Raw genomic sequence first — 72,089 nt, 5'->3', positions numbered from 1 at the left:
TTGGGCAGCCATTATGCAAATCCTGGAGGCTATGGTTATGGAGCTTGTAACACTCCAAAGAGAAAGGAAAAACTGAAATTGCATCATATGACCCTAAAAGCACTATATAAATAAAGGTGATTTGACTTGACAGCTCAGTCAGTTGAACTCACAGCAGCAGAAAGAGGCTGAACACTTCAAATATACTTTACAATGTGCATCATGTGTGAGAGTCAAATATGATCTTACCACAGTTTCTCCAGTTTACAGTGAGGATCCTCCAGTACAGCACAGAGAAGTGTCACGCCAGAATCTCCTAATTTAATCCATGAAAGATTCAGTTCTCTCAGGTGTAAGGGGTTTGATCTCAGAGCTGAAGTCAGAGCAGCACAATCTTCATCTGTGATGCCACAATTATACAACAAAAAGACAAAAATTACAATAAATCCATTATTGAAGAGAAAAATACAAACTTAAAGCACAAATCAACTTTTGATGGATCATAGACTCTAAAATGCCACATGTTTGATGAATCATTGACTGAGGTCAATAATGTCACATAACACAAAACATGATCATAAAACATCCAAAGTTTTAATTCAAGAACGATTAATATTTCTATATGCCCCTACTTTGCTGCCACCTCTTTTTCTTCACTGACCCTTTCCATCCCCCCTAGAGCCCGTAACTAGTATGTATCGGGGAGTGCTGTTTTGTGTTTACGGTTCCTCCCCTCCCAAAACAGTAACCTCTGAGGACCAACTGTCTAGCCTTCTTTGTTGTCTTGCTAGTTCCTTCTCCTAACTTCATATAACATTCACTCATTTCAAGTGTCTGTATCTTCTGATGTTGTGTTTGCGGGTTGTGGCGTCTCTCCCGGTCCTGTGGGACTCCTGCCACGCACCGCCAGTCCTCAGGTTCTACAACATTCCCCCTTCGGGTAATTCTAGGTGGCCTCTGCTGCAGTCTTTGATTGTGGACCGGGAAACCGGGCGCAACTAGAGGAATCCCCCCCGGCAAGTTCGACCTCATGCAAAGAAAGGCCTCCTGACCCAGGCGCTCAAAGCGGAGACTTTTGGGTGCGCCCCCCCAATGTTACCCACAGAGCCACCCAGGTACACCCCTCTCCAATGTCTATGCCTATATCTATTATAATCCTCCGTGGATGCGGCCTTCTGGGCACCTAATTGTGGCTCTCCCTCAGGCGCCCTCCTACAAACTATCCTAACCCGAACCATGCTTAACCTGTGTGCCGCCCCTGCCGGCACCAGTTTGCGAATGCTTCACCCCTCTGACGTGCCCCCTGTTTCCATGTCTCCCTGCCGCCGCTTCTCTTCCTCTGTCACCATAGAGATTTCCCTCCTCACCATCAGGCACTTTGCCTCCCCGTCTTCCTTTTTTGCCTCCTCCCTTTTCGTTCATTCCCACTTCTGAGCTTCTTCCTGTCCTTCCACCGCGTCTCGACTGTATGCCCCGTGTTCGCGTCAGCGGCGCGACGAGCGAGTATTCGCTGAGTGTGATGCTCTGTACCGGTGTTCACAATTTCCATGCTCCGTCATTATTTCCTTTTTTCCACCCTTCGACTCCCTCTGGCCTTCTATGGTGTTTCCTTTAGACTGTTTGTGCTTGTTCGTGGCCAATAGTTATGGCACAAGTCCTGGAACTTACAACAAAAAGCTTTTCGTGTTCATTTTTACCCCCCACACACATAATGGAGATACACCGGGCATCGCACAGCGACAGCCACCCGAACCTAGCCTATGTCCGACACCACAAACTATCTACATCGTAAACGGACCCACAAACTGCGTCCTTGTGGTGTTGAAGATAGTTTCCATTTGTTTTACGACTTTCTTGTCGAAATCTTGATTGAAAGCAAAGCATGATAACACCTAATTTGCAAAACTAGCAAGGGTAAACCTGGTAGCTTGTGTGTTGTCGGTTTTGCCATGATGTGGAATGGGGGTTGTTTTGAGAGTTGATGCTGGGGATGTGTGTGTTTTTGTATACGTGTGAGAGGTTGGTGTTTTGTCCAACACGTACTTTATTTTGCACTTCACATCCAGTATACCGTACGCGTCTTCCGGAGTGTGTGGTGTAGTCTGTGTTAGCAATATTATAGTGGAGATTAGGTGATGGAGGATATGAGTACATTGACGGATACTGTAGCTACATTAGAAAGCCGCTAACACTGAAATCCTAGTTTCTTCCATGCCGAATGTCCGTTCTCTCAGGTGTGAGGGTGTTGGATTTCATAGCTGAGAGTCAGAGCAGCACACCGTAGACGGCTGGGAACTGCGCCGCCACACTTCTTCTGTAAGACCTGTAGAGTACAAATGTTTCACACTCGTCACTCTCTCAGATCAGTTTTTAGCTTGTGCATCCATTATAAAAGATAGAAGCACAAAAAAAGTAATTGTTAGTTCACCCGACAACATTGAAAATACCGGCTGGGGACGCTTAGCTACTACTACACTATGTGGCGATTCACAGCCCCGGTCATATACCTGTAGATACACTCCTCTTTTTCCTTTCACAAAGCCAGCCACCCAAAATGAAGATGTGTTTACGTCTGATTCTAAGTCCTCAGGAAAAGATTTGTGTCTCCCCCGTTGAAGAGCAACGCAACTACCACAGGCAAGATCCAGAACGGCTAGCCCACATCAACGTTTGCGCTCCCATGTGCTCGATTCATTATTGAACTGGGTTTACCTATTTTTAGGAAGAGACACCCAGTGCTTTGTTTGCACAAAATAATAAATAACTAAAAAGAATCCCTTTAGGAAAATTTGTACCTGCAACCCAATAGGGGGCCCACCAATAGAGGAGTTGGTTTGCGCTGTGGCTGTCTTTCCCTATACAGGTGGAGCAAATTTTGTTTTTTTTCGACACAAAATTTGAGATGCATACAGCGCATAGGTGTCGACAGACGCCAGTTTCGGGAAGTCGACTGTGTTGTATTTGCTTATCTATTTTAGTAAATAGATAAGTCGTTGTTTGGGGGAGTTCATTTTTTTTTGTGTGTTGTAGAGTAGCAAAGCAATAGGAAGAAGTTTGGTGCGGGTCGTTATAGAGTTCATGTTGAGCGTGTAAACAACTGGAGTCACCATGGAGAACGTTAATGATGTTTTTTCGCCGTTCTGGATCGTGAAATGTGGTAGTTGCGTTGCTCTCAAGGGGGGGAGAAGATGGCCTTCTAGGATGTTACAAAAATATCTTGCATTAGTGTTTGGACGATGAACGAAGGATTAAGAGGGGAGTCAACGAATCTGAGGGGGAGGAATTAATGAACAGAATTTTAATTTTTTTTTAGTTTTGAAAAGACTAACAACTTTAAGAGGCAATGTAAAGCATTCTTTTTACACAATATGTGTGATGGAAAATTGGACGGAGATCTCAGATGCACAAGCACATATTGAAAAACACATGATCATAAAACATTAAAAACATCGAAAAAAGTTTTTTTTTTTTTTTTTTATTTTTTAATTGCAAGCAGGATAAATTCTTTTTTCTTTATACGAATTGGTGGAGGCGTCGTCGCCTCCCATGGGACCTGGGAGAGGACATGAGTTCAATTCTCCCGGCACATGCAAAGCAGTGTTTCTTTCTGGGGCTAGCTGTGGTCCTAATGGTTAGGAGATTTGGACTTGTAACCAGGAGAGGTTGCAGGTTCGAGTATCGGTGCTGGCAGGAGTTGTAGATGGGCGGGACGTGATAGTGAACAGTGTATCTACCAACCCTCAATACACCATGGCTGAAGTTGCCACTGAGCAAGGCATTGAACCCCCAGGTGATCCGGGCGTGTATCTATAGACTGCACATGCTCAGGGTGTGTGTCACTTCTAACTGCTGGGTGTGTGTGCACTGGCGGGTTTAAATGAAGAGCAACAAATTCGGGCGATGGGTTACCATGCCTGGACAAATGTCACAACTTCTTGTATATATCTGTATTTTATGCAAAAATGTCGGTATTATTGGAAATTGAGTGTTGATGACATTATTCACTACATCGCATGTGAGGAGTCCAATATGATCTTACCACAGTTTCTCCAGTTTACAGTGAGGATCCTGTAGTATCATCAGGAAAGCCGCTTCACTGAATATCTTCGTTTATCCCAGACAGATGCAGTTCTCTCAGGTGTGAGGGGGGGTTTGATCTCAGAGCTGAAGCCAGAGCAGCACAACAATCATCTGTGACGCCACAATCTCTCAACCTGTAGAGAGATGAAAATCAGAAAGGTGAAAACTCTATCAAAAAGACAACACTAATGACTGCAATGAAAAACAACTTGCAATTCTATTATAATTTAATTCATTTATACCATGAGAAAAAAAAATGCACATGCATTTCTTAATGTCAAAATATCCAAGTTTCAGGGATCTATTAATTGAGGAAATTGTAATTGTATTGTACTGATTGGGCTTGTGTAGAAACTGAAATTAATGTAATTCATCTTTTAACAAACGTTTAAATGGTTTAACATGATTTAAACTTATCCTCATGCTGTACTGTAATTAATAATTACCTTGTAGATGTAATTGTTGTCTTCAAAAGTGCGTGTTCAAGTATGCTGCTGTTTTTCTTCATTAACAGATACGTCAAATTTTAGGAGATTAGTGATGTATATTGAGCTGTTCTCAGTGTTTGGCTGCTCTTGATTTCTGATTTGTCTTTATGCCAGATGAAATTTAAATTTTTCTGTATGTTAATTTTAAAAATTTAACTGGAACAAACCTGATTTTTTTATATGCAAACTTCTCTGGACTTTGTTTGAATGCCTGAAAGAAATGCTTTTACAGTGTCTCTGTATGGAAAACGTGTCAAAATGCAGACCACCTAAATAATCAACATGATACAGGCAGCTGAAGAATTTAAGGTACCTTTTAACTTAGATTTTCTTGCGATGTTTTAACAGTGAAGTGATTGTTCTCAGTGATCCTTACTGAACTTGATCCAGAGTTCATTTGTGAAAATCACATGACAGCAACTTCTGAAATGAAACTTCGCATATTTTCATAGATGTTCATTTTCCCTTAACAAATGTATTCAAGACGGAAACTGGCATTCAGTTCGTCTTCTGATGTACAACAAAACAAAAAAAAAAAAAATTAAAAGAAAAATAGGAGAGAAAAAAAAAACAAGCAAAAAAAACATACAGCTGACCACATGAGATGAAGAGAGTTTGGCTTCCTTTAATTCTTCCAGATCTGGCAGATAGCTGTTGTATTTCCTCGGCACATAGTGAAGGATCACCCGCATTCTCAATTCAGACAGTTGGAAGCATGGATTGATTTGAATTTCATCCTGGAGGAGTCCAATGGTCGCTGATGCATTCTTCTTGTAATGACGCATGCAACTGATTTTCTCATTTTGCCTGTCAGAGGTGCTCATGTGGGCTTCTATCTTTCAGTTGTCATTATTCGACTGTAGGAGAAATCTCTCTGTATCGAAGACTATCCTGACTGGACAAACCCAGGACAAGGAAACCGGCGGAGGAAAAGATCGGCAGTATGTACCATTTTTTTTAAGTCTCGTAGGAGGGGCCTAATCCCAGGCGGCTCTCTGATGCAGTCTCGAGATAATGAAACATGTTGCGTGACATGAATTGAGTTTGAAAAAAGTTGCCTTCACTTTAGACGGGCACCAGTAACATGTTTTGTGATTGGCTATAACACATTTTCTGTTGTGGTGATTGTACGAGGGAGAGGTGCCACATATAGAGTATGGCTAGAGTATCCCTGAATGGCATCCAGATGAACTAAAGTCAGAAGACTTTCCGGCCTGTTACAAACTCAACTCGCTCTCTCTGAAGTCATCTGTAGTGGCACGGAATCCTGAGTAACATCTGAATGCTTCTGGGACAATCAATGCGCACTACTCAAAAGGGGACAAAAAAAAAAAAATCTCAGGTCTGCCTCATAGAAGATCAGGTTGCCTTACAAGCTGCTTGAAAAGCACTTTCCCCAGTTTGAGGGACCATGTCTTCATCTGTCACCTTCTTATCATAGTTCCTTCTATGTTTGATGGTGTTCTGAAGGATAGGAAAGTGTGTGTACATTGAGGAGAGTCTGGGATCTCTCCAATCTGCGGATCAACATCTTCTCGAGAACAGCGGGTGAGATCCAGCAGAACACTGGGATGTGGCACATGCTTGTAGAGGCTCCTTGATGACTTAGGGTGAGATGATTCCTGTCGGTCAGACTCTGCTCACTGATCTCTTCCTGAAGTTATCCTCCTTCGTGCCCACAGGCCTCGCACTTGGTCACCGGCGGACACACTCAGAGGGGACGCAGGATCAGCTGCTGCTGGTCTGGAGGTGATCCAGATGTGAGAGCAGAGGAAGCAGATTCCCACAATGAGGTTCAGCATCAGCAGCCTGGCCCACTGAGGCTGATTCAGATATATTACACAGTTTCACTTTGGCTTTTAAAGTCCAGAGACAGACGACACTCATCCAGACCATCAAAGATGAACAAATACTTTATATCTGATCACTGGATATTTCCATTTCTTTAGTTTGCAGGGAAAAGGCATGAAGAAGATCTGAAAGCTACTGAGTGTTTTTGTTCTTTTCATCAAGTTGATTTCTCTGAAAGGGGAAGTGGAAATATAGGCGGCTGGAGCGTCCTGATTCTCTGCCCTTCCATTTTAAGTCCAGGATCAACTTCTGCACAGAGACTCAATTTTTTCCAATGCCAGCGACTCCCCCCTTTGTCCAGCACAGTTCTTGATGGCTTTGTCTTGTCCAGGTAAAGGTATGGAGATGTCACTGCATTTGATGGCTAGCTGTCCTCTGTTGCTCTCGCTCTGGATTGTGTCTCAATCCTGTCTCACTCATGCTCATTACTGAATCCTCTCCACTCTCACTCTCTGTGATGTAGGAGGCTCTGTGTAAGATCTCATTCAGGAGTGTTGGGTTTCTCTCTTTGTCGCTGTTGCCTCCAGCCCTGAGGACGGCTCAAACTTCTTCAGCAGATTTAGTCTGAGGCAGCGTTGAGGACTTCATGGCTGGAAAATGAAAATACCACATTATTACATGAGTTACAGAGGCAAATGTACAAAGCAAGATGTCTTTTTTGTTTTCTGTGTTATGAGACACGGTACATATCATAGGGCTTATGAAATGTGTCAGTTATTAATTATGTATTTGAATAATGTGTGATGATGCATTGCATTAAAAACATCCCACAGTTTACCTCTACACCAGGATACGTAACTGTCTTGTGGTTGATTCACAGACTGGTCATATTTCTTACAGACAGGTTTTGTTTTTGATCCTGTGTTGCACGCATTGACCTTGAATCAAGAATAAATCACTGATATTGATGACATTTTTTCATTACCTTAATAACAGATGTGACTTCATTAAAAATTCACTTTACGGTCACAACTGTCATAAAAATAAATACTGTTTAAATAAATAATTTAACACTCCGCTCTATATCTGATTCGTTTAAAATATCTTACTATAATCATATCTTTTACAAAAAATGCAATACTTGAGGTTAAACCTTATTGTCATCCACTCTTAAAATTAAGCTGATGATGCAACGAGAGAGTGTCCACTCCTCCATAGAACACACAAGCTGGACTCTGGTTTCTGATTTCTTCCTACCAGTGCGAACTGAACTATAACAGAGAGAGATTAAAGGTACACTAAGTACTTTTCATAGACTTGTCTCTTTTTTGTGAGCAAAATGTTACAATATCGGATAAATAATGAATTAACTCCATGATAGAACACCATACAACTCGTCACTTTTTCATAAATACCAGAAACCATAAACCTGGTTCTGATCTCTTGTGATGAACTGAACTATAACAAAGAATCCTTTGAATTACTGTATTAATATTATTTTTTATTTAATTTTTTTCATTTTCACTATGTTGATACAGAAACCATAAACTAAAGTTGTTTCAGACTCTGCCATAATAACTAATATGAATGCAATAATTTGTTGTGACTCTTTAGATCTGTTGACTTTGTTCATACATTCATTGTTTTCAGCTCATTTAAAAAAACATCATGGTCTCTCTCCTGTTGTGGGGAAAATACTCACCCTCATATAAAAGTTGATGTAATGTCACATATTTCCAATATTTATAAGGGGACTTACATGTTTAAAAAAAGTTGTTGTTAAGCTGTTGTAGCTACTTATGTTTATGTTGAAAAAGTTATACATTTATTTTTTTTTATCCACTGTTTATGCCCGGTGCACTTTTTTTATACATGCAGAAGACGGAGACTGTTACAAGTAATCAGCTCTGGGCGCTTTTGGTCTGGCAATTATCGGGGACACCTTTTTTCATGTCAGCGGCTTTCACTGCAATTGTAATGTAACGCGGCTACGAGGGGATCTAAATTTACCACCTCCATGGGCTTCTTCGTGGCTCACTCCACTAGAGGAATGTCTACTTCCTGGGCACGGGTTCAGGTGAGTTTCTAACACCGTGACATCTTCAAGGCTGCAGAGTTGGATGTGATGGAGTCATCTTTTTGGTTCCTTTCCAGTGTTAGGAGCCTGAAGCTGGTGCGGATGTTGGCAAAGATAACATTAGGTTATTTTGGCGTAACTCCCGCTCTCTCTGATAACAGAAGTGAGGTCTCTCACCTCACTGGCCTTCCCTGCAGACTGCACGGGTTAAGAATTGAAAATATTATTACTTACCAGCCGCAGGTGGGACTCCCCTGATCGCTGCAGTGATTGGTCTGTCAGTCTGACAGACGTGGTGTTGGTGATTACACAGTTGGTCACACCTGAGGTGTTCCTATAGTGAGATACCTCAACTTCTGTTATTAGAGGAAACCCAACGTTTTTTTTTTTTTGGATTCGTAATTTTAAGCTTTTCACACTGCACTTAACCCTGCTATCATTGTTCTAAACAATCATATATAGAACCGATATAGCATCCTCGTTTACACGTTACATTACAACTGCAGTGAGAAAGCCGCTGACATGAAATAGGTGTCCCCCGTTTAGTTGTTCTAAACACCCTTGGTAAAAGAACGTTTCATCCATGTCATTTAGACTCTGGGGCAGGGTTAGCACTGCTTTTTGCGTCGCAGTAAAATAATTTTACTCTGTGCTCTATATCTGCTCGTTGTCATTAGATTTAAGTGCATTTCCTAGCCAGACTCTCTGCCTTACATATTTATTATAGTGCTGTATAATTTCTATAGTTTAATTTAAAAATACCTTCCCTATAATCATATCTGTAACAAAAAAAAAAAATGTAATACTTGAGGTTAAACCTGTGTCATCATCACCTTAAAAATTAACTGATGATGCAAAGATTCGGCCAATTCCTCATGTAGACACACAGCTGGACTCCCCTGGTTCTGATTTTCTGGTGAACTGATCTTATAACAGAGAGAGATTAGAGGTACACTAAGAACTTTCATAGACGTGTCTCTTTTTGTGAGCAAATGTTACAATATCGACCTCCATACAACACCAACAAATATTTCACACACCATAACAAATATTTCAATTATGTTTTGTTAATCCAAATACTGTACCTGAAATGTTGTGGATGATCTATAGACTCATCAATCTTCATAAACACACAGCTGGGCACTGGTTCACAATCTTCTTCTGATGAACTGAACTATAACAAAGAATGTTTTAAATTACTGTATTAATATTAACTTTTGATTAAAAATTATGATCTTTTAGATTTGTACTATTTTGATTAAGAAACCATAAACTAAAGTTATTTCATAGACTCTCTGCCATAATTTTATATGACATAACTAATATGAATATGAAAATTTGTTGTGTTTGCTGTCAATATTTAGATCTGGTGACTTTGTTCATACATTATTTGTTTTGCTCATTTAAATACATTATGGCCTCCTGATGTGGAAAAATATTCACCCTCATATAAAAGTTGATGTATTTCACATATTATTAATATTTATTGGGGACTAACATGTTTAACAATTTGTTGTTAAGCATTAGGTTATTATGTTTATGTTTAAATGTTATGAATTTAAATTTGTAAACGTTTGTACGCTGCCCATGTAAATTCGTTCAAAGACAAGTAGATTTAATTAAAAATATAATTTTTTCAGCTTTTGTATGGCATGAATGTTTATCTTGACAGATATTACCTTACTAGCAATATAAAAGTTATTCTGTGTTTACACATCATAAAACATGAAAGATTTTACGCCAAAACTACTTAATGATCAAAAAGCCATGAATTGTCAATCAGAGGGTCAAGTCATCTCCAGCAGGTGTGATAAATAAAATATATGAACAATGCAGTTCTAATTGACATAGCATTTCTTACAGTATAGAAACTATTATGCCTTATTATGTGATAAAAAAGTGTTTGTAGTATATAAACAAATCATTATTATTGGTTATTGTACAGCAGTTATAGATTTCTAAGCAAATTAAAAGCTAAAAATTAGAGAAAAAATAAAGTTGCCTATAGTATACACTACCAGTCAAAAGTTTTTGAACAGTAAGCTTGTTAATGTTTTTTAAAGAAATCTCTTCTGTTCTCCAAGCCTGCAATTATTTGATCCAAAGTACAGCAAAACAGTAACATTTTGAAATATTTTTACTAGCCTATTTAAAATAACTGTTTTCTATTTGAATATATTTCAAAATGTCGTTTATTGAGATTTCAAAGCTGAATTTTTAGCATCATTACTCGATCCTTCAGAAATCATTCTGATATTCTGATTTGTTGCCCAAACAACACTTATTATGATAATGTTGAAAACTGAGTAGATTTTTTTCAGGTTTCTTTGATGAATAGAAAGTTCAGAAGAACAGCATTTATCTGAAATATAAATCTTTTGTAAAATTGTCTTTATTATCTTAAAATTTAATTGTCTTAAAAATTTATTTATCATCACTTTTAATCAATTTAAAGCATCCTTGCTAAATAAAAGTATTCATTTCTATAATTTATTTTCCAAAAAATTAAAAATTATACTGACTCTAAGCTTTTGAATGATATAGTGTATAATGTTGCAAAAGCTTTTTATTTCACATAAATGCTGATCTTTGGATCCTTCTATTCATCAAAGAATACTGAAAAAAAAATGTACTCATCTGTTTTAAATATTGATAATCAGCATATTAGAATGATTTCTGAAGATCATGTGACACTGAAGACTGGAGTAATGACGCTGAAAATTCAGATTTGATCACAGGAATAAATTGCATTTTAAAAATATATTCAAATACAAAACAGATATTTTAAATAGTAAAAATATTTCACAAAATTACTGCCTTAGTTGTACTTTGGATCAAATAAACGCAGGCTTGGTGAGCAGAAAAGAAGTCTTTAAAAACAAAAATAACTTACTGTTCAAAAACTGTTGACTGGTAGGCAATATAGATTACAGAAATGTTATATTGTAATGTTTTATATGACTGGTAGGCAATATAGATATATACATTTATGTATATATATTGTATGTTTATATTTTATATATATATATATATATATATATATATATATATATATATAGCTTTGGCTGTGTGTGTGTTTTGTGTGTGTGTGTGTGTGTGTGTGCGTGTGTGTGTGTGTGCGTGTGTGTGTGTATAAAAATTTCTGTCCCCCTCACTTCTGAAAAGATGGCTACGCCCCTGCACAGGGGCTGTTGCTGCTGCAAGGCAAGGTCACATCTAGACATGATAAAAACAAAAGAAACGTATGGTAAGTGTGGCTGCTTAAGCATTTCTTACTTAAACATATTATGTAGAATCACTATAACTATAGGTTTTTAGAGCTGTTAAAATGTTTGCTCACAAAGATGAGGGCAGACTGTTAAAGAGGAATGTAGAAAATAGTATAGTTATGTATGAACTAAATTAGATGTAATAAACAAAATAAAGATAATAAAGCAGGAAGTCTGTTTTAACATTGAACATACAAATCAAAGTCACTAAGTTACATGCTTTAAATAGTGTTCAATAAATATGAGTTTTTTTAGCAAATAAAAAGTACTTAACATTGACTCTGAAGAATTTGTAATAAGATATTTGATCAACACACAAGCAGTTTCACCCACTCACAAGCAAAAGTGTCTCCGCCTCATAAAAAACAAAACAGAAGTGTAAGTTAGTGAAATAGTTTATTTATAGGCATTTATAGACACAAAGGTCTAAATAAGTCTTCCTTTAGCAGTCTGCCTTAACTATAAACATTCTTATTAAGAGAAACTGTCTGTTTTCAGTAATCTTTTCTCGTTTAAGAGAGACTTTAGAAGATATCAAAAAACTTTTACAAATCTATACAAACAGAATGATTGATTCTTAACCTGACATTACCATTGTGAATGTCAAAGTTTTATTTCACATTGTCTTAGACTATACATTTAATGTACATTAACAGTGGGCTTTACTTTGCCTGAACGATAGCAGAAGAAATATTTAAATAAGGGCCACACGGCTTCATCTCTCATACCATAGATCAGAGGACTCAGGCAGCGCGGCAGAATAAGAACAATAAGATAATTTAAATATCTCAGATTTATGAAGAGAGAAGAGTTGCTTCCAGTCATCAAGTATAGAGTTCTTTCTATTATAGTATACAGGAAAGAGGTGAGACACAGTCCCAGCTGAATCAAGTGCAAGAGCACCGTTTTGAGAGCTTTCTTAGCAGAATCTTTATCAGAGGAAACAGACCTGGCAGTGATCATAATGCTAATGTATGTGAAAATTATGATCACTGCAACAGACACAAAATAAAGAACATCAAACGCTTGATATTTATCCAGCTGCCATCTGAATAAAAACAATTTTTCTAATGTGCAAAATATAATACCAGCTAAATAACCGGTTCAAAACTAAAACAAAAATAATGTCTGTTACAAAATTGATAGAACTAAGGATCCAGATGAATCCTATGGCGATTCCAGTCCTTTTTGGTGTGGCGATGTTGCAGTGCCTCAGAGGGAAGCAGATCGCCACGTACCGCTCCAGAGACATCAGTGCTAGTGTCAGAGGAGCGTTACGGAAAGTGCAGTGAGAGATAAAAACTAACAGAGTGCAGATGGACTTAGGTATTGGAAGAAAACAGAGAGCTACTGTGTACATAATAGTTGTGACCAGCAAAAGCACAGAGTCATTCATAAGCATGTGGCCAAAAAGAATGTAGCGTGGCGTCTCCTGGAATATGCGCTTGCTTTTTAGAGCAAAGAACATCACACAGTTTACAACACAGAAGAACAGAGATGTTAACACAGCCACTTCAGTACTAATACCAACACCAACATCCATATCAAAAATAAAGATCTGATAAGTGAAAGAAGACACATCCTCAGTTGTGCCATTGGACCCCGCCATAAGCTGAAAGACAAGAAACAGAGAAAGAAGGCTAATCAGAGCAAGTTATACAAAGATCATGCCCAATGCAATGTGATCTTTTTTATCTTTTGCTTATGTGAATGTAAGAACATTAAACAAAAAACCTCCACAAATTCAAACACAACACAGACATTAAACTTCCATCTGCTCCAGCTGCAGATTCCACGAACAACTGCATTCTTATCCTCAACTTATATAGCTGTTTTATGGTGGCAGACAGAACCACGTGAGTATACTGTGTGTGTCACTCAGTGGGTGGGAGTCTTTTTATTTAATGCTACATTTTTAATTACCAATTTTACTGCCAACAAAACAACATGGTTTTGCAAAACCCTAGCATTAGCTGGTCACCTGAACCTTTTTTTTGTTTGTTTGTTTGTTTTTTTGCCAGGAACAATTTATGTAGACATGTAAAGTAGATTGCGTACAGCAGGGTTTATCAACTACATCTTTGATCGTGTTATACTGTAATTCATAGGCACCCCTAGGCGTTTTCGCGTATCAATTATGATATAGCTAATATGACTCAGAAATAGACATTATAATTTTGTTTACACCATATTAAAACAAATGTTTACTGTAAGTTCTGAGAGAATTAAAAAGCCTTTAAAAATGTAGTCAAGTCATTCTCCAGCAGGTGATAATCAAAAATATTTATGAACATAATGCAGTGCTAATTGACATAGCCTTAGTACAAGTTAGAAACTATTCTGCCTTATATGTGATAAAAAAGAACAGTGTTTGCAGTATATAAACAAATCATTTTTATTGGTTATTGTCCAGCAGTTATATGGTTCCTAAGCCAATTAAAAGCTAGAAATTAGAGAAAAATTAAAGTTGTCCTATAGTATCCACCACCAGTCAAAAGTTTTTGAGAACAGTAAGCTGTTAATGTTTTTAAAGAAGTCTCCTGGTCACCAAAAGCCGCACTTATTTGATTCCAAAGTACAGCAAAACAGTAACCCCCCAATGTTTTTTGAAATATATTTACTAGCTAGTTAAAAATAAACTGTTTTCTATGCGAAATATGTTTGTCAAAATGTTATTTATTGAGATTTCAAAGAGGGAAATTTTTAGCATCATTATCCAGTGTCACACGATCCTTCAGATCGTTGTTTTGCTGACTCAAAAAAAAAAAAAAAAAAAAAAAAAATTTATTATGATAATTTTGAAAAAACGCTGAGAGATTTTTTCAGGTTTCTTTGTATGATAGAAAAGAAAGTGCAGAAACACAGCATTTATCTGAAATAGAAATCTTTTGTAAAATGATGTCTTTATCATCACTTTGATCAATTTAAAAAAATCCTTGCTAAATACATTTCTTTTCTATAATTTCTTTTCCAAAAACATTATTAATATTTATTACTAAAATAAATTATACTGACTCTAAGCTTTTGAATGATATAGTGTATAATATTTCAAAAGATTTTATTTCACATAAATGCTGATCTTTGGATCCTTCTATTAATCAAAGAATACTGAAAAAAAATTACTCATCTGTTTTAAATATTGATAAACAAGCAAAATCAGGATATTAAGAATGATTTCTGAAGATCATGTGACACTGAAGACTGGAGCAATGATGCTGAAAATTCACCTTTATCACAGGAATAAATTACAATTTAAAATATATTCAAATAGAAAACAGTGATTTTAAATAGTAAAAATATTTCACAATATTACTGTAGATTTGCTATACTTGGATCAAATAAATGCAGGCTGGTGAACAGAAGAGACTTCTTTAAAAACATTAAAAATCTTACTGTTCAAAAACTGTTGACTGGTAGGATATAGATTACAGAAATTTTATATTGTAATGTTTTATATATACATACATACATATACATACATACAATATATATATATATATATATATATCTATATATATATATATATATATATAGATATATATATATAATCTATATATATATATATATATATATATATATATATATATATATATAACTATATATATATTACACACATACAGTACAGACCAAAAGTTTGGAAACATTACTATTTTTAATGTTTTTTGAAAGAAGTTTCTTCTGCTCATCAAGCCTGCATTTATTTGATCAAAAATACAGAAAAAATGTATTTTGTGATATATATTACAATGTAAAATACTTGTTTTTAAATTTATTATACTTTAAATTATCATTTATTTCTGTGATGCAAAGCTGAATTTTTAGGATCATTATCACATGATCCGTTTAGAAATCATTCTAATATGATGATTTTATTATCAAAGTTGGAAACAGTTCTGCTGCTTAATATTTTTTCAGAACATGTGATACTTTTTAGGATACTTGGATGAATAAAAAGTAAAAAAAAAAAAAAAAAAAAAGAAGCTATGTTTTTAAAATATAAATATTTTGTAATAACAATATACACTACTGGTCAGTAATTTGGGGTCAGTAATTTTTTCTTTCTTTCTTTTTTTTTAATAAAATCAATACTTTTATTCAGCAAGGATGTGGTTAAATGGATAAAAAGTGATAGTAAAGAAAATATATTATTAGAATATATATTATTAGAATTGTTGTTTTTTTATTTGAATAAATGCAGTTCTTTTTAACCTTTTTTTCATCAAATATATTAGACAGCAGAACTGTTTCCAACACTCATAATAAATCAGAATATTAGAATGATTTCTAAATGATCATGTGATAGACTGGATGTTACATGTGACACTGAAGGCTGGAGTAATGATGCTGAAAATTCAGCTTTGCATCACAGGAATAAATATTTTTTAAAAGTATATTCAAATAGAAAACTATTATTTTAAGTTGTAATAATATTTCACAATATTACTGTTTTTTTCTGTATTTTTGATCAAATTAATGCAGGCTGATGAGCAGAAGAGACTTCTTTCAAAAACATTAAAAATAGTAACCTAATGTTTCCAAATTTTTGGTCTTTACTGTGTGTGTGTGTGTGTGTGTGTTGTGTGGGGTGTGGTGTGTGTGTGTGTGTGTGTGTGTGTGTGTGTGTTTTTCTGTTCCCCTCACTTCTGAAAAGATGGCTACGCCCCTTACACGTTGCCAAACAAGCTTTCTGTTTTTCGATCAGTTTATATCGTCAGTGGGTCGACGGGCATACAAACATTTCAATCTCAAAAATAAGTCTCTCCTTTAAAAATAAATAAATAAAATAAATATATAAATAAAATCACGAATTTGTATTATGTGTCTTAAAAATATCAATAAATAATTTTCTGATGCGTTCACAGTCTTGCTCTTTTAGGGTTAATATAGGCTATGGTGTTTTTAAAGTACCTGCATCCTGGAGAAAACTCTTCCTCTCGGGGTGTTTGTGTGTCTTCCATGATGAAGCTGAACAGACAGAAGAGTGAGATCTCCAACACTTACTCTGGGTGGAAATGATATAAAACTAATCAATCATTCATCTGAAAGGATGCTGAGAGTCGGAGATCGTCCGCTCAAACACACAATGTTACTCTTCTGTGAACACAAATACTCAAATGAACCACAGACAACACCAAACAGCAACGAAACCACTTCATCCACGGAAAATAATAGTATCAAACACATAAAAAAAACACGCATATGAAATATGAAAGCGGAAGTCACCTGCAGCGTCGACTCACCTGCGCTTCCACTCCCAGTGACGTCACACGCATTCTCCACTGCTCGCGACGGCATTCACTAAATTCCGTAGATGTGTCCCAAAGTTCAGTGTGCATACTTTAAAGGCCAGGCCTCTGAAGTGTGTGAAGGATGCTCCGCCTTCGCGGGATTTTTTCCTCATTTCGACACCAGAGGTTCCAGATTAGCGCTCTGTCGCACAGCAACAGTGTGCGAGGAGAGCTGGAGCCAGAACTGCTCGTTTTTGTTTTTATGTTTTACGTCACAATGGAGGAGACGGTGATGTACCTCAGGATTAGCCAAGACCGAGGCCAGGTAAACTACACTGGTTTGCTGCGTCCTTTGTCGGATTACAACTTTAAATGCAGGAATTGGCTTGGAGTTTACTTGAATAATGTAATGATACATATGAAAAACGACAACACACACACACACACACACACACACACACACACACATATATCAGTTCAAATCCTGACTGATATCTTACAAAGGTGCGATTTTATATAGTTTTTTGTCTTGACCATGGTGATCATATGTAGACAGGTTTGCAACTCTGATTTTTTAGGTAGTTAAGCATAAAAATAAAACTTTGAATAAAAAGATTTAAAAAATAAATAAATAGAACATAGTACAGCTCAATGTTCAGTGGCAGCTGTCACAGCTGACCAGTGCTCTGTTTGACCGGTCCGAGTCCTTCAGATGCAGCCTTTGATATAGTTCGCAAAATGTGTTAATATTCTGACAAAATGTTGATACTGTCATTTTCAAAATAATCAGAGGTGGACTGTAAGGAAGTACATTCTTTTAGTATACTCTTACAAATATGAAGTACTAAGTTTTCTTTTTTTTCCTCACAGGACAGCAGCACTACAAAGATATGGTCTTTTACAATATGATGCATTGTTGTAGATTTAACTACCCAACAGTATATGAAGTAGGCAACTTTAAAGTATAACCTTGAACATATTCAGAAGTAAAATGCAACATACACAGTAGTGCAGCAGTAATATTAATGGCCAACCATTCTGACAAATTCATTTTTCAGAACAATAATGTATACCTTTACTTTTACTCTCAATACCTTAAGTATATTAGAGTATGCAAGATAACTTAAAGCATAGTTCAGCCAAAAATGAAAATTCTGTAATCATTTACTTACCCTCACATTTTTGGGTGAACTATCCCTTTAGCTAAGGATTTAAATGACTAGTAGTTTTTCCCCAATGTGGTATTAGTAGTTACTAAAAATAGTTTACTAAAGTAACTCAATATTTCTTTTACTAATTACGTTGTCATAACTCTAAACATTGTCTCTTTTCCTTCTTTCCCTAAATCAGAGCAGACCCCTGTACTGCAGGATAAAACTGAATGTCGCCGCGCTGGACAGGTGTTTAATGGTTTTGTTCTGAGCAGGGAGGCCCTGACAGTGCTGCTGGATCTTCTGAGAAGGGCCACGATCCAGACCCTGGTGTTTTCTCTTCTGTCTGCCAGCGGTACACATACAGAGTGGTCTCCAGAGTGTTTGACATGTGCCTGCGTTCCACTGTCACCGCAGTGTCCTCCGATTCTCTGCGGAGGTGCTGGCCATTCACCAAGAGACTGACCTCCTGAAGAACCCAGAACACACGGAGGCAGGGCTGCGCTCAAAACTGATGATGTTTTTCTGATGTTAAACCTAAGATATTTTGTAAAAAGTACTTTCAGTAATGTATTGAACTTTTGGATTTAATGTGTAAAAAAATATATTTACAGGACAAAAAAATAAACATAGAATGTTTTGTAAGCTGCATTAAAAAAAAAATTAAAAATGTACATAATTACTTCCCTTTTATTTACACATGTGAACATGCAAAATGTACAGAAAGTACTCAGGCTCATTTGCAAATAACTTACACTACACAAATGAATAATGCATACAAACTTATTCATTTTTATTTTAAACTTGCATCACATAAATAAACTACAGAAATTATGTTTTTTCATTGACAATGTGACATTTAAAAATATATATTGAAAACTTGTAATGTACCCATTTGTTCCCCACTGTTTTCTTTTTGAGAAAAGGGTTAATAAGAATTTATTGTCTCTCCCTGCTATCCTGTGCTCTTCTCTCCTCTGTCTCTCTGGAGTTTGATATCCTCTTTGAGCTTCCTCTCACTCCCTCACCTGTCCCAGGACACTTGGACACTAAATGAGAGCAAATAAACCATGCCTGTTAACAACAACAGCACAATGAATCGTCGCGCAGCTGTGACGCATTCGCACTTCAAATGCGCCCTCCGGAGTCCATGCGCTTAAGTTTGGGACACAGCTGTGGTCTTCATCCTAACTTGAACACTTGGGTCAAATACAGGCAATACGTCATATATATATGATCAAGTGTAAAGACCGCAAGGGATATTTGGACAAGGCAAATAACCCCATCCTCGTCTTTTCCTTTGCGTCCTTCCCTTTTTCAGGCGAGGTGAGGCGCATCTCAAACAAGCCTATCATGACATGGCATTCAGCTCATCTAACCCCAATCAAACACACCTGAACAAGCTAATCAAGGTCTTCCAAATTACTAGAAAGCTACGGGCAGGTGAGTTTAATCAGGGTTGGAGTTGACCGGATCTTGGAACTTTAAAACCCCATTTTACAGCGTTTTATGTTACAGCAACACGGTTATTCGCTTTAGTTTTGTGCGCTTCGCTGTTTGCTCCTTCAGACGCACCAATTCAGTGCATTTTCCAGCAGAGATCATTGTGAGATCGCAGGTCAGGAGGATGACAGCTCGAGTGTATTGCTCGTTGATTGCTGTTTTGTATTGTCTATCCGGATACTTGAGCACTACAGACGCTCTTCCAAGAAAAAACACAGGTGAGTGAATCTGTTAACTTTATTACACCGCTTTAAGAAATGCAGACATAAGTGACTCTCACAGTTTAGGGATGAGTAGTAGGTTTTAACACGTATTGCAAAACTTCTGATTTACAAATACTGAAACTGCACTCCCTGGCCTCCCCTAATGATCATCTTGATCTCAAAAAAAAAAATAAAAAAAATAACACTGAATTCAATAAGTTAAGCAGAGACTAAAACGGTATTTAAAACTTAATTTGAGTGAATAGAGATGTTCAGCATTCAGTGACGCTTTGTCTTGTGTCTGGAAAAACAGTAAAGCCCGGAGAGTGTCCACCCCAATTCATCTGGAATGAAATCGTGTACCACGTCATGTAAAAGTGACTCTAACTGTCCCAACAATGAGAAGTGCTGCAGCAATGGATGTGGACATTACTGTACAGCTCCGTATACAGGTATTTGTTTCTATAGGTACATCTCAAAAAATTAGAATATCATAGATGTCTATCTTTTGTAAGTTCAAAAAAAAGCAAACATTCTTATACTCTAGATTCATTGTGCACAAATTGCAGTTTTTTTTTTTTTTTTTTTTTTTTTTTTAAATTCTGATGGTTAGGACTTGCAGCTTAGGAAAAAAAAAATCAGTATCTTAAATTGGAGTTCCATTTTGAGCTTGATTTAGTTTGATTAATTGAGTTTAAATACTGGGTACCTCCTGGGCTAGTTTAGAACATGCAGCCACAATTATGTGAAAGACACCTGCTTCTACAGTTGTCCGAAGACGATCGACACCCTTCACAAGGAGGGTAAGCCACAGAAGGTCATTGCTGAAAGGGCTGGCTCTTCAGAGTCAGTCCCTCCAGGATTTCACGATTTTAATATTTTTGATAAATGACTGATTTTGCTGCGGCTTCTCAATTTGCGGCATTTCTTGTTTTGCAGTGGAAAATACCACAGACAACATTCATCTAACACTTATGACTTTTCTGACTTTGAGAACCACTGTAGGTCTCCAGACTAACGTTCGGCACCATCATTAGTGCCATTAAGTTCTACAGAAGGTGGCACTTGACAGTAAAGCACTCACCCTAATCACACGTACATCTGGGAGACAATCTAATGTCTGCATTTAGATATTAGCTATAAGATGCATTTAAGAGTGCTTGTTCATCTGCAGTACATCTCTAAGATGTTTCCTGTCAGATGTCAAAGATATTTATTAGAATGTGTAAAACTGCTGAGACGTTTATCAGAGTACACAGCAGATAACTTCCAGATCTATGAAGGATGAACCAATATCATCACATTAAAAAATGACTTTCAAATTCGGTAATACTTCAGCTTTGGGAGTGCTGGGAAAAGTTGTGAAGCATTTAAAATCACTCAAACATAGACCATTTCTGCCACAAGTCGTTCCTGTAGTCTTACTTTTATTGATTCTGTGGGGAATACACTTCCAATTCTCCCAGCGCTGTGTATAACGGTGTCGTCTGATCAGGATCAGCCCACAGCTCAAGCAGAAAACCGGTAGTAGCACAGGTTTGTTTATCCAATGTAGCTCTTGTAAATCGGTCATGAGAACGCAAGGCTGTTCATTCCATTTTTGGAACTGCGAAACAACCTTTTTGACTGAATGTGCATTGCGACGACTTCACGGGACGCTTCTAAGGCCAAATTCTGTGGGAAAAAAAAAATGACAAATTTGTGGTATTTTGCGACAATTTGAGTTTGCTCGATTTTTGTGAAATTCAGCAATCGCAAATCCTGGAGGGACTGCAGAGTGCTGTATTGAAGTGTATTTGTGAAGTTGACTGAAGGGAAAAGTGTGGTAGGAAAAGGTTCCTCGTTTTATCAAGTCCAAAGTCAATGCAGCCGTCTGGCAGGAGATTTAAGCACTTTATGCTTCCATCTGCTGACAAGCATTATGAAGATGCTGATTTACATTTTGCAGCAGGACTTTAGCACTTACCCGGTGCCAAAACCACTTCCAAATGGTTTGCTGACCATGATACTACTGTACTTGATTGGCCAGCCAACTCCCCTGACCTGAACCTCACAGAGAATCTATGGGGCATTGAGAAGAGGAAGATAACTAACATCTGACAATACAGAGGAGCTGAAGGCTGCTATCAAAGCAACCTGGGCTTCAATAATGCCTCCGCAGTGCCACAGGCTGATCACTTTCATGCCACGCCGCAATTAAGTAGTAATTCGTGAACCCCAACCAAGTATTGGGTGCATAATTAAACCTACTTTGGAGATCTTGAACGTCTTTTGTAAACCCATATTCTAATTTTGAGATTCACCTGTATTGTTTTGGTCAGTTATTAATTCATTTTGCCACTTGTTCTAGTCAAAAGTAGGTTTGAATTCATCCCTTAGGACTTGTATAATTCACTCCAAGTAAAACTTGTTTGTGCTTTGTTTCATGCTGTATATTGAAGTGCTGTTCAGTCATGCACAGATTAAAACTGACTATCTGTGTCCATACAGTGAAGCTGGGTCAATGTCCCAAACCGAAGATTCAAGCATGTGCTGAAAGCTGTTTCCATGATGGCCAGTGCCCTGCCACACAGAAATGTTGCCCAACCACCTGTGGTCATGCATGCAGTGAACCTCGTGGTCAGGGAAGTGGTTGGGGAAGTAGTCAAGGTCGCGGAAATGTTAAAGTAAAAGGTCAAGGAAGTGGTCAAGAAAATGATCAGGGAAGTGGTCAAGGTCGGGGAAGTGGTCAAGTAAAAGGTCAGGGTAGTGGTCGGGGAAGTGGTCAAGTAAAAGGTCAGGGTAGTGGTCAAGGTCGGGGAAGTGGTCAAGTAAAAGGTCAGGTAAGTGGTCATGCTCAGGGAAGTGGCTGGGGAAGTAGTCAAGGTGGTGGTGGTAGTGGTTGGGCAAGTGGTCCTGGTTGGGGAAGTGGTTGGGGAAGTAGTCAAGGTGGTGGTGGTAGTGGTCAGGGAAGTGGCTGGGCAAGTGGTCCTGGTTGGGGAAGTGGTTGGGGAAGTAGTCAAGGTGGTGGTGGTAGTGGCCAGGGAAGTGGTTGGGCAAGTGGCCAGGGAAGTGGTTGGGAAAGTGGTCCTGGTTGGGAAAGTGGTTGGGGAAGTAGTCTAGGGGGAAGTGGTCAGGGAAGTGGTTGGGGAATTGGTCAGGGAAGTGGTTGGGAAAGTGGTCCTGGCTGGGGAAGTGGTTGGGGAAGTAGTAAGGTGGTGGTGGTAGTGGCCAGGGAAGTGGTTGGGAAAGTGGTCCTGGTTGGGGAAGTGGTTGGGGAAGTAGTCAAAGTGGTGGTGGTAAGGGAAGTGGTTGGGGAAGTAGTCAAAGTGGTGGTGGTAGTGGTCAGGGAAGTGGTTGGGGAAGTAGTCAGGGAAGTGGTTGGGGAAGTAGTCAAAGTGGTAGTGGTAAGGGAAGTGGTTGGGGAAGTAGTCAAAGTGGTGGTGGTAGTGGTTGGGGAAGTAGTCAGGGAAGTGGTTGGGGAAGTAGTCAAGGTGATGAAAGTGGTCACTGAAACTTTGCATAACACTTACTGGAGATCTTTTCAATTCAATGCTTTATTCATATGGCATGTTCTCCCCCCACAAATAAAGAATAAATTGCTTGATTTGAGTTGTTTGGTGCTTGTGTGTGGGGTGTTTTTTTTTTTTTTTTTTTTTTTTTTTTTTTTTTGTTTTTTTTTTTCTCCTTTTAATGGGTTGGCTGTTTTCACGAAACTGCTTTCTGGCATCAATGCTTTAAGTTCCTCTCCCCTGAGACTCAAACGTCCCTGATTTAGATTGGATTCAACTTTATTGTCATTGCACATGTAAGGTACAAGGCAGCGAAATGCAGTATTTGGGGGACTTGATGCTAGGAATGACCCTAAAATCTGTTAATTTCTTGCATTTTTGCTCCAGTGGTTTTATGCATCTTTTGCATACGGTCTTATCAAGGTTCTTTAGCTGGTCAGGTGTGACCAATGCATCTGCCTCATGGGCTGCAGTCAGTTTCTCCTCCTGTACATGTCATCCACTTAAGTACAATTTTTTTTTAAAGCTGTACTTTTGAACTTTTACTATTAGGCCTGTACTATATAATGTTTTGGGAGTGACAAATGCAAGTTATGAGTCAATTCTGTGATTGACGTTGATAAAGCAACGGACCAAGCAAAACATGAGAATGCATGATTTAGACTAAATTCAGAGTAACAACTGCAGCAAGTCTGTTGGCTGACTATATTTAGCAGCTTCTACAGTTAAAGACAATGTAGTCTTAATTTTAAGAATACTTTAATGTTGTTTATCTGTACCATTAGCAATCAAACTTCTACAGTAGGATTGAGAATTCTATCAAATCAAAATCCATACTCTTACACTTAATGCCTTTTGCCCCTCCCAAAGACTTCCAAACAAACTCTTAAAAGGAGTACTTGGCAACAAATGAATGGTGTTCAGCAGCAAATTTTGTATTTGATTCACTAACCAGATACGTGTCCAAATTCTCAAATCCATTCACACAATTGTCTTTAAGCAAAAAAAAATAAGGACAGACAAGCACGCAATTGTTACATAACTACCCATCTAGAGCTGGGGAGCCAGTAAGAAAATATCTAACGAAAAAAAAAAAAAACCTTTGAGAGAGAACCAGGGCAATTCAACCTCCCATCCCAAAATCAACACAAACCAATTCAAATTAATATCTTTTTCAAATAAAAAAAGGAAAGTTAACAAACAGTAATCTCAAAGAAAGTGTTGACATACATGGGGACAAAGACTTCAAGGGCCCTGTTCTTTGTACCTCACCTTAAGTCTAAGATTATTTGAAAGATGGCAGATCTTCTAATCATAACTGATCTCTGGCTTATTTGGTTCTTCAAATTTGCGTCTTTGATTAAAATATCTTGGATTAAGTTGTCGAAGATTACTGCGTGTTCCCCGTAAAGGGCAGATGTATCGATACTTGAAACGACGATCAGCAATGTAGTGATTGGTTGGCGGCAAGACAGCAATGTAATGACATCTGATTAAATAAAACACCTGACGAAAAACTTGAAAAATTTCTGCACCTTTATAAGGTAACAGCCAAATGAACAAAACTACATGAATGTTATACTAGAAATTAAATGTGCATAGATTTTTTTTTTTTTTGCATGATTCCCAATTATTTATATTCACTATTACTAGTATTTGTACAGGCTTTACATTTTTAATTCAATGTTGTAATTAGCAATTCATGTAATTTTATCTTTGAAGCAGATTTGTTATGTGACAGCATTAAAGTTTCTAGTTCACCCAAAAATGAAAATTAGGTTGTGTTTTACTCACACCCGAGGCATCCTAGGTGTATATGACTTTCTTCTTTCAGACGAATCAGTTTGGAGTTATATTAAAAATTGTCTTTGATCTTTCAAGCTCTGTCATTGCAGTCAGCGGGTGTTGCATTGCTTCAGCCTACAAGAAGTGAAATAAAAAGCGCCCTTAGAGACAAAAAAAAAAAAAAAAAAAAAAAAAAAAAGTCTGTTCTTGTAAAAAAAACAAAAAAAACAAAAAAAAAATCCATATTCAAAACGTAATCACTTTAATCATTTTTTATACATTTATACAAAAAGTAGCCTACATAAAAGTACAGATCCACCACTTATATTTCTATTCCTTCCCGTCATCATCCGATCACCCTAAGCATTACCAGACTGATACCGGTCTCGTGACGAGGGACAGAGAAAGAAAGCAAACAAAACCACAATCTGACACACATGTATGCAATTATAACATACATCGAATCGTAGGCGCGGGAAGTGAGGGTGCTGCCAAGCCCCCTGTTTTTTTTCTGTGGGCAACTGTTTAACTGTCGGAAACAAAAACAAAAAAAGTGCAAGTAGCTGGTATTGTTGGCGGATTGTGATTGTGCTAGTCAACAATACAAAAGACGGCTTCCAGTCGTCAAATTCAGTGGTGTAGATGGTAAAGCGTGTGTCATTCTACTCTTTTGACGCGATGAACCTGGGCCTTTTGGCGAACTTTTTTTCCCCCTTTTCAAACTTCAAATCACATCAGAAAAGCATTTGTTTTTAATAAAACTGAAGAAAATCATCAAAAAGTTGAAAAAGTATTGGGTAGGATTAGGGTAGGTGTAGGGAGGGCTTTTTTCCCAATAAGGTGGCATCCATTTAATAATTTGAATTAAAATTTACACTCAATTTGCACTCAACTCATACTGGTTTATAATGTATTACAATGCTGAGGTGCATATAATTGCAACTATTTGCAATAAGTAATTAGCAAAATATCCTACTATTTCAATCGTTGCCCCCCCCCCCCCAACCCCCCCCCCCCCCCCCCCCATTGAAAGATTTTACTAAATATTTGTTAATTAAAAATATTTTCAACTCAAAAGTAAATATGCACATAATGTACTTTATTAAAAAATATATTTTACTGTTATTTATTGTAAGTAAATTAATAAATAAAATCAAACTTACTAATAGGCTTTCCCATTCTTATTTGCGTAAGAAGTTGGCGCATGGCAAATCTGCATTTTGGCGGATAATAGCCTATGCTTGACTGTTGCATGCTGTTGCATGACATGAATGGATATTTAGTGGGGGGGGGGGTTTTTGTTGTTGTTTTTTTTTTTTTTTATTTTACAACATACAACAACTGCAGAGGAATCTGTCCTTAACCAAAATAAAGACAGATGAAGCTAGATGCCCGACTCCAGACCCCGACAGAGTCATAAAGGTGATCCATTAGACGCTCCCTTAGCAGCTCAGTGTTTTACATTTATGTCCAGAAAAGGACCATTTACATCCAAATGTAATTTAATGCACACAGAACACAACCTAGAAATATATTTCAGAATATAAACTGCATAATCGGCCATTTTCACTAAGATTTAACGTTACTAAATGTGTTTGTGTGTCTGTGCGTTTAACTTGAATAATGTCCAAAAGATATCTGTTTTAAAGCAGTGGGTAATTCACTGTTGATTTGATTTGTTTAAAATCTACTTTGCGATTCTGTTGGCGAACATGTTTATGGTGCATTCTATTCAACCTGTTTATTGCTAGTGCAGCAGAAATACACAGCGCAGCCTTTACAAGTAATTTGCGTGCACTGTATCTGGTTGCCATGGCAACCTCACGCTTGCTGCTTTTAATGGTACATGGATCGTGACTTTGTACATTTACTACAGAAATGCTAAGATGTATTTAAAAGTTTGACTAACCAAATCGACTGGCTTGGTTTGCCCCCCCTAACCCCCCCCCCGTAAAGGTCAAGCTACACCAATGTGTATAAATAGAATTGAGCTATTTGCAGTGTAAATAGCGTATCACAAAAAAAAAACTATGAAGTGGAAATGGCAACTGAGCTAATGATCGAAGGCCTGCCCAATCTAACTATTAGTAAAGTTAATGAATAATAATTTCATAATAAATAAAATTATCTACATTGTTTGAATGGAACTGTATTGCACCAATTACTATTACGGTGCCAACCATCTCAGAGGGTCGATTACCACAGCTGATGTCCAATGACCACGAGAGAAATGAAGCGCAGACAGTTGTATTAAGTTGTACCGATTTATTCTTGAAGATGTTGAAAAGCAATAATAATCAAATACACTTTGTACTTATTCAAACAATTCACAAATGCAAAGAAAATACCTATTTAAAACCGTAGGCCTACGCAAAATAATAAAAAAAAATTATTTAAACAGAAAAGGACTTTAAGGATACATTTGTCTGAACTGAACTGATTCACTCTGACGCAATCGTTAAATAAAACCAAACCTCCTCGTTTCAATTCAAAGACTAACATAATAGCTGTACAGCTCTTATAGTTAAAGGAACATGGGCTTTTTTACACACGTGATGACCTTTCACCTGACGATCTCATCCGGGACTATCACTCACGTTAGGAATGAACACACCTGCCCGAATAAAGTACAGGGGACGAATTTACATTTTATTAAAATTAAATATTTATTAAATATTAAAAATGCAGCTAACGTAGTTCTACACACAGCAAGTTCTTGCTCTTTGACTGGGAAAAATTTAAAGGGCTTCGAGGGGTCTTGTCTTTTGTTATCTGACAAGATTATTAATTCTTTGAACTATTATCACTATTTATTTTAAAAGTCTTGTCATTTGGCAATATAGAAAAAAATATTATGTAAACTCACAAATCTCTTATCTAAAAATGTAGATGATTTACTTGATTGTGAAAAAACAGAACTGGCGGATGTACAACACATATTAGATATCATATATAAACACAAAGCTGAGGGAGCATTAATTAGATCACGCAGGAGATGGATTGAGGAGGATGAACAAAATTCTGCATCACTTTTTTTTCAGACTAGAAAGAGAACAAGCTAAAAATATCCAAATTAAAAAAAACTCATGGTTGATAGCAATATTACTGAGGACCCAAAAAGTATTGCAACGTTCTGTGCAAAAGTTTATAGTGACTTATATGCTTCTAAATTATCACAACAACGTATGAATGCCTTTTTTCAGTCGGTACCTAACATAAAACAGTTGAGAGTTTCAGATCAGCATTTTTGTGATGCATCTATCACATTAAAAGAGATTGAGGAAGCTATTAATTCGTTAAAAGCCAAAAAATCTCCCAGAACAGATGGGCTTAGTTCAGAATTTTATAAGATGTTTAATGATATTATATCCAATTTTTTTTAATATATTTTTTTTTTATGAAGTATAGAGAAAACATTACTTCCAGCAACGTTATGGCAAGGCGTAATAACTTTTCCCGAAATCAAATAAAGTTCCCCTCTTTAAAGATAATTGGTGTCCGGTCACACTATTGAACAATGCTTATAAAATACTAGCTTTAGTTCTGGCAAAAAGATAAAAAAAAGTTTTGAACTCATTCAGGGTTTATGCAGATAAGACACATTTCTAATAATATACATTTAGTATCAGATATGTTGGACTATTCAGATTATATAAATAGTGATGGTTTCATTTTCTTTTTAGATTATTATAAAGCTTTTAACACATTGGAACATGCTTTTTTTTTACTTTAGGCTCTTGAAAAAATTGGCTTTTGCAATTTATTCTGCAAAAAAGATGCTATACATCAACGGAAACAGCTCAATCTGTAATGGTGCTTCACCTAGAATCTTTTCAAATCGAGGAGTTAGACAAGGATGTCTGGTTTCTGTAACTCCATTCCTTAGCTCACATATCAATAGTAGCTATTTGGCCATCACAATTGGAAACACTAAAATAATAATTAGTCAATTAGCAGTCGACAGTTTTATTCACAAATGATTATTCACAAATCCCTGTAGCATTGGGTATTCTCCAATCCTTTTCTGAGGCTTCAGGGTTAAATTTAAATCTTAATTTGAATTGCTGTCAATTAAAAATGGCTCTGTTACTTTAATTGAGGGTATTGATGTCAAAAACAGTTTAACATATCTTGGGATACAAATAACTAAAGATGAGCATAGGTGTACAGTCAATTTTAAACACATTATCGCAAAACACAAAGAAAATGTAATTGCTGGTTACAAAGGGATTTGTCTTTAAAGGCAGAACACTACTAAGACAGAAGGTCTGTCTCGTTTGGCTTATGTATCTCAATCTCTCTTTGTGGATAAGCCCACATGGAAGTTAATTAATGTCTTAATTAAATTCTTATGGAAAAACAAATCTCATTATTTGAGAAAATCAGTAATTTTAAATTCTTAAAACAATGTGGTTTGAATTTCATTTATTTCGATTCCCTTAACAATCCATTTAAAATTATTTGGCTGAAGCAGTACCTATCTAAACCAGCTTCTATTTGGAACGTTCTCCTCAACTTGTTTTCTCACAACTTGGTGGTATTCATTTTCTCTTAATTTGCAATTATGATATAGCCAAACTCCCTGTCAAACTTTCCAATTTTCATGGACAAGTTCTCTCAGCCTTGGCCTAGATTTATAAACATAATTTTTCACTACAGAGGTGTTTTATTTGGAATGATAAAACATTTTAAGAACAAAACTCTGTATTATGGTAATTGGTGTAGTAATGGTTTTGGTTTTGGTGCAACGGTTATTTAATGATCAAGGATTTTTGCTCAGGTATTCAGTAAAATACCAAATACCTGTAACTCCAAAAGAATTTGCTGTGGTTATGGGAGCTACTCCCTCTGGTTTGTGTATGCTCCTTAAAATGTCTCGGGTACATCACCGGACAGACCCAGATGAGTACCTACTGCCCCAGGAGGGGAGGCACGGTTTGGAGAAAGTATTAGGACACAACTGCATTGTAATTGACCAGCTCCACCAGGGGGGACCCCCGTATACTCCCTAGCTGCACCACCATCGAGAGTGGTGAGAGAGGAGGAGTTAGCAGCCACGAGCGCCACCCCAACGTGCTTTAATGCCCAGACACATGAGGCAGCGATCGTGACCATCATCCCGGCACCAGGTAACGACCGCATCCAGAAACACACGGGTGATGGATTGTCTATAGCAAGACGCAACATCGTCTTTACAAAGATGCAACGTCGAGTTTGTCAGACGCAACATCGTCTTTAAAAAGACGCACACGTGAATGCTCTTTTAGAGAAAAAAGCTCTTTTAGCATGCTAAAGCGCCATACCACCAACACCAAGAGCTCCAAAGAGCGCGCTGAACTCATTCAGTCATCTTCTCTCAGTAGAGTATTCAGGAGTGAAACGATGTGATTGCTCGGCTCCAAACGAAAAGCTGGTATGCGCTGCACCTGCTACCTTTTATGCTCACGCTGTGATCAGCGGCAGCTGGATGCATCATCACATGCCAATGTGCATTGGCTCATTTAGTCACACTTGAAGTGGATTGGTCTCTCTAAGCGAGATCCCAATTCTTCGGTCATTACCAACGTGACGTCAAAGTGACAGACTGAAAGGGAACTGTAGTTTCTCTTCAACAGTTACTGCATCTTTCCCTAATCCCTGTGACACTCCTGTTGGTCAAATCTGTTTTCATGTCAAAAGCCAAAAAACAAGATAAGATCTTTATTTCTTGGGAATTTGATTTCTGCTCCACCTGTTTCCTTTTTTGGAATAATGTATGTGATAACCTTAACTGTAACAAAGTCTGGTCTCTACAGCAAAAAAATCTGTCTTACAAACAAAATGAAAGAAGTGTTTTTTAAGTTGATCCATAGGTTTTATCCTGTCAAGAAATGTTTACAAAATTTTAGAGCTGACATTGAGTTAACGTTCTTTTTTTTTTTGTTTGAAATGGTGATGAAACAGTGGTACACTTCTATTTGGTCAATCACTATACTCAGAAGTTTTGGAGTGATATTGATTCTTTTATTAAGTCTAGATTTTTACCAGACTTCTCAGTACAAATGAGGAATATTATATTTTGGTATTTTAACTTTGGTTATTTTTTTTATTTTTATTATTATTAATAATAGCTATTAATTATTATTAATAGTAAAAAAAATTCTTAAGCAATTTTACATTCACAAAAGAAACATTTTCAAACTGTAATCTGTCTCTGTGGTCTTTTTAAGACGAAATGGAAAATTTATTTGAATGTGATTTTCGGTGTCTACTAATAAGAAAAGCTATAAAGACTCTTAGAATTTGCTCTACATTTCAAGTCTTCATGTAAGGAATCTTATGTAATATAATGGCCCTCTATGGTGTAAGGATCCACCCGCCGGCCCAAAAAGCGTAATCCAGCGGCCTGGTCAAAGGTTTAATGCGTATTCTGCTTTTATTTGCGCTTCTGAATTTATCAGGATTTAGTTTGAATTTTAGTCTAGCTCCAGTGTTCAATCTGACTCCAATTTCACGTGATCATTAAATTTGGGCAATATTTCTATCAAAAGCTGATCACAGATATCGGTTGTTTATTAATTTAGATATTTGAGTATTCCGGAAATCCCATACTTTCAATGTATTCGTTCACTGCAGACCCGATATCGCTTGTAGAAGTAACACTTTCGGCCGATTGAATGCTCTCCCGGACACAAACTCGTCAGTCTGCCATCTTAAACATGGATTGCAGGGTAATATCTACCTTTAAGTCCGGTCCGCGCTCTGCTTACTCGTAACAAAAAGCATAGTTTTTATATATTTAACGAAAACTGGCAACTTATTTAAGACAGTGATAGTCAGAAATCGGAATGGACTCAATTGATGTGCCCCATGCTCCATCTATTAAACCTTTCGTATGAACAATCCTGAACACAGATTGAGGTAATACCTTCACTTTAATCTGCTAGTAATAAGAATTAGGAATAATGCAGAAATCTAAATCAAATATAACAATTTATTATCAGCTCAGGTAAAATTGTATCATGTCAATTACAAAATGAAAACAATTAGAAGCCAATTTAGAAAGGATACTGTAATTGTAAAATCACATTGTAGTTGTGTTGCAACTTTGCTCCTGCACAAAGACACTGTAGCCATATTGGGAACGGCCAAGTGATCCATGCAGGAGGCACACAAATTTAAAAATAATCACACATGTAACAGTTATCCTAATTTAAGACACATGGTCTAAAATGCAAATCAGTTGTAAAAACATAAAAGACCTTTTGGTTCTTAAGGTTCCAGTGATCACGTCAGGGTCACAACTGGCTGCAGATAAACATTCACAAAGACCCCTAAAGGGGGACACACCCCCTTCACAGCAGAACACAATTCTACAAAAGTTTTCAATCTTTCTTGTAATACAAGTGACTACTGTGAAATTGAGACCATTTTATCAATTGCACAAAGACCTTTAAAATGACACCAAACATGAAAAGTTTACGATCATGAATCCTGAAGATATAGTCAATGTTTTATGTGAGTGTAACAATTGGAATTGGCAATCCATTCTCAATTTGAAGAAAAGTTTTGTTTTTCTAAGAGGACCAATATAGTGTTTCAGGAATGACAAATGCAAGTGTAAAAAAAAGTCGATGCTGTGATTGAGAATGTTAAAGGATGAAAACAAAAATCTGACGAGCCAATGAGCTGTGCATTAAACGATTTAGACTAATTCAGAGTAGCTTAACAAAACTACAGCAGCAGCAAGTCTGTTAGTGGAATATATTTAGCAGCTTCTACGGTTAAAGATAAAACTTAATGTTAAAAATATTAAAAAAAATATTTAATCCATTATTATTTAATTATTGTACCATTAATAATTAACTTAAGTATTTAACCCTTCTGGGCTGTTGGTGTCTGGGAATTTTTTTTTTTAAATGACATGAGACTTCGTGACTTCCTACAGTTGCTATACTTTATACTTCAGTGCAGTAAAGGTAATCAAATTTGTAAAATAGTCATTTTACAATATATCCAGAAGCAAGACATGAAAAACACACACATAAAAAAAACTAGGGAGTGGACATGGCATCTGAGCTGATGAGTGATCCTCTGCTGCCATCTACTGGTTATAAAGCAATTTCATGTCATTTTCATCTTAAAAGTAATTTTTTTCATGTCTCTTAGTGAATTTTAGTGCACAGCTGGAGAGTTTAAAAATATACTTTAAAATATAACTTCATTAAGGAGTTCACAGAATATATTATTTGAAAGAAAAGTAACATCAATCTGGATCCTGCAGAGGATACACAAAGATAAAACAATAAAAGGAATAATTTCTTAGTTCTTAATAAAAGAGTGTAACAGTGTTGAGACAGTTCTGTGGTCCCATGATGGCTGTTTTCATATTCGCGTACTTCTGCGTGAGACAAGCATCGGTCAGTTACATGCATGAGACTTCTAAACCTCATGTTTCCTGTGTTTCAGCGGAGTCAGTATCCTCAATATTAGAAGGATTACTGTAATCGTTCATACTCAGTTTGACAGGTCATAGCTCTCGTCTCCAGAATAAAAAGGACGAGTTGAATGCTTTTGGTCACTCTCCTGTACGGGCTCGCTAGCTGTAGTTTCCTCTCTGGGTGATGCCATCATCTTACAGCATAAAAGAATGAGAAGAGAGCAAATGAAGAGTGAGAAAGGTAAGATCAGTCCGATGTGAGATCGTTTTTCATTGTTGATGTCCTCAGTTTGGTTTCCTCCTGCTTTGGTGAGCTTCTCTGCATGAAATTAAAGAACAGAACTAGCACACGGTATTTGTTTTTTCTTTCTTAAAGTGCATTTTTATTTTGGGAAACTTTGGCATTTATTTCATATTTCAGAGCTTAATATGCTTTATAATTTCCTGAAATCTGGATCCAGCAGCAATGTCTATTGTCTGATTTGTGAATAAATCATTCTTTTCAGTCAATTATTTTTATATTCACTTAAAATCTAGTTGAGAACTAACAATACAATAGGCATTGCACATAATGATATATCAAGTGCATATATTCATATGATGAGATTATCTAGTCTTACCGATCACATGCAGCATGTAGGCGTGTGGGTATCCTTTAGCCGTCTCATCTCGAACGAAGCAGCGGTATAATCCTGCGTCTGTCTGTTGGACACCAGTGATGGTCAGAGACACATCACCGTCTCTGTCTCCGTCCTCTGTCAGCGATACTCTCTCCTCATAGCCCAGGCCTGGGATTGGGGCTCCTTTTGTTGTGTAGTACAGAGCTTTTTTTTCATTGTGTAGCCATGTCACATCACTGACACCGCTCTGAGTATCCGCATAACACGGAAGAGTGACGTTTCTCAACTCAACAACAGTCACGTTTATGGGAACTATAGGGAAAATATAAAAATGAAGCTACATTACTTACAGTAAGTTCAACTGCATATGCTATTTAATGCATGTTCTGAAGCGTCTCTAATGTGAGGCAAACAAACACTCACCTACGACCTCCAGGTTAACATGCTTGTCAATGCCGTCACAACTGCACACGTATTGTGTCCCAGGTCATTGTATTTTGCTGACTTGAGAAATAGGGAGTTGTTTTCTTCATGCATGACGTTGAATCTTTGCCGAAAGCTTTCTTTTATGATGCATTTCCGCTTTTGGCAGTCGGCAACAGTTGCTTCTATGGGGAAGATCTTACGCCACACGACGTTTTCACAGTTGCCGCAGGGAAGTGATGTTGGGTGATTCAGCACCACAGAAACAGAGGAAGCGCCTTTAAATAAAACAAAAATAGTTCGTAAATGTCATCAATTCCTCAATCACATACAATTTGCAGAATCTACAAGATGTTACTGCTGTGATTAAGCTATTTGACACCACATTTATAAATATACCACAAAACACACACACACACACACACACACACACACACACACACACACACATACATACATACAGTACATATACAGGTGCTGGTCATATAATTACAATATCATCAAAAAGTTGATTTCACTAATTCCATTCAAAAAGTGAAACTTGTATATTATATTCATTCATTACACACAGACTGATATATTTCAAATGTTTATTTCTTTTAATATTTATGATTATAACTGACAACTAAGGAAAATCCCAAATTCAGTATCTCAGAAAATTTGAATATTACTTAAGACCAATATAAAAAAAGGATTTTTAGAAATCATTGGCCAACTGAAAAGTATGAACATGAAAAGTATGAGCATGTACAGCACTCAATACTTAGTTGGGGCTCCTTTTGTCTGAATTACTGCAGCAATGCGGCGTGGCTGGAGTCGATCAGTCTGTGGCACTGCTCAGGTGTTATGAGAGCCCAGGTTTGCTCTGATAGTGGCCTTCAGCTCTTCTGCATTCTTGGGTCTGGCATATCACATCTTCCTCTTCACAATACCCCATAGATTTTCTATGGGGTTAAGGTCAGGCGAGTTTGCTGGCCAATTAAGAACAGGGATACCATGGTCCTTAAACCTGGTACCGGTAGCTTTGGCACTGTGTCCAGGTGCCAAGTCCTATTGGAAAATGACATCTGCATCTCCATAAAGTTGTCAGCAGCAGGAAGCATGAAGTGCTCTAAAACTTCCTGGTATACGGCTGCGTTGACCTTGGACCTCAGAAAACACAGTGGACCAACACCAGCAGATGACATGGCACCCCAAACCATCACTGACTGTGCAAACTTTACACTGGACCTCAAGCAACGTGGATTGTGTACCTATCCTCTCTTCCTCCAGACTCTGGGACCCTGATTTTCAAAGGAAATGCAAAATTTACTTTCATCAGAGAACATAACTTTGGATCACTCAGCAGCAGTGCAGTCCTTTTTGAAGCGAGACGCTTCTGACGCTGTCTGTTGTTCAAGAGTGGCTTGACACAAGGAATGCGACAGCTGAAACCCATGTCTTGCATACGTCTGTGCGTAGTGGTTCTTGAAGCACTGACTCCAGCTGCAGTCCACTCTTTGTGAATCTCCCCCACATTTTTGAATGAGTTTTGTTTCACAATCCTCTCCAGGGTGCGGTTATCCCTATTGCTTGTACACTTTTCTTCTACCACATCTTTTCCTTCCCTTTGCTTCTCTATTAATGTGCTTGGACACAGAGCTCTGTGAACAGCCAGCCTCTCATAAATTAAACTTTAAATATTGTTTAAAATTTAATTGTTATTGATTTACATCTAAAAAAAATAATTATAAAATAGCAAAAAATATATATATTTACGATTTAGATGTAAGCAAAATCTTAAGACGTCAATATAACCCTTCTTATTAAATTATTATTGCTAAATTAAATTATTATTATTATAATTCCATCCATCCATCTTCCGCTTATCTGGGGCCGGGTCGTGGGGGCAGCAGTCTAACAGAGACGCCCAGACTTCCCTCTCCCTAGTCACTTCCTCCAGCTCTTCAGGGGAGATACCGAGGCGTTCCCAGTCCAGCCGAGAGACATAGTCCCACCAGCGTGTCCTCGGTCTTCCCCGGGGCCTCCTCCCGGTGGGACGTGCCCAGAACACCTCCCCAGGAAGGCATCCAGGAGGCATCCGGAACAGATGCCCGAGCCACCTCAACTGGCTCCTCTCGATGTGGAGGAGCAGCGGCTCTACTCTGAGCTCCTCCTGAGTGGCCAAGCTCCTCACCCTATCTCTAAGGGAGCGCCCAGCCACCCTACGGAGAAAGCCCTCTCCCTCTGCTTCCTCAACGGATGACATGTCGGTGGGGTTGAGGAGATCCTCGAAGTATTCCTTCCATTGTCCTACGATATCCCCAGTTGAGGTCAACAGCTGGCCACCTCCACTGTAAACAGTGTTGGCAGGGCACTGCTTCTCCCTCCTGAGGTGCTATATGGTTTGCCAGAATCTCTTCGAGGCCAACCGATAGTCTTTCTCCATGGCTTCACCAAACTCCTCCCAGACCCGAGTTTTTGCCTCCACAACCACCCGAGCTGCAGCCCGCTTGGCCTCCCGGTACCCGTCAGCTGCCTCAGGAGTCCCACAAGCCAGCCAGGCCTGGTAGGACTCCTCCTTCAGCTTGACAGCATCCTTTACTTCCGGTGTCCACCACCAGGTTCGGGGATTGCTGCCTCGACAGGCACCAGAGACCTTACGGCCACAGCTCCGAGTGGCTGCATTGACAATGGAGGCGCGGTTCCAGAACCCAAGCTGTGCGTGGAGGTGAGCCCGACTATCTCCAGTTGGTACCTCTCAACCTCCCTCACAAGCTCAGGCTCCTTCCCCGCCAGCAAGGTGACATGCCACGTCCCTTTATGCCAGTTTCCGTGTCCAGAGATCAGGTCGTCGGGGGCCCCTGCCTTCGACCGCCGCCCGATCCACAATGCACCAGCCCCTTGAAAGTGAAAGTCGTGACATTTGTCAAGTATGGTAACCCATACTCGAAATTGGAGCTCTGCATTTAACCCATCCAAGTGCACACACACAGCAGTGAGAAGTGAACACACCGTGAACACACACCCGGAGCAGTTGGGCAGCTATACATCCAGCACCCGGGGAGCAACTGGGGGTTCAGTGCCTTGCTCAAGGGCACTTCAGCAATGGGTATTGAGGGTGGAAGAGAGCGCTGTTCATTCACTACCTCCCACCTACAAATCACTACATCACCTATAAAAAAAACTCAGACCATCTGATAACAAGACCAAATCTAAAAACATCTTATTGACCCCGAACTTTTGGCTGCTTATGATTCCTCCCGCAGATGGTGGGTCCATGGGAGGTCGGCCCCACGTTGCTCTTTCGGGCTAAGCCCAGCTGGGCCCCATGAGGGGAGGCCCGGCCACCAGGCACTCGCATTCGAGCCCCTGCCCCGGGCCTGGCTCCGGGGTGGGGCCCCGGCTGCGCCATGCCAGGCGACGTCACGTCCTTGTTTTTTGATTATTCATAAAGGGTTATTGAACCGCTCTTAGTCTGACCCATCACCTAGGACCTGTTTGCCTTGGGAGACCCTACCGGGGGCATATAGCCCCAGACAACATAGCTCTTAGGATCATTCGGGTACTCAAATCCCTCCACCACGATAAAGTTGCAGTTCAAGGATTATAATTCGGTAGTGACAAATTTGGGGAGAGGAAAAATAATCCAAAACATCCATACATACAAATTCTTTGGAAAAAGACGTTTTTAACTCTGACTTTGAACCAATTCTGTAGAAAGGCCCACATATATTTGCAGAAAAACATTCTTTAATTACATAAAAATATATATATTTAATTGCATTAAAAGAAAATAAAGTGACCTACCAGTTAGAAATAGTGCAAGAATCCAATAAATCTTCATGGCTATATTCACTGAAACATAATTCAAGCATTAAATTTCATGTTAGTGAAATAAATGACAGTTTATAGACTAGTAAACATTGAAATTCAATTAAAATTTACCGTCAACTACAGACGTTGCATCCATTGATTCCGCCATGTTAATCACTGACACGCCCCCAACTCGTATAGATCGGGGCTTAAAGAAAATCCCGAGCTCCCCACTGGTATTTACGACATTGTGGTGGCGTTCATGTGCATTCAACTCGTAAATACGATCGATACGAGATGACTTGAATGCACCATTATTCCATGTGTTCCATGTGCGGTTCAATATCAACCAATAAGATTCCATGTACGATGTCGCTTTTTCATTGGTCAGTCGTTGAAGCCTATTTCTGATTGGTTGTTTTGACAGCGTTTATGCATAGACAGTAAAAGAAATGGACACAGCGACCCCGTTGGATTCAACGGAGACAAGTGAAGTCAATTAGAAGCACGCACTTCCTGGGGGTCGAGCGCACTGCGCAGACTCAAACTGAGCTTGATGACGTAGATGTCATTTCATCTACACATATTAAATTTATGACGCAATCGTTAGCCTATTTTTACAAAAACTGCTTCTACGCCACCAAATCTTGCAGATGTTGTTGAAAATTTTGTCCCGGTGCTTTTATGGACTCTCTATGGGCTTCTCCCTTGACTTCATGCCTCCACGTCCCCCCGATAGCCTCATAGACAGTAAAAGATTGCCTGCGAGCTTCTCCTCTTGTCCATACGGTAATTTCTCTAATGTGCGACAGAGAGTCTCAGGTTATGACGCAATCGTTAGCCTATTTTTACAAAAACTGCTTTTACGGGGCCATAACGTAAGATACAAGGTAATGGAGCCTTTTATACATTTTCGTGTTACTTTGAAATAATGAATGGACAAATTGAGTCTTTAAAGTTGTAAAGTTATTCGCTGTCAAAGTGGTGCCAAAATGAATGGGAGTCAATGGAATGCTAACAGCAGGTGGGGGTCCGCTAGCCAATGGGGGCGCCCAGGGATGCTTCAATAAAATATGAAACCCTATGGCGGCATTTTAATGCCAATAATAACCTAGCACACAACTGATGCTTGCGCGCGTGGTAAATCACATACGAAAAATCAAAAATAAACAGTATTCGAGGAAATGGGAGCCCGCGCGCGCGCGTGACATGTCCTCTGCTCGAAATACAAGCCCTCGCGCTCGATCTTCTCACCTCTGCTCGCGCAAACAATTTTATTTTTGTCAGTCGTGGGGCGGGGCTTGCTGTTTTAGTTGTTATCTCAAATGTCATTGGTTATTCCCGTTTTCTTGAAGTCAGTATTGGACGCCTATTAGAAGATGATTAATAATTCACTTGACTTGACACATGGCTTCATCAGTGGACCAGATACATGTGAGTTATCATTTCATTGCTTGTTTTATTTCTTGTGATTCTTTATTTAATGTAATTTAATGCATTGTTCATAGAGTAGATCTTTTCTAGATACTTGATTAACTGGAAGTCTTCTGATTATTAGTGACTCACATATGAACCCTTTTTACAGGCTGTAATAATACATACACACACACACATATATAAAGCTAAAGTGAATGACAGTGAAGTGTTTAAAAAGTGTTTTATCTTTAATCTTTTAAATAGATACATAGTAATATTTGAAGGTTAGTTTAGTCTGTCCTATAAAACACAGGTTTCATCAGGTTTGCATTTGATTTACAGTGTTACTAGTCATCTACTATCAAGACCAGTCCATTCACTATGATGTTTATGAAAATTGATTCCTGTTTATTGAAAAGAAACTTGTAATACATTCAATCCCAATGTATTAACTTATGTTCTTTTTGTTGCATTTTTTTTTTTTTCCTTTGTAATTGCAGGTTGTGTACATGAATGCAGCAAATAACAACCGGGCCTCGACATCATACCAATTATTCTCAGAAGCAGTCCAGAAATTTGGCATACTGTCAAGGCAAGTACAGTACAGAAAAAATCATTTGAATTTTTCTTTTATTTATTTCTTTTTTTTTTTCTCGGAAATGTATTGCATTTTTTTTCTTTAAACCAGGGTAAAAGGAGAACAAGTACTGGAGGATGTACAGATTGCTAGGTTCATGATTTCTTCAGGAGGCATGGACCAACATAGTTTCATATCTGGTAAAAGTGTCCATAATCAAAGGTAAATACATATGAGGTACGGTGACCCTGTTTTAGTTACCCTTTCAGCACACTGCTGTTTGTGTTAATCTAAGTGGATTTTAAATTATGTATTTAACTGGTAAATCTTCAGGACATCAAAGAGCCGTATCTAGACTGGGTCATAGCTGTTATTTATTTTTTATTTTATTTTATTTTTTTACCCCATATTTGTAGAAAAAAACCTGACAAAGCAAATCCCATTCTTTGACAGGAAAATTAGCACCAGTTGAATTCAGCAGGTGTTTGAGTGTCCTCAACCCATCCAAACTCATACAGGATTAACATTCTTGAACAACTGCTCTGAAATGTAGCTTCTAGCTACTAGCTTCTCTAACCTTGTATTCTATTTTTTTTAATTATAGAATTAACAAAATGCAAAAAAGGCCTCTAACACTAGCTTGTTCTACTCTTTTTCTATTCTAGCTGTTTTCTTTTTATTATATAATACATATTTTTTAAACTTGCTATGTGCACTGACTTGTTATAGCACTTATGTATTATTGCTCTTTTGTTGATTTTAATTTCTTCCATTGTCCTTATCTGTAAGCCGCTTTGGATAAAAGTGTCTGCTAAATGACTAAATGTAAATATACATCTTCACAGGCATCATAAGAAGCTGCTATGCACCATCTAGATTTGGCTCTTCAATATCCTAATGATTTAGCCGTTAAATAGATAGTTAAAAATCCACTTAGACTAATGCATAAACAGCAGTGTGGAGACAGAGTAAAGACAGCAGGGTCTCCATACCTCATATCTCTCAGATTAGTACATTTTGTGTGTATCAGTCCAATGTGCCACAGCTGCTCTGAGCTTCGAGCTGCCTTCTGAGGAGAGTGCATGAAGAGTCCAGGCTTCTGCAAATGTGTTCAAGTCTGCCTGGATGCTTGAGAGAAAGGTGTACTGTACACTAAACAGGTCCTCAATAAGTCAAGCAGTCCTTCGGCCTCCAGCAAGTGCAGCATGTCTGAGTCCTTGATTCTGACATCACACCAAATGCATTCAATCCTATTAGAAACAGGTTTAAAACAGATCAGTTATTTATTAATAATTGAAAGATATTTTCTTACATAAAAGTGGCATTAAAAGCTACCTACAGATAACTAAAGTTACTAAATTTAGGACTAAATGAAATTTCAGACAACTGTACTTTACCTTTGATTATGGACACTTTTACCAGATATGAAACTATGTTGGTCCGTGCCTCTTGAAGAAAACATGAACCTGGCGATCTGTACATCCTCCAGTCCTTGGTCTCCCTTGACCCTGGTTTAAAGAAAATTCAAATGATTTTTTCTGTACTGTACTTGCCTTGACAGTATGCCAAATTTCTGGACTGCTTCTGAGAATAATTGGTATGATGTCGAGGCCCGGTTGTTATTTGCTGCATTCATGTACACGACCTGCAATTACAAAGGGGGAAAAAAAAATATTGCAACAAAAAGAACATAAGTTAATACATTGGGATTGAATGTATTACAAGTTTCTTTTCAATAAACAGGAATCAATTTTCATAAACATCATAGTGAATGGACTGGTCTTGATAGTAGATGACTAGTAACACTGTAAATCAAATGCAAACCTGATGAAACCTGTGTTTTATAGGAACACAGACTAAACAAACCTTCAAATATTACAATGTATCTATTTAAACGATTAAAGATAAAACACACACTTTTTAAAAACTTCACTGTCATTCATTTAGCTTTATATACTGTGTGTGTGTGTGTGTGTGTGTGTATTATTACAGCCTGTAAAAAAGGGTTCATATGTGTATCTCTTATCATCACAAGATTGCAGTCACTAATAATCAGATGACTTCCAGTTAATCAAGTATCTAGAAAAGATCTACTCTATGAACAATGCATTAAATTACATTAAATAAAGACAAAAATAAATAAAACAAGCAAATGAAATGATAACTCACATGTATCTGGTCCACTGATGAAGCCATGTGTCAAGTCAAGTGAATTATTAATCATCTTCTAATAGGCGTCCAATACTGACTTCAAGAAAACGGGAATAACCAATGACATTTGAGATAACAACTAAAACAGCAAGCCCCGCCCCACGACTGACAAAAATAAAATTGTTCGCGCGAGCAGAGGTGAGAAGATCGAGCGCGAGGATGTGGGGAATGATCATGCGCGCGGGCTCCCGTTATGAGAATCCTTATAATTGCCTAATTTTGTGAATTTATTTAGTTACAAAACCATTCTTTTGTTTGTTTTGTTTAATATTTTAATCAAACATTTTAAAAAACAGATGCCTCAGCTTTTGATGGACTGATCAGACTATTTCTTCTTTCTGTGATTATCTGCCCTGTTTCACCCCCCTCTCTGTTTTTACATAATGGTATGATCCCATATCCTCACATCTGATTGGCCGCGATGCGATTGCTGACTAATCAAAAAAGTTCTGCCTTGAGGTAAGCAGCGAAAGGAAAAAAACTGGGAGCCGGCTCTCACTCGATGCGAGCCGGCTCTTCTGAATCACTACAAAGCATCGGCTCTCAGAGCCGCATCTTTTGCGCGTGACACATCACTAGTTGCTTAATCTTACTGAACTCGCGAGCAAAGTGTACGAGCCTGGTAACTCTCCGTCATGTAGCGCGCGCCTCAGTTTGTCGCGTACTTGATGTAGGCACGATACAATGATATTTCCGAAAAAGTGGATCGTGCAGACATTTTAATCGTTCACGATCAAATAACGTCTTATCGCACACCCCTAAATCCAATAAGACAAAGAACTATTTTATACCAAGTGCAATTCGGTCGCTAAATTTGCATAATTCTTGATCTAGATAGTGTAACAGTGTTTTTAATTAGTAGCCTAGTTTGTATTGTTTATTCGTATTTGTATGTGGTGTTTACCTGGCTGTAAGACAAGTTTGTAGCTTATTATTCACTCTAAATAAGGTACAAAAGGGTTTTAAAGTGTACCGCACAGGTGACAGCTTTTCAACCATTTTTTCTGTGTAAATAAATACACACTGTTCTTAAAAATAAAAATACGACTGGATAAGATTAATGATAAAAAATATCATGATAACGTTACCTGTTTGCATCACACGAGGTCCTGCGCTTCAACCAAATTCCAGGGGATGAATTCTCTCCAAAAAGTGGAAGAAGTAGAAGAAACTTTCGAAAAAAGTTTTCTGATGTCTATATACGTGACATAAATCCAGAAGCTTAGTCGTCGACCTGTTCCTCGCTATCCCTGTGCGCGCATTTAACTAACGAAACTGATCTCGGACAGAGTCCTGAGACCGCTATGGCCGGACTTACCACTGAGCTTGAGTGTGCTGCAGCACATTACACGCCAACCCAATCAGAATTCATCAATAAATACCACCACAACCATAAATCAAGAAATATTATAAGAATAACGACAAATAAAAATACATTAAAGAATTACTTAATTACTTCAAATATTATAATGTGGGATATTCTGTGCGCAGTTGGATGGTTGGAACTCAGCTGGCCTATTTCTCCGGTTAGAAAGAACTGCAGCTACTCCAGAGTGAACATGTCCAGTTTTAATGTTTATTTACGTGAATATGCATAAAATGTGGTTTCTGTCAGAGAACAAATGAACATGAAAAATATACATGTTATAATATGAAATGAGAAATGACAGATGCAAAGATAAAACTATATACGCTATAGGAATTCTGTATAGAACTATATAATTGTCTGAGGCAATAGTAAACAAACTAAACAAGAGCTTATTTTAACATACAGTATGAGCACTAAATGCAGCCTTATTAACAGACCGGGACTGCTGATGCTTACAAGTGGTGTCAAATTACACCGTGTATCTGCGCGCTGTTTTAGCGCTCTCGTGTGCTCATTGTAATAATTATTAAAATGCTGGTCAGAGACTGAAAAAATATTTACATTTACACACATGACAAGCAGTGCTTTTATACAAATAAATATGCATCTTTAATTGCAAATAAATGAATGATTTGTCGAATACGTGAGGGTTACAGCTATTGGATTTATACCGATGCAATCATTTCCCTGAGGTAAAATAAACTGAATTACGCTATGACACACTCTGAAACACATCTACTGTGATAATAAATATTATTACTTACGGAGTTATTAACGCACAGCAATACCACACTAAGGAAAAACAGACTTTAAAGGAATAAAAGGTAACTCCGTATCAAACTACTATGCTGGATGCTGCCGAACAGATAACTTTTGCGCATGCACCAGTCTGGACAAGTTCGACTCGCGCATGCGTGAGGCAGGGAACCTTGAAACCTTAATATGTGCTTAATTACTGCTAATATTCATGATCACTAAATATTATTATGGCTGAGTGACCTCAGAATGATCACTAAATATTATTATACACTCTCAGAAAGAAAGGTACAAAACTGTACCATTTAAGGTACAAGTGGCCGTCGCTGGGGTGGTACCCTGAAGGGTACAATTTTGTACCTCTAGTCAGAGGTACAAAATTGTACCTTCTAGCTTTGTACCCCAAGGAACAATTTTGCAAAGAAGGCAAAAAAAGTATACCTTATTAAAAGCATCCTCAGGATACTAACCATTTTGATTATTTTGGTGTCTGTGTGCATGCATAAATAAATACCTTGGCTTACAAATATACAATTTTATTTAGAAATGTTCTTTTAAAAAGATTTCATTACATCTCACAACAGCAAGCATGTCAAGAAAAAACTAGCTCTTCAATGAAAAACTCAGTAAAGTAAAAGCGGTCCTCCTCATTCGATCTTCCACAATGTGAGTCTCTGACTGTGTCCTTCTATATTGGTCCTGCAGGACTTTCACATGTCCCTCTATTGATGTAGCATCCTCTCCAAGAGCATTAATCTCCTTGTGCATAGACAAAAACAAAACAGATAGAATTTTATTTCTAGAGATGCACCGAAATTTCTGTGCTGAAAATTATTGGCCAAAGAAAAATGGCCAAAAATATGAGCTGAACATATACGCAGGTTTCACTCTCTGTCTAGCTGCTGTCACTGAACGGTGTGATGCTCCGCTCAATATTTTGCTCCATAAAATTGGGTTCCGATTGTGTACCGCTCCAACGAAATAACCAATTTTCTGTGCATCTAGAATTTTTCTGTTTCGGTTTTGGCCAAGAATTTTTATTTTGGTGCATCCCTAGTTATTTTCGATGCTTCAACAAATTCTAACGGACCCTCTGATGTCACATGGACTACTTTGATGATGTTTTTATTACCTTTCTGGACGTGGACAGTATACCGTACATACATTCTCAATGGAGGGACAGAAAGCTCTCGGACTAAATCTAAAATATTTAAAACTGTGTTCCGAAGATGAACGGAGGTCTCACGGGTTTGGAACGACATGAGGGTGAGTCATTAATGACATAATTTTAATTTAATTTCTTTGCAACTGCTAATTTGAGAACAATAAACTGGTAACAAGTGTAAAAATATTAACATTATAAAAATATGCTCTCACCAAAGGCCTTGTAATTTCTTTGCAACTGCTTTCTTCAGGTTGCAGAGACTTTTTTGAATGACCAAACTTCTGTTTAAGTCTTCACGTTCCCTCATTTGGGATATGAATAAAAAGACTGCAGAAAAATAAAATCTCTCCGTGAACACACGTTACCGGAAAAAAAACTACAGGAGAGAATTTACATTTTAAAAGTGAGAGAGAGACCTCCCCCGCTTACCAACATCTGAAAATACTCTCATGTTTGTAACGAATAAATATTCGCTTGGATGCTGTCCTTTTACTTAATTAATCACTTGCTTTGCCGTATCTAACGTTAGCCTACACAAAATGGCTGTGTGATAAGTAGTGCAAAATGACGTCATACTCGCAAAGGCGGGAAAATTTGCCTCAAAATGTAAAACGTCATCACTAAGTACCGTACAAATGTTAATATTGCAAATATATTCCGTAATGGCCATAGTTATTATTATTTAAGCAACAAGGTATGAGAGGCGGATAAAAAAAGATCACGGATATCACCGGGAAAACCCTCAAGAAAACACTTCAAACTTTTAAAAAATGTAACAGCATACTCACCTTCAAACTTTTTCCTCTCCTCTTCAGTGACTTCGATACCAAATTGTATTCACTCCTTTATTAAGTTAGCTATAGACATTCTAGCCAGCTCCATCCTGCAGGCCAACGTACGTTACACCAGCCAGTCTGACACGAGCATTTTTAGCGGGGGAACATCAAGTTCAACAAAATTAACCGAACATGGCGTCAAACGTGTATAAATAAGATTATATAACATTATTTCGCATTTACCTGAGAAATATTAACTCCAAAACAGACTCCGCGTTGAAAACCGTGCGAGGTTCTGTCAGAGCACGCCAGCATCAATCGCCTAAACTGACCGACTCAATAGAGTTGTGACTAGTGATGGGATTTATGGCTCTTTGAGGGGATCCGGATCTTCGCGATCCGTTCCTTTCAAAGAGCCGTTCAAAAGAAAAATTTCTATACAAGAACAGTATCACAAAAGAACATTTTTAATGTTTTTAAAAGAACAAGTTTTAAATGAACACAATTTTTTTTTTTTTAACTGGAGTAAGCATGTGACGGCAGCGTGCACACGTCATGGCTCCGCTCCTACCCAATGACAGAGGCACGCAGGTTTTTTTTTCCACTGGAGTACTCACGTGAAGGATGCGTGCACAACTAATAACTAATATCATCACGCTATAAAGGGTTGGCCTGCGCTGGGTGCGCCCCTCCCACTATAACTGTTCTGTCTCGCGGAGGAGCTCATTTGTGTGCATCTGTGTGAAACACGCATAGGAAAAAAGAACGACAGAAAGAACGGCTCCCCTCCAGCCGCGACTCGGCTCCCATCGTCCATGTTTATGAGCCGTTCAAAAGAATCGGTTCGTTCGCGAACGTCACAACACACAAAAATTTGTGTTCATTTAAAACTTGTTCTTTTAAAAACATTAAAAATGTTCTTTTGTGATACTGTTCTTGTATAGAAATTTTTCACTAAAAGCTGTTTTGCACAGACATTCATTGCAGCCCACTTTGTTATTGTTCATTGACTTGAAGGGGCTGATGTCCTATTTGCAAAGTTTACAGTAGTAATAGTATGTAGTATGTAGACATTTCCATTTTATTTATTCTAATTTTATCTACTTTAAATATTCACTCAGCCTCCCCCACATACTCCAAATTCACCCCAAATAGACTCATTTGTTTGTGCTGGTAAAAGTTTCATTTGTGCTGCTTTGGTTTTTAAAATATTAGATAATGAATTATAGACGATGACGTCACTCAACCCCCCACATGCTCCAAATTCACCCAAAATAATCTTCTTTGTTTAATTTGTGCCGTCAAAATGTTCGTTTGTGATGCTTCGGTTTTTTAGATATTTAGGTCATGCTCCAAATTTACCCCAAATAATCTTCTTTGTCTGTGCTGTATTTTTATTTATTTATTTTTGTATAATATTTGTAATGTTTGCACATGCTCAAAATTGACCCCAAAAAAGCTTGTACTTTAATTATTCTCACATGCTCAAAATTTACCCCAAATAATCTTGTTTGTTTGTGCTTCGTTTGTGCTAGAAATATTTTCGGGTTTGCTACTGTTTTTTTAAAGATTAATGCGCGCTTGAGCGTGGAATAGGCTATGCCTATACATTAAAAGGATGGTTTAATAGGTTATTATTAATCAATTTAATATAAACATGGGAGTAGTTGACTAGGAAAAAAAAAATCTTTAAAAAAACACAGTAGGAAAAACGAAAATATTTCCAGCACAAACGAAGCAAAAAAAAAAAAAAAAACTTGGGGTAAATTTGGAGCGTGACCTCAGAATGACCTATAAATATTATTTTAATATCTAAAAAACTAAAGCAGCACAAACGAAAATATTACTGGCACAAACGAGGCACAAACAAACGAGTCTATTTGGGGTGAATTTGGAGTATGTGGGGGGGCTGAGTGACCTCGGAATGACCTATAAATATTATTTTAATATCTAAAAAACCAAAGCGGCACACAAACGAAAATTTTTACAGCACAAACGACTGAGACTATTTTGCTGACGTTTTGCGTTGGGTGGGGGGCCAACTTCACGGAGGTCTCGAACCTCGCTGGTTTGTGCCGTTAAAAGAAACAACCATGACCTCTTCTTAAAGATAACAGAAACATTACTCTCCTCCCTGTTTAGTTCGGCCGCAGAGTTACAAAAAAATAAAATAAAATAAGAATCCTTAAAAATAAAAAAGTGCTCGTGCTGCCTTAAAATTTTAAGTTTAGTCAGCTCCAAGTTTTAATAACTTCTTATTTCAAAGTTGACTAAGCATAAATTACAAGGCAGCATTAAGTTGAAATGGTGAGACCGGTTTTTTGTTTTTTACTGCGGGTTTAAATCGTTCTAATTCGCTTGTGCTCGATTTGTGCCATTAGAATACTAAACATATTTCCCCTAGGAATAACAAATATATGCTAATTTGCACTGTAAATAAATTCTAATCTTCCCAACTCAAAATTTTCTAGTGACTGGTCACATCTAAAATTTTCAATTGGCCCAAGTGAAATTCTGTACATGTAATTTTATCAATTGTAGCAATAGTCTGTTAACATTGGCTCAATGAGAAATAATTTGTTAAAACAATTGAAAAGAAATTAGTTTACCAACCCATGTTATTGGCCCAATTATACATTTTAAATTGTAGTAGCATTCCTTTTTTAGTTTTACCTAAACTAAAATGTATTTTTGGTAAATTTATATTAGTAAAGCAACTTCACTGTATTGTTTATTCCCCGTTGCCCCAAAAGAAAAAAAATATATATATTAAACACTCAAGCCATACTGCCACATTTTATTTAATACATTTTATTAAATCTACAACAGTATTGTGAAAATACCTTACATGGTAAATACATTGAAGCATTTCTGCACAGTAGACCTTAGTAGATAAAAATCATGCATTTCAATTCAGGATTCCAAGATACACAAAAACTCATTAGACCTTAGATCTTACATTAACAAAACCACAATTATTTTAAAAACATGTCCCTAAAATCACAGTTGTCACAAGAAAATGTGGTACCCCCCTGTTGCCAGTCTTTGGATGTACCCTCCACAAATGTGTTTTTAAAGCTCCAATTGTCTTGAAAATGAAAACACATTCTAGGTGTAGACATGGAAAGGAAGTTGCAATAACTGACCAATGGCAAGTTCTGTAGTGCTTGAAAATTAGGTCTTGGTGAGGTGATGAAAACTTGCAGAAGCGGCACTGCATGGACTTCTTATAAACCTGCAAAATAAATAAATGACAAAGCTGAAAGATGATACTTTTGCATAAAAAAGGCTTTCTAAAGATAGAGCTAAATGGGGAAAAGTTGTCAGGCAGTCTGTACAGCAACTAATGGAAAATATAGCAAACTGTGGACTGTGTGACCAGCATGCTGGTGATAGTCAAGTCCACACTGCTGAAAGGGAAAAAGACCCAGAGTAATATTGATCAATTACTGTTACATCTTAAAAAAAAAAGAGTTAGAAATCTTTAGAAAAAATTAATTAGATGTAAAATTATGTAAAATAAAATTTGTTCAAGTCTGTAGAGATTTTCTGAGGGAGGGGTTTGGCAAAACTGGTTCCCAGACTAATGCCCATTTCACACACACTCCATCTTCACCGCATATGTTAACCGGTTAGAGCTTTCACACTGCAAGTGGATACGGTCCGGCAGTGTGTTCCAGGTGCGGTATGTCTGCAGCAGTGCGGCGTTTCCGCATTGAGTCTATTTTTTGCTGTGCTGGACCCACTGAATTAAAGTGACAGCACATTGTTCGCATTAAAATAAACATGTATTGACGTGAAAATCTAGTAATTTCACCACAGATGCACATAATTTAAAGTCTACTCTTGTTAAAAAAGATGAAACGACCTAATACCCTGATTTTAAAACAAAAGAGAAAGATGAGAATCGGCTGTTTTTGTCAAGCCTGTTGTAAGTTTTAATTTAAAATCTATCTGATTTCTAGTAAATCTAGTAATTTCACCACATATGCATTTAATTTGAATATAATTTATAACTCTACTCTGTTCCAAAGTCATGTACACAATATGGCGTATCTCAATGGGATGCAAGCGGCGGAAGTGATCTCTCGTGCGTATCTCTATGCCATATCATGTAATTTGACCTCACTTACCAGAAGTGATGGTGTGGGGACGGCTGATTTGAGGTAAAATGTGATATAAATACTGTCACTGACACATTGATGTCTGACACGAAATGATCGATTTGTGTGAGAAACCCAACAGTATTTAATTATTAATTAACAGATTTCTATTAATAAATAGTGATTTAATTAACATTACGTAATTCTGAGCCTTATAGCTTGCCATACATGTACTGCAACACGCACATAAGCACTGCAGACGGAGTATGTGTCAAACGGTTGTTAACACAAAATTGCCAACCACTTTGTAAATTATGCAGCCTGAATTACAGTGTCACAAATTTTAGAAGCGTCTCATGGCGGCTCTCAATAAAGCAATTTAACACAATTTAAATATCATAAGAGCTAAGGGTATTTGACACGAATATAGTATGAACAAATATGCAATAAAAACTTTTAAATACTCACTGTGAAAGTCGTAACGTTAGTCGTTCCGTTGAGTCAGACCTACGATGTTTGGCTACATTGAGAGAAAAAAAAAGTTATAACAGAAACATATAACTAATACCTAGTGTCTCATACATTTAACATAATCACAATATAGTTTGACAAAATTATTTAGTTCAATAAATAGAAAATGAGATATTAGTATCGGGCTAAATTAGTTTATAAAAGGCTATCATGAAACCAAGGCGTGAATTCACTGTTATTCTGCAAAATACAATGTTATGTAGGCTATGGAAAATATTGTAGCGCACAGACTTTTCATAGTTGTGAAACAAAGTAAGTTCGGAGCATTGTTCGGAGGGCCGGGACAGTGTTCATCTCATAGACTGTCTTCGTTCTGATTAAAAGTTCGGACATAGAGCTTCCTTTGTCTGTCATTTTTCAGACATTACAATATACTATGTCCTCAAGTAAAACATTCGGAGAGTCGTTAATTCGTTTAACCTTACCCAATGCTAGTGTAATGGCCGCGGTAGTGTAACATTAATGCCCATGTTTTACGGTTTTATGCTGAAACATTGAGACCTGTACTCGGTTTAACGTAAACAAGACTTAATAAATACATATTTCAGTACTAACCATAATGATGTCTGAACTTCTGTCGTCGTACTTCAGCATCGACTCCTCAGTCTCCTCACTCTCCCGCGCAGATACATTTGAATCCACTATACCAACGGTTTCTCTCAGTTGCATGCGCCTGTCTGGCATGCGCATGCGTTTTTTTTCTCCGCAAGGCTTGTTCGGCAAACACAGATATTTAACTGTTACTTGATAAATTGGCTGTTACTTGATAAATTGGCTGAACACAATCAAAAACCAATCAAAAAACATTTAATATGTTCAGTGAATCTATTTTTTTAATTTTACCTTTAGACCATAAAAACTAAAATTACCCCAATGCATCTTTTTGTTTGGGGATAATTATTTGAAAGCAATTTGTTGAGTCAATATTTTTTTTCAGTTTTTTTTTTTTACAGTGTAGGAAGCTCTCAGTCCCTGCCAACGGCTCTGTTTGATTTTGCTTAGAGGTTTTTGATTGCAAAATATTAATAAAACGTTTTACCTCTTTTATATGCATCTACAGTAGGCCTATCTATAATTTTTTGTGGTCTTTTTTCACACGTTCAGTATAGGTTAAGGCTATTATATCTTTGAGCACTTTTTTTACAGTCCATTATGTACTTTTTGTCTTATTATGCAGTGCGGTAAATAATCGTTTGTAAGGGGAACAGAAAAAAGTTAACATAATATTAATATAATAATATTAGCTGTTAAATGCAGTAATACCATGAAAATACAGTTACATATAACCTATAGCTAATGGCATATTAAGTGCTTCTGCTTTCCTCCCTTTTAGATAGGCCTATTTAAGAAGAATTTTAGGTACAACCAGGATTTCATTTCACGCACAAATCGAGCACAAATAAACGCGGCATTTGGTGTGGAGATCACCTGGAATTAGGCTATATGACCTAATTAATATTATTAATATTAACGAATATTTGTGGGGAATAGACCTAGATGTTTGATATTCTAATGGCACAAATCAAACACAAATGAAACCGAATGATGCTGCCTTGAAACTTAAGCTTAGTCAACTTTGAAATATGAAGTTAGTAAAACTTGGAGCTGACTAAACTTAAAATTTTAAGGCAGCACGAGCACCGTTTTTATTTTTATTTTTTATTTTAAACTAACCCTCCACCCAATACATACAGGAAGGAAATTAATCTTTCATATATAATAAAAGAACATGTCATGTTTCTTTCAACTAAACAAACAAACACAGAAGCAGAAGCAAAACAAACGATTGAGACTATTTTGCTGACGTTTTGCGTTGGGTGGGGGGCCAACTTCACGGAGGTCACAAACGAACTGCACCGGTTTGGAGGGACGTCACTGACCCTTTATGAATTAGTTATTTTTGAGGACGGAAAATAGATACAATGCAAATTTGAACGGCACAAATCGAGCACAAACTAATGGCACCGGTTTGGAAGCATTTAGATTGCATGGGGTGTAGAGTGACGTCACTGTTCGTAAAAAGGTAATTTTTTTTTATATACAAGAAGCGGTCATAGTTACAGGGTTTCTTTTAACGGCACAAACCAGCACAAATCGAGCACAAACGAATGACACCAGTTTTGTGCGATTTAGACGAACTGGGGTGGAGAGTGACGTCACATCTCACATGGTCAAAAAAAGAATGTCTAATATCTCAAACACCAAACCAGCACAAACGTTAATTTTTGCTGCACAAATCAGCACAAACGTAGCACAAACGAATGGCATAGTTTTGGTGATTATTCCTTTTTATGGGGTGCCAACTTCACGGAGGTGAGAGAAATGGATTTCTGTTAAGGTAAAACAGTTTGTACTTCCCGGCATTTTTTGTTTGAATAGATCAGTGCTTCTCAAACCTGTCCTGCAGACCTCCCTCCTCCCACTGCTCAATTTGGGATGATTCCCCCATGAGACACACCCAATTCAGGTCTTGCAGTCTCTATTAATTAGTTGAATCAGGGGTGTCTGATGGGAGGGGAGGTTTGTGAAACACTTAATTATACAGATATAATTTGTTTTTGTTCATCTTGTGTAAAAATAGTAAAAAGAAAAAAAAATCAGACAGACAAATAGAACATTTATGAGGGTGAATTTTTTTTCACCATATTTCCATATATTTCTGAAAACAGTTTAAAAGCATATAAATATGGCATACATTAAAGCGGTAACGATTTTACTTATTAGACTGTTCTTTTCCTAAACATATGAACATTCTATTTGTAAGGGTAACGGTGTACTCAACATTTATGCAATGAGGTGCTGTTAATTAAATGATTACACACTGTTTTGTCTGCATTTCTCAGCATTGAACGCGTTTGGCGTTTCTGTGCCAGAACATGTCTTTACATTTTCACCTAATGTATTACAGCAATAAAATATACAGTGTCCATAAACTGTAACCAATTTATCCCAGAATTCTCAAGATGAAGACTCTGACTGGGACATGACCAGAATCCCTGACCAGCCATCTGTAGGAATTCTAGTATACCTCCAGTAGATTACACACTAACCGAGGAACATCACTGCCCAGCTGACTCAACCTCACAATCTCAAAACTTTGGCAGGGACAAATGTTTAGCAGGATAACATTTTGTGATCCTTCATTCTTAAATGACAGTGAAATGTTTACGATGTATTCCCAACATATTCAGAACAAAACCAGATATAGTACAAAATGAAACTTTTGATAAACCTTTAATAAAATAGTCTTGTTTTGAAAGTTTTCTTCCTACAGTAAACAGAAAAGTCTTAACATGGGTTGCATGCAGTACAATAGAAAATAAAAAAAAATACATTTTCAATAAACACAAATACAATAAACTCCACTCTGAATAAATTCTAGAGACTGTTGTGTCTATCATCATAAATCCATTGAAATCAGCATTTCCAGGAATACTGAACACAGCACATCAGGCACCAACAATCATGACGTTACACGGTACTGTGTACCTAATGGTTTTAGAGTAAACTACAAACCCATCAAGCATTGCAGATTATATTACTGAATTACAAACTATGGAGAAATGCAACTATTCAATTACATTTGTTGTTATATCTGTAGAAACGATGTATTTTAAGTTTGTTGCAATATATGTACCCACAATTAAAAGAGCCTGCAAGTGTTAATGTAAGGTTGTTGTGCCCTGTTGGCTGACATAAGCCCATGTGTGGTTCGATACATTTTGTTTCTTACCTTAGTATAGCCTCTTTGTCGTCTGGTTTAATCAGACCAGTATAACCACAACTAATGATATCACTGGTCCAAGCAGAAAGATCAGTCTCTTCTTCCACCTGATATGATGAAATGCATTCTTTTATACACATACACACACACACACACACACACACACAAATATTTAAATACAAATGGGTGTTGTGCAGGCTAAGAAAGAAATTTATAAGTAATTTTTTTTTACTAACTTTTGAATCAATTCAAAGTTCAGCATCATCCACATCATCTTTAGTGAGATTTGCTTCATCCAGATCTCCTGCTGAGAGATAATCAAAGCACCACTGTCTCAAGAAACAGGGGGCTGGTCCACCCTGAGCAAGGCTAACGGAAAACACTTCTCCTGCAGTCCTGAAAGAGAAAACAAAGATTCACAAAGATCAAGCCTGTTAAAACATAAATAACATGTAAATACAACAGGTAGTATAACTAAAATAAAATAAATTGCTAACCTGAAATATCCCTTTTCCAGATCACTTAAGGAGTAGATGGGGCTCGTCCCACTCTGGTGTCCTTGATGCTCAAAGAGGCGTTTCTCAATCTCACCAATCAAATCTATAAATGCACGTACACATTTTGTAGGAACTACATATTAAGAAAAAGCTATTTATTCACTTCAATACAATTTATATCCAATCTCATTTCTAATTGAGCAATGTTCCCATAATGGATTTATAACAGAGCACAAACAGACACTAAGTAACCACAAACGGAAAACAGTGCGATGCTGATTCTTGAATGGTCATTGCTTAGTTTGTTACAATCTTGAATTTGTACAACCACTGAGGAAAAACACTTTGTTGTCGTTTAATTTTGACATTGTTGAACTTTGTTTATTTTCAGGTGGTTTCCTCGTTCTCCTCCTCCAGTTCTCACTTCCATAATGTGAAGTGTTACAGTGGTGCAACCTCACAGCCCAGTCACACAATTATTATAGATTCCCAGATTTCTAATACTTTATCCCTAAAGGCCACCTCCATGCCCACATCTTACCCTTACAATTGAGTGTAGCCAATGGTGAGAAGAATGCAATTCTGGGATGTGGGTTGCTGCTGTTTTGGTAGAACAGGGGGACCGACACAGGCAGGTGGGTTTAATGTTTTTGATGATTTTTTAATACGCACAATCATTTTTTGGGGACCTATAAAAGAAGTAAAAATAAGTATATAAGTTATATGACAAGAATAATGTAAAATAAAAGGATTAGGGAAAAAGAAAAAACATACAAAAACAACACAAAAAAAAAAAAAAAAAAAAGGATGCAATTTCTAATTTATAAAACAGTTTCATGAATACAAAATTAATAATAGAGAAACTGACTTGCCTGTAAGAAATTCCTTTCTAATGGCACCTGAATCAACACCTGCTTCCCCCAAAAATGTTACACGCAAAGTGTTGCCAGGGGTCCCTTTCTTTAGCCGCTGCCACTGTACCATAGCTCTTTGAAAGAAGTCTGGGCGAGACGCTTCAGTACATCATCTGGACTGTGAAAAGAAAAACAGATTAGTCAAATCGTACATTCTTAAGTGTGTTTACCTGTATTGATTAAAACTACTCTACCACTGGATGTCTGGGCTTTGGTCGTGGTGTTCAGGTGAGCCACACGTAGGACTGTTCCCATCAAATGACTGTATTTCACCCAAGTCTGTGGTTTTCACTTTCACTTGCCAAGTCTGCGGTTGTTTTTCATGTTCGCGGGTTGAAGCGACCCCAATACCAATAATAAAATGTGTATTTTACCAAGGCAACCCTGCCAAAAACGTATATTTTAACCCCAGGATGCAATTTTTATCAGGGAACCTCCTGGAAACACGATTGGGCTAGTTTTGGACTAGTTTTGAGAAGCAACTGGGCAGGATTTGTTGTGAAAACCTGGCAACCCTGATCTGAACGCACGTGCTGGAGATATACTACTAATCACAGGAGCGTCTTTACTGATGAGATGCGCATGAAAATCGCATTCGATTTTTTGCACAGCCCTAAAAACAAGTTTATCAAATAAAACAGGTTTATTTCAGTTATTGTCACTTGATTTGGTTCAAAACAAGTCTAACTCAGATAAGCCTGGACTATTTGATAAACCTGTTTTATGAAACAGGCCCCTGATTTCGGGAAATTATCGGGAATAACTACAGAAAACATGAAACAGAACAAGGGTTTGCAAACAAGAGCACAAATTTTACAGCACACAGTAATGGTAATGTAAATACATATGAAATATTACATTGGGATTGTTTCAGACAATTAGTCTTTCCATACTCCACATTCTTAACCCTGGGCCACTCACAAACAATGAAAATCAGGGTTTGCGCTGTATATTCACCAAACATCTATTAATACTACTGCTAGGTTGTCAATGACTGTGATTACAAAAATACAGCTTGTGGTGATACAGCTGTATCTAGTATGTTCAACATCTGTCAGCGATCGGCGGCAAAACTCTGTCCATGAGGTCGAGGCTTGTAAATGAGCTTGGATGCACGCATGTTTTTGAAGACCACGGTCAAGTTCTAATGCTGCTTTCCAGTTTCGAAAACCTGTCGAATAGAACGGCTCGCCACGGAAAACAAAAGCATGCATCGCGATCTACAGAATATTCAAGCCACGGCCGTGACTGATACCAAGCGGCCGAAAAACATCTCTCTCTCCCTCCAAAAAGAGTTCGGGGGTATGATTTCAGAACCGGCTGGTAAGGTTTCTCCCTGTTTAAATCATTTGGGACAGAACTGCTGCATTTTTGAGTGGATGTATTTGTGCTTTTGACACCATCGGGAGCTGCTGATTAACTCGACTCATCCATTTCTCCGACCTCATTGCCGAAAATGGATGAGGAGGTGGTAGCTGTGTCCTGGTGAGCTAAAATGGTTTTCTTTTGTCTTTTCGGAACAAGAAATCTGTACATGTTGTATTTTATTAGGCTTACTATAGTGTGGTAATTGAGTTCACTAACAGTTCTAATAAAATGAATTGGCTGTTACTGTGGTTTATTGCTTTATAATTCAGCACGTCCGTTTACCTCAAAGGTTGCGAAGTGAATGAGCTAAGTCTGTCTGTCTCAGAGGGAAAAAAAGAGGGGGTTGGGCAGAAATTAGAAAATAACGTGTCTGGAGCTGAATTGAATATCGCACTAATTTTGTGATTGGCTGTTATGTGGTGTGGGGCCAGGGTGGGCTTGGCCCCCCGTGGAGCCCGGCCTGCACTGAGCTTTACTTGACTGTTTAATGACTTGTTGGGGTTGGGTGACCTTACATCGACATAGCCACAAAGTTGTACAAATGTTTTGCAACACTACTAAAGATTGTACTTACTTCAGAATGGTTCATGTTCGACGAAACTGTGATGGTACGCTTTCCCAGTCCTGTCTGGAGTAACTCCAGTTCATCGGAAGGAGAGGGTGAGGTTTCAGTGATTTTGTTCAAAAGACACATATTAATTGTAAATGGCTTCCACGCTGTTGCTTTATTGGTGTGTTTGCAGTTTTCTTCTTCAACATTCCAGGAAATGCTCTATAATAGCCTACAATGAGAGTGTTAATTAATGTTAAATGTGCAAAATAAAGACAAATAGATCAGTTTAGGTGCTGATAACCTGGTCATGTCTTGATCTATTCTTGGTGAACAAGAACTTACTGCTTTATCCATTTACAGTCTGCTTGAAGAGACACGATATAACATTTGACGTACTTTGTAGTGTAAGAATATCATAATCAAAAGTAAATAACAATCTAGCTGCAAGCAGCGATGGCGGGCTCAAACCATCAGCACATAACTAGCAGATGTCAGCATTTTCCATCACGTTCACGTGCGCGAGTAAATGATCGCTAACTTCTTAAACTTTTGCAAACGATGTTAATAGTAATCGCATGTAGTTAACAAAACAACACACATTTTAATGTTAGTGAAATAAAAGGAAACAATCAACTTTACATACCTGTAATCCACCCGCAGCCCTGCGCTCTGCAATGTTAACTTTCGAGCCTGTGTTTTTTTTTTATCTATTTATTTTTTATTGCAAATAAAGGGTGCAAATCACAAGTGAGTGTTGGAGTGTTTTCACAAGTGATTAGCAAAAATATACTTTGAATCTACATCTGCAGCTGCTGACGTGGACTCGGCTGCAGATCGAGGCTTCAAGTGTAGCCCCGCCCCATGCCTACTCTGATTGGTTCGATCGTCTTTCATAGACATACGTGATAGGAAATGTGTGTGTAGTTGGTGTAGAACAATATATAGATATATAGACTATGTGTAGGACAGAGTATGTTGTTTAAAAAGCTAAAAACGCTGTGCAGTTTTACAAAGCATTCATTATAATGCACAGAAGAAGAAAAAAAAAAAAACATTAGCCTGTAACTCGCCATGTCCCTGAAATTATTGTTTTGCTAAATTAAGCTGATCTTTAGGCAAACAGACGAACAACCCTCTACATTTAATAAATGAATTGGGTTGATTATGTAACGGGATAAATATTATAGTTGAGGGTTCTTTAAAGGGATACTCCACCGTGTTTTCATATTAAACTATGTTATTCCCTTAACTAAGACGAGTTGATACATACCTCTTTCGTCTCAGTGCGTGCACTAAATCGCTCTGTCTTTCAGCGAAACTTTGTTAGCACTTAGCTTAGCCCAGTTCATTCAACAGGGGCCAAGCAGAGAAGCTACCAAACACCTCCACGTTTTCCCTATTTAAATACAGTTACTCGAGTAGTATAACTCGACCTAGGACTTAGACACAAAACAAAACTATCATGACTCACATTTCACAGGGGTCATACCCAGATGCTCCACATTGCAACTGCAATGCTGTATCTTCACTCGTGAAAAGTCCTCTCACCGGCCCCCGCTCCCCACGTGAAGATATTACTGCGCCAAGTCAAAGTGCTCCCGAGCACTTGCTATGGTGTTCCGCCATACAATATAGTTATCCATTTTACACGCTTAGCAAAGCGCAACACGTTTTGTTTTGTTTCCACCGTCCTAGGTCGAGTTACACTACTCGAGTAACTGTATTTAAATAGGGAAAACGTGGAGGTGTTTGGTAGCTTCTCTGCTTGGCCCCTATTTAGGGTTGCCACCTTCAGAGAGGCAAAATAAGGGACACCCTTAAAAATAAGGGACCCCCCCAAAAAAAAAAATCATGACCAAGCATTCTTATTGTTCAAACTTCCAACAGAACATATTAATATTGTTATTTTAAATTTGATTATTTATGCTTATTAATTATTATTAGTCTTTTTTTTGACAGTTCTGCAGCTGCTACCTGGATGGGATAATTTTTATTATTATTATTATTCATTTGCTCAAATTAGGGCTACATTTATTCGTCCCATTTTTATCTAAATACTAAATAGTAATTTGTAAAAAAATTTATATGACATTTTGTATATATTTATGATTAATATAAATGATAAATTAATAAATAGGGTCTAACATTAATTAGAATTTATCTGTCTAATAATGTCTAAAAATATAATAATTATGTCTACCATGCTCTGATAATGTATGGAATATTATATTAACAGACTATCCCAATTAATAAAACAATAGGCCTATACCTTGAAGCACAGATGTGTCTGTCCACTTTAAATGTATGGTTCACCCAAAAATAAAAATGATAAAAATCATTCTTCTACCCAACACAAAATAAAAAAAATTAAAGAACATACTTAACCAAAACAAAAAAGAAAAACACTAAAGTAAAAAGAAAAACCAAACAGCTTCTGGTCCTCAGTAACTTCAAGAAAAAATAAATAAAAATAAAATAAAATACTAACAGAGTCCTTGGGGACCAGAAACTCTTTGGTTACACACATTCTTCAAAGTATCTTCTTTTATGTTCAACAGAAGAAAGAAATTATTAAGGTTTGGAACAACTTGTGGGTGTGTAAACGATGACAAAAATTTCAATTTTGGGTGAACTATCCCTTTAAGTCAGACAGTCCAACGTGAACAACTGAAATGCTTCTCTGCAAACTGCACGTTCATCATTAGTTACAGGATAGACATACTGATAACTTTCCTATTCATCCCTACGTCTGGAGAGTCTTATGTTCAAAAAGCGGATGTGAGTGAGCTCTAGATGTTTTAAACCGCGCTGGTTTAGCGCATGAAAGGGCCGCTTTCTCGAGCACTCCGTATACACCAAATACAAAAAAACAAAAATGCAAAAACGCAAAAACGAGCAAATCAACTTTTCTCAACTAACCTCGTATGAAATTGATTTAATTATAACTGCTATTAGTATTATAAACAGTGCAATATACTTTTTTTGTTTATTCAACTATATGTTGGCATTTGTAAAATACGGGACAAAACGCGTCCCGTATTGATTTGATACGGGACGCATCATTTTACCTTTAAATACAGGACGATTCCGTATTTTAAGGGACGGGTGGCAACCCTACCCCTATTGAATGAACTGGGCTAAGCTAAGTGCTAACAAAGTTTCGCAGAAAGACAGAGCGATTTAGTGCACGCACTGAGACGAAAGAGGTATGTATCAACTCGTCTTAGTTAAGGGAATAACATAGGGTGGAGTATCCCTTTAAAGAACCCTCAACTATGTAAATCCTGCTGTAATGTGATCGCGCTTCCTATTGGCTGCGCTGGTGGCGCTATAGCGCACTGAGTTCGAATGATCTGCAGCAGAGCTAGATAGAACTGCTGTGGGTGAGTCGTTTCTGTTGCAGCTCCCTGTTAAAAGTTAAAAATATGGGTTTCATATCAAATGCTTTATTTCTGTTTACATGAATTCAGTGATCTTTCAATGTGCGCCATTTTCCCATGTGCTTTCTAATCAAGTGAAATGCCCGGGGTGGGTAATCGGGAGAACCGGGAGAACAGGCCCGGGGTGGGTAATCGGGAGAACAATTACAATTGGGCCGCCTCACTTTTGGGCCAGTCGAGTTTTTAATTTTTTTTTTTTTTTTTTTTATAAAGATTTGTCACGTTAGTGAGTAGGGCTGGGCGATATATCTAACGATATGATCATGCGCATCTAGTCAGTAAATCTGGTTCCGTGATTACCGCTAAATCGCCATCAACCTTGCTTTCAAATGGAGCGGCATTTAACAGACAGAGCCGTAGATCACTGTCAAGCTACACAATATCGCGTTGATTATCGAAGGCGATTCATCTGGGATAATGAACGCGATATTGTGTAGCTTGACAGTGATCTACGGCTCTGTCTGTTAAATGCCGCTCCATTTGAAAGCAGGTGATGGCGATTTAACGGTAATCACGGAACCAGATTTACTGACTAGATGCGCATGATCATATCGTTAGATATATCGCCCAGCCCTATAGACCCTTTGCACGTGACATCACGCTCTACTCGCGCGAATTCTGAACGCCATGACGGACGGCAGAAGAGCTATGCTGTAGGACGGACGGCAAGCCAAACGAGTACAATTTCGTGTTCGTTCATGTAATAAAATGGTTATTTCTTGTTGTGCGGTGGGCTGTGCTAATAGACAGGGTAAAGCTAATATATCTTTTTATCGAATACCATTTGATGGGAAGAGAAGGCAGCGATGGGTTGCTGCTATCAGCCGAAGAACTGGCAGCCCTCCAAGTATTCCAGGATTTGCAGCGAGCATTTTTTACAAGGTAAGATTCATGTATTTACCAGTTACTTGTACTTCATTTGTGTAATACCATAACGTTACACATGTCCACATGGAGACACAGTCAAATTGTTATTTGTGACATGAGTAGCCTATGTAATGGGCAAGTAAGTGCTGTTCAGTCTACCCATTCACAAACGTAGCATCATGTCAGGAATACACTGATCAGTGTCTCAAAAGAGTGTCATCTGTATCAGACACAAGTGGTTATTACTAGGGTTGGGTACCGAGACCCGGTGCTAATATTATTGTAAAATACCCTTTTCTTATCCAGTGGTTTGTTTTTGTCGTTTTAAACAGTAATTTTTACTTTACGAATAGAAAAATGGATGAAGTGTCAGGATAGTTATAGGCTGGGACCATGGTTCCCGTGGCTCCCTCTTGGTGGTACTCAGGCAGTTTCCCAAGATTTTATGACTAGGCTGATGTCATATTTAAGCTCACTATGTTTCAAATCAGTTTTCTGTGTCAGTTCCCCAACACATTCACACTTTGTGTTTAATTTAAACATGCAGGACAGACGTTACAAAGGAAATTGTACATGAGTGTACATATGTAATTTAGGTTGCCTTTTATAAACGTGTTGAAAGAGGTGTTTTTCTAAAAAAAAAAAAAACAGCCCTCAAACTTTTGACCATGCTGTTTTTCCTTTTATAAATGAATATTACATGTAAAATGTAACGAGTACTGTTGTTTGATTATACATACATACACACACAACCAAAATTTTAATCATATTATTATTCTTCATAAACACTTTGTTATTAACAACACTTCAAAAACTAAAATAATAAGGGTTAAGCATATAGTTATCCCTACTACTCTAATTCTTGTGAGTCAGTGGACTCTGTGTTTTGTCTGACAGCGGTCTATCTGGGCATGTATGTGTCTTGGCCAATAACTCAGATAAAATGGCTGACCTATAGAAGGCCTCGACATTCTGCACTGCTTCTGTAAAAAAGTCTGCATCAGGCAAAATCCCTCTGTAAGAAAAAAATGGGATGTAGACCACACACCCAAATGAAGTCGCAGAACTTCCATCTCGTCACAAACAACTGGGCTTGCACCTGGTAGTGGTACTGATGATCTCTGTTAAGTGCATATGTACCATCTGTGTTTCTCAACGCAGAAATGTTTCCTTTTCAGAGGCGCTGAGGACTCTGGTGTCTTTGGCACAGTGTGGGCACTTGATCTCCAAAATGCCATCGCCACAGCAGGAGCAGGACACCCAAGGCATCTGGAGATGCTCCAAGGTAGGGACGGGAGGGATCAATGTGGAGACCGGCGTAACAAACACCCAGGTTCCTGATGCCTGTTGTGCAGCATAAGCCTCATACGTTCTCTCTGGCTTTTTGTTCATGTTCACATCCCCATCTGACAATTAGAAAAAAAATTTTATCAAGGTATCGTAGCTCTTTGAGTGCCCTTTACATTGGATTTATTCTCTCATTTCGCTAAGAACTATAAGTACTATAGATGCCAGTACCAAAAATTGGCCTAATCTTTATAGCACCATAATATTCTCTTGTAATCATATTCTATCCACAGACTAGTTTAAAAAAGTGTAAAATGAACATTTAACAGGAACAATATAACAGGAACTTTAGGAATAAATAGGACCTACACCGCTAGATAAATGATTGTGGTCATTCAGGAATAAAGATTGCGTGGGTGTTTGAATCGAGATCGCAATCTTTTAACGATTAATCGTGCAGCTGTACCATTCACCTGGGAGGACAAATAAATAAGGGCACTCAAAGAGATTGACTGATGCACTCTTTCATCATGTTTGTAACTTAATGTTGAGAATTTGTAACACTGACTGCATAAATATTCCAATGATAAATGCATTTCTTTGTCTTGTGTTTGTTTCTTTGATGTTTTTTTTTTTTTTTTTTTTTTACAAAGCAGGGGCCCTCTACATTAGAACACAAAATGTATTGCATACATTTCCATAGTTGATACATAACAGTTCAAAGCACATCTAATTTCTTTACTCACTTACACTCACTTGGTGAGATTAAAATCTGAAATTGTATGTTTGTGTCATTATGTCACACATGACTGGTTGCAAATGTTGAAAATCTGGATAGGTCAGGGTAACAATATCTGCCAAATTAGGGATTTGGAAGGATTTGTAGGGTCTGTCCTCGCAGCTGACTTGAACCTGGTGCTGTCACCCTACCAGCCCTCATGTCAAACCACAGCCTTGACTTTACCTTGTGCTTCCGGTGATTCTGCCGTCCGTCATGGCGTCGTCACGTGGTCGTAGTCACGTGTTTGCAAAGGGTCTATATAGTGAGTCTATCCCTATCTTCTCTTAAATAACACTACACACGTTTCCGCATTCTGACACCGCAGCGCGCGAGAAGGGTATAACTGCAGCCTGGAGATCTCCAAATGGGGGCGGGAACTCCAAAACGGGGTGGGAGCTCCAAAATAGGGCGTGGCTTCCTCCCATTGACAGACAGGCACATGACACGCAAGCGCAATTTTTTCCCCCAATCAACTTAAGTGCAAACACCGCCCCATAACTGATTCTAAAGATTTTGTTGGTTGTCAATTACAGTGTTGTTTCCTACACTATGCGATATGAGATCATTCCATAACTCCCCAACTGGACCTCGCCGGACAATGGCACCTTTTTAGTACACCCCAGCGTCACTACCCCTTTTCTACCCTGGGTCAATTTCGAGCCCCAGGATGCCCCCGTTGCTGAGAAAAAAGGCGTTAGAGCTCTGCGCTGGGACGGCTTCGCGGGAGACCTCGTGGTGATTCACGTGTTATATCATTAAGCAGAGGTTCAAACTACAGTCCGAACATCACTGGCCACAAGCTTTGGGGTTGCTCTCACAGAGAATATTTATTTATATAGCATATTTTATTTTATGAAAATAAAATAAACTAGAAAAATGTTTAATTTATAAAATTTTATTTTGAAATGTAAGTCAATAACAATTGGCTGGAGCCAGAGCCAATGGTGAAAGTCTTTGCGCGAGGAGACCCCACCCCATTTTGGAGGTTCTGCCCAATTTTGGAGTTCACGCCCCATTTTGGAGATCTCCGGCCTGCAGTTATATCTACTTGAAAACTTTTGCGCATGCACCAGACAAGTCTGGACAAGTTCGACTCGCGCATGCGTGAGGCAGGGAATTTTTAAAAGTGTTTTTACGCATGTTTTGATCTGAGTTTGGTTGCATTTACACAGTTCTGACCAGCAGGCGTCGCCAGCGTGTAGCGTTTGAAACGCTTCGAAACAGTGAATCGTTTTGCGAAGCGGTTCAATTGATTCAAAGCTTCGGAAAAAAAGCGTCATAAATCGGTCATGTATGTTTTTATTTTTTATTTTTAAACTCACTAGTTTTAGCAGTCTTTAAGTCGGCAGATATTCATTCCAAGGAGTAACACACATTGGTTAATAAATAAATAAATAAATAAATAAAATAAACAAATAAAATCGCCAAAAAAAAAAAAAAAACAAAACTGAACTGATAAATAAAACAACAATAATAATAAAAAAACTTAAATCAGTTAAATAAAAAGTAGTAATAAAAAATACTGCTTAAATTAAATTAAATATTACAAAATGAATACTTCCAGTTGGAATATACAAACACGTTTTCTGCAGTGACTGTACACTCTATACACACTAAATAAATATACCAGTCCAATGATGAGTGTAGTATCTTCACAAAGAGTAGTCTACTACATAAATGAGTTGAAGTCAATCTTTACTTCTATCTTCAGAACTGCACAGGAATCGGCATCGCAGGCCGTCACTTTCAAGGACTTCGTTACACCAACTTCAAGGTAAGAACACAACACTTATAACACAACAACGACCCCTTGTGGTTACTCCACAATACTACATCCCCTCCTTCTTAAGATACTACTGGGATTAACTTTTTTTTTTTTTTTAAATGAATCACACAACTCAATTCTAACGTAATTGCTTAAGAGACATAAAAAGCAATCAACAACACTTATCATATCTTACTGATTAGGATCTATATATTTATTTTTATTTATTTATTTATTTATTTTTTTTCACTCTTTTAACTTCTAAATGAAGCATTACTAGAAGCCTCTTACTAATTGGTTCTAAGCAAAATAGTCTTTTAAGTGAGCTGGAGAACGTCTTTCTCTGGCAGACCTTCTCGGGGTTGTAGGTTGGTTAGTCTCTTTTTCAACAGCAGTCACTTCTTGCAATCGACCTTTCTCCAGGGCCAAACAACTCCTTCGCTGCAGGAGCAACGACAACATCAGCAGTCGGTACTACTGGAGTGCATTTGTCCCTGCTTATATTTCCTGTGGGTGGTACAGTTGCGAGCATCTCATCTGTACTGCGTGCTCTTACTTGGTCCACATGCCTTTTCACAGTTTGTCCCTGTCCCAGAGTGGTCTTGTACGAAAGAGGTCCCCTGTGCAACTTTCTCCACTACTGCAGGTATCCATTTTGGCTCCCCCACTATAGTTCCTCACATACACCGAATCTCCAATTTCAAAACTTCTGATTTACACAACCCGTTGTCATGGCTTTCTTTTTGTTTTCTGCTGTTTTTTTCAGAATTTTGTTTTTACTTTACGTCAGGAAGAAGTAAGTCAAATGCAGATCTCAACTTCCGTGACATTAACATCTGAGCAGGTGACAACCCTGTTTGTTGCATGGGGTTGTGATTCGATAATTAAACAAGAATCTTGCTACTCTTGTCTCTACTGTCTCACACTTTCATCTTTTTCATCCCCTCCTTGAACTTTGAACAGCCCGTTCCGCTAAGCCATTGGAAGACGGAGTGATAAGGAGCTGACATCACGTGTTGAATGCCATTCTTTTCCATGAAATTTCAAACTCTTGACTGTAAAGCATGGTCCATTGTCTGAGACTACCATTTTTAGGTAATCCATGAGTACTGAAACACATTCTCAGTTTCTCAACGGTGACTTGTGAGTAGCATGCGTAGTTGGATAAACTTCCATCCACTTGGAATGAGAAATCAACCAGTACTAGATACATCTTTCCCATGAAGGGCCGCTGCGTTATTGGGTCAATATGCAGCGGGGGGTCGTCGTTCCCAGGGTGAGCCTGGCCCTGTCCCACGGGTGCAAAACGGAGCTTGAGCAGGTGCCTTTTTGAAACTTGACAAACTTCACAGTTCTGCACAACTTTCTCTCTCACATCCTCCTGGTCCATACCAGGCCACCACATGTATGGCACGGCGGGCCAAGCCTTTCATTCTTGACATACCGGAATGGGTTTGATTGCACACTGTTTCAATACAGCCGTTCGACCTTGTGAGGGTATATACTTCTTGCCCCCTCCCAAATCACACATCCATCCTTAACCTTAAAACTTAAAGAATCTCTCCTATAATAGTATGGTAACAGCGGTGACTCTACTTTTTTCAGGCCAAAACCTGTTTTATATTAATTTATGTACTGTGGAGAGTGTAATGTCATGGGATGTCCATTTTCGAATTTGCAACGGCATTTACAGGCACGGCATCCATTAGATCCATCATCCAGCACCTTGCCGCATTAGTGTCATCCCCGGCTTTTTTTGTCCTCCTGGCATTTGGGAGTCTCCTCAGAGCATCAGCATTTTTGTGGTGATACTTCCTTGGCAGGCTTATATACAATATTGTACTGATATGCTTTGCCGGCAATCACAATCACAGCCCATCTTTGGCACTCTCGGTGACCCCATTTGTGGGCGGAACTCCCGTGCCTTATTTTCCATTGAAACAAATTAACCAGAGGGCTTATGATGCCAGATGCAAATTGTGCATGCCCCGACCATACAGGTACTTGTGAAATCTTTGGATGCGCAAAAATCACAGGCCAGGCCTTACTATTTCGTTGTCCAACTGTGAATAACGCTTTTTTCGTCCGCTGTTACATGTTCTTGACAATGAACCCAAGAGGCGTCGTCCACTCCAATTCCCTCCCTCAGCGGCTCTCCTCCCCCTTTTTCCTTCCGCTTGTCGAAAGCACTAGCACTACCCCAACCCCATAGTGTGGTCCCGAGCATCACAAGCCAGAAGAACTAGTTCTGATTCTTGATGAATAATGCACTAGTACCCGTCGCTGACTTCAGTAGAGCTTTAGATTCCTTGAAAGCTTCTTTTGAGGCGCTTTCCACATCCACTGACCATCTTTTTCTAGTAGTAGCAGATGTAAGGGGGCTAGCAGCGTTGCCAGAATTTTTGGTAGGCCACTTATTATATCTTTTCAGACAACCCCATGGTACGCTTTAAGCTCTGTGATATTCCTTCTGTTGTTTCGGTGGCTTCATCAATGGCTTTCACTTCACTTGTATTTCTGTCGTAGATGCAACCCTGCTGCATCTACTCTGTGACCTACGTATTCCAATTCAGTATTTCCACCTCATCTGCCCTGAACATACACTTTTCTTTTCCCCCTGTTCCACCGCTTCAGGCGCCGAACCCACCCCTGCTTCTTTTCAGCCTTGCCCATACTTTCAGCAAGTGTTTTCAAGTGATTTGTCTGGGTCTTTACTCCATTTTTACACTATGATCATCCAGATAAAACCCAACTACTCCAGGAATCCCTTGCAACAATCCGTCCATTGTTTCTCTGCAAGAGAGCAGGAGCTTGATGATTAGCAACGCCCAAATGGTAAACGGATTGTATGTGAATCACCCCCTTGGTGCGTATTCACAGTCAAGTATTCCTTGGAGTCCATCACATCCATGGATAATTTGTTGGTATGCGTGGACCTCATGTCCATTTTCTTGGTGAACTGCTTACAAACCATCCAGTCTAGCAAACAAGGGGTCCTCCCGCCACCACACTCTTGGTATTCGGGTATTGTTTCAAGTTTTGACACGTTCACCTGTTTTAAGTTGTAATTTGTGTAGTCACCCGCAAAAAAAACAACCTTATACGTCTTTCCTGGTTTCAAGATAGCGAAAACACCAGAGCAGCCCATTCTGAATACTTATACGGGTAAGATACTTGTCCCGCAGCAGAACGTCTTCTATTCCCTCCCTTGTTTTTAAAGCATATGAGCTACGTCTCTAGGTCCTAGGTAAAACTTAGTGAGGCTTCAGTCGGGCACACATGCCAGAGTAGCATAGTGTCCTTTAATGTTCCCCCAACTCCTCTTTGAACACTTCTCCCTCATGCTTGCATTTTTGGATAGCACTGTGCTGCAACGTCATCTTTTTCTCCAACTGAACCAGCTTTATTTATCTCACCCCCAGTTTGCAGGTTGAATTTCTCACTCTATTCTTCCAGCCAAGCTCTGGCCTAGCAAGACGATGGGACCATGTGGGTGTGCGCTTTGACTTATGACCAGGTGGCATTTCCCTTTTCCTCTGCTGCTTTATATTTTACCATTTACACTCCACTACTGGAGTGATCCCCAACTAATCTCCACCTGGGCAGCGGAGCGGGGCGAGGTGTAGAAAAGACTCTCCGGTTATAAGTTTTCAAACTTTGGTACTTTTTGAGGGTCTTTTTGGGATGGATTTTGTGGTGGGAGCTTCTGAATCTTTCCCAGATGTTCCATACCATCATTCCTCATCAGTACTTCTTTACACCAAATGTTTGACATCTAGCCCACACTAGTCCGGCACCCCCTGTACAATTTCGAAGTTCACAGGTTTTGCCATCAAAACTGCAATTCACACTGTAAGGGGTTTCACCTTCTTCACACCTTCTTCACCACTCACTCTTTAGACAAGCAAACGTGAATTTGTTTCTTCTTCTTCTTCAATTCATCACGTTCGTTATTTTCACTTTCACGATGTCGTGAACTGCCTCGATGTGTACGCTATCCTCCTGTTTCCTTTTCCCTTTTTCTAGTTGTCACAGGCTTTCCCCCTTTGCTTTATTTTTGTTACGACAGGGGCCCTGGCGATATTGGGCCTATTTTTGTCACACAACGGACGTAACACTTTTCTTCTCTTTTATAGTCTGCATTCATTGGCACTGTGTTTTTTTCCTCCACATCTGTAGCAGTTCTCTTGTTGGTCCAATTGTTTTCATCTGTCTCTCCCCTTTTTTTAAAATATAAATTTAAATTTATCGGATCACAACCCTTCCTTTCTTTAACACCTGACGCTGTTACAAGTTTGGGCCACACAGTAGATTTATTTTGTAAGTCTTGTACATGTTTGCTTGCGGCTTCGGCGGCCACACTGCTATGTTAAACAGCAGTCTCAAATGTCAAATTTGTTTCTGACAGCAAACGGTCTCTGAATCCTATCATCCTCTATGCCACAAAACTGATTCAGCTATCCCTCAGCATTTGATCCAAAGTGCTCCATAATTACAGTCTTGTGCCAAGCGACGTAACTACGCCGCAACATACTCGGTCACAGTCTCTGTTGTTGATTCTTTGTTCTAGAGTCAAATATTGAATCTCTCTGTACACATCCTCACTTGGCTGAGGATTAAAATGGTTTCTTATTAGCATTGTTTCCAGCTGCTGATAAGTTTCTTTCACTTGACCTGGCTTTACAGGCTGAGAAGATTCCGCATCACCACTGTAAGTTTGTGGTCCCACGACACTTATGAGAATAGCTCTTTGCTTACCCTCATCTTTCAATTTCGTTAGCCACAAAAAATTGCTCCAATACACTTCTGAATATTCTTCCCAAGTTTGGGATTTTTTTTTTTTTTTGTTTTGCAAATCAAATGCCTCCCCAGTGTGCCAATCGTCCCTTGTAGCCATTGTTACTCCTCTCTCTCTCCTCTCTCTTTAGTTTGTAACTTTAGTTTTACCCTCACCCGTTAGTTATCAGCACCAGTCTCCTCGTCATTTATTTTTTCTTCCTACCGTTATCTCACGGCTTTCGTGCTTCATCCTCGTCGCCAAAATGTAGTATCCTTCACAAAGAGATAGTCTTACTACGATAAATGAGGTTGAAGTTCAATCTTTACTTCTATCTTCAGAACTGCACAGAATGACATCGGCATCCGCAGGCCGTCACTGATTTCAAGGACTCGTTACAACGTTACAACCACTTCAATGTAAGAACACAACACTTATAAACACAACAACGACCCCTTGTGCCTCACATAAAAAAACAAAATAAGGGTGACAGTTTGGTGAATAACAAGTTAATATATTACAGCAGCATATTCTGAATTATGAATGACAACGAAATAAACCTTAATATATAATCAGATAAAAATGTAAAGCTAAAGCATAGGTAAATAAACCTAACTTTACTGAAAATAACTAAAACTGCCCAGTGTTTCGTTTGGACGCGGAAATCGCAGTCAGTGAGGAGCGTGTGTGTCATGCGCACGCACACACACGCGCGCGCGGATCATCTGATGACGTGGTGTGCCGCTCGCTCAGCTGCGCGAGAGGATGGCGGACCAGAACAGGGCCAAACAAAAAAATCAACTCTACTCGCTGCAGCCAAGATGAAAAAAGGTTACGTGTTTGTACTTCCACATCTTCTTTGCGGTACAAAACGCAACTTTTGATCGCAAACCGAATCGCGTCCGGAGCG

General features: G+C 38.2%; 1 protein-coding gene, 4 long non-coding RNA genes and 1 pseudogene across 9 annotated transcripts; 1 reads left to right on the top strand and 5 right to left on the bottom strand.

Annotated features, from left to right (window-relative positions):
- Window positions 1–12,010: 12,010 nt before the first annotated feature.
- On the bottom strand, window positions 12,011–13,293 carry LOC109063999 (annotated as a pseudogene).
- A 6,213-nt stretch (window positions 13,294–19,506) lies between these two features.
- LOC122142040 (glycine-rich protein DOT1-like) lies at window positions 19,507–23,360 on the top strand. The gene is made up of 4 exons (XM_042751533.1): window positions 19,507–19,784; window positions 20,083–20,221; window positions 22,260–23,131; window positions 23,230–23,360. The coding sequence occupies exons 2-4, from the start codon at window positions 20,119–20,121 to the stop codon at window positions 23,260–23,262; spliced, it is 1,008 nt and encodes a 335-aa protein (XP_042607467.1). The 5' UTR covers window positions 19,507–19,784; window positions 20,083–20,118; the 3' UTR covers window positions 23,263–23,360.
- Window positions 23,361–34,570: 11,210 nt separating this feature from the next.
- Window positions 34,571–43,817, bottom strand: LOC122142182. The gene is made up of 3 exons (XR_006158420.1): window positions 43,595–43,817; window positions 38,297–38,344; window positions 34,571–34,785 (listed from the first exon to the last, which is right to left on the bottom strand). It is a non-coding gene; the product is annotated as an uncharacterized LOC122142182 (long non-coding RNA).
- A 1,334-nt stretch (window positions 43,818–45,151) lies between these two features.
- Window positions 45,152–47,282, bottom strand: LOC122142184. The gene is made up of 2 exons (XR_006158423.1): window positions 46,585–47,282; window positions 45,152–45,390 (listed from the first exon to the last, which is right to left on the bottom strand). It is a non-coding gene; the product is annotated as an uncharacterized LOC122142184 (long non-coding RNA).
- Window positions 47,283–49,607: 2,325 nt separating this feature from the next.
- LOC109088958 lies at window positions 49,608–56,083 on the bottom strand. 4 transcript variants are annotated; one of them, XR_006158416.1, is made up of 6 exons: window positions 55,969–56,083; window positions 55,428–55,530; window positions 55,167–55,326; window positions 54,940–55,057; window positions 51,144–51,195; window positions 49,608–49,807 (listed from the first exon to the last, which is right to left on the bottom strand). It is a non-coding gene; the product is annotated as an uncharacterized LOC109088958 (long non-coding RNA). The 4 variants fall into 4 exon arrangements; XR_006158415.1 differs by having other exon boundaries at window positions 55,975–56,081; XR_006158413.1 differs by having other exon boundaries at window positions 55,428–56,074.
- Window positions 56,084–56,239: 156 nt separating this feature from the next.
- On the bottom strand, window positions 56,240–59,684 carry LOC109064946. Of its 2 annotated transcripts, none has more exons than XR_002013469.2 (3): window positions 59,533–59,684; window positions 58,284–58,491; window positions 56,240–56,459 (listed from the first exon to the last, which is right to left on the bottom strand). It is a non-coding gene; the product is annotated as an uncharacterized LOC109064946 (long non-coding RNA). The 2 variants fall into 2 exon arrangements; XR_006158418.1 differs by lacking the exon at window positions 59,533–59,684 and adding an exon at window positions 58,906–59,226 and having other exon boundaries at window positions 56,242–56,459.
- Between the last annotated feature and the right edge of the window lie 12,405 nt (window positions 59,685–72,089).

This window comes from Cyprinus carpio, chromosome A5 (genome assembly GCF_018340385.1).
Source record: "Cyprinus carpio isolate SPL01 chromosome A5, ASM1834038v1, whole genome shotgun sequence".
Lineage (NCBI taxonomy): Eukaryota > Metazoa > Chordata > Actinopteri > Cypriniformes > Cyprinidae > Cyprinus > Cyprinus carpio.
Note: the sequence above shows the minus strand (reverse complement) of the source record. Positions and strands in the feature narration are given on the sequence as shown.

Bases quoted from the DNA above. Each gene is read 5' to 3' on its own strand.
- LOC122142040 (XM_042751533.1), top strand. From the start codon at position 20,119: ATGAAATCGTGTACCACGTCATGTAAAAGTGACTCTAACTGTCCCAAC. The intron at 20,222-22,259 runs GTATTTGTTTCT...GTGTCCATACAG, and splicing joins CTGTACAGCTCCGTATACAG to TGAAGCTGGGTCAATGTCCC. The intron at 23,132-23,229 runs GGGGAAGTAGTC...GGAAGTGGTTGG, and splicing joins AAGTAGTCAGGGAAGTGGTT to GGAAGTAGTCAAGGTGATGA.